This window comes from Oryx dammah, unplaced genomic scaffold (genome assembly GCF_014754425.2).
Source record: "Oryx dammah isolate SB20612 unplaced genomic scaffold, SCBI_Odam_1.1 HiC_scaffold_22, whole genome shotgun sequence".
Lineage (NCBI taxonomy): Eukaryota > Metazoa > Chordata > Mammalia > Artiodactyla > Bovidae > Oryx > Oryx dammah.
The window spans coordinates 57335066-57406914 of NW_024070206.1; the positions used below are offsets into that span (position 1 = coordinate 57335066).

Below are 71849 nucleotides of genomic sequence, written 5' to 3' on the forward strand. Positions count from 1 at the left end.
CCACCTTTGATTTATCAAATGCTTTTATCTTCCCCAAGGCACCTGCCTACTGGAGGCATCCTTGCATTTATTCTTTCCAGGGGCCTTAGGGCCCTCTGAGTCACAGTGAGCAAACAGTGATGAGAACCAAAGGCCACATCAAAGGAAAAAATGGAGACAGTGGATAATAAAGCTATAAATGCAAAGCCTTGGGACTTCACCATCCAAGACATCTATTGGCTTTTCAAATATTAAGTAGCAATTATCCCCTCAACCTGCATTAAGTACAAGAGGGTTAAAAAAAAACTTGCCAAGCTGGTAAAAACAGGCCACCGTATGTTCAGAAATAACAGCCAGGGACATGCTACCCAGTAAACCAATTCAGGCTGTGGCTGCAAACTAACAATGGATTCATGCCTTTGTTCACTAAGTAACTTACATTTTTATTGGGCATTTACTGTGTGCCAGGCACCGTGGCTTACAAGGGCTCCAGGGGGCGAAGGAAGCCACTCCAGTATCTCAGCTGCCTCTCCCCTTCAGCAATGCTCTTCATCCAAGGCTGGACCGACTCCCAGCCGCACCCAGAAACAGACGTGGTAAATGACCCTACCTGGGGGGAGTCAGCACCCCAATTCTAGCATCAGCTTCTACTGCATTTGCAGTAGGGATGGCTGGTGAATGAGAGAGGGAGCCCTAGGAGCTTCAGAAATCTAGGGGCAGATATTAGATGTTTTCCAATATTTTCATCTAAATTCTCATCTTTCTACTGCAGTGTTGCTGTTGTTCAGTTGCTGAGTCGAGTCTGACTCTTCGTGGTCCCATGGACTGCAGCATGCCAGGCTTCCCTGTCCTTCACCATCTCCGGCAGTTTACTCAGACTCATGTCCACTGATTTGGTGATGCCATCCAACCATCTCATCCTCTGTCATCCCCTTCTCCTCCTGCCCTCAATCTTGCCCAGCATCAGGGTCTTTTCCAATGAATCGGCTCTTCTCATCAGGTGGCCAAAGTACTGGAGCTTCAGCTCCAGGTGAATATCCAGGGTTGATTTCCTTTAGGATTGATTGATTTGATCTCCTGCAGTCCAGGGGACTCTCAAGAGTCTTCTCCAGCACCACAATTCAAAAGCATCAATTCCTCACTGCTCAGCTCTCTTTATGGTCCAACACTCACATCCATACATGACTACTGGAAAAACCAGAGCTTTGATGATGCAGACCTGTGTCAGGGAAGTGATGTCTCTGCTTTTTAATATGCTGTCTAGGTCTGTCATAGCTTTCCTTCCAAGAAGCAAGCATGTTTAAATTTCATGGCTGCAGTCATCATCCTCAGTGATTTTGGAGCCCAAGAAAATAAGGTCTGTCATTGTTTTCACTTTTTACCCTTCTAGTAGAGTCCTATTTTCAGAACTCATTTCAAGATTCCTGAACTGTTGCAAATGCCCTTGAAATGCATCTCTAAGTAGAGCAGCAGGAACTGAGCCAAGATGTGGCGCTCACAGCAAGCCCACTGATTCATGCGTCACCTAGACTGGCACCTGGTAAGGATGGGCCCCAGGTGACTCAGGGCAGCTCTTGTCTTCATGAGGTTTTGTAGTTCTTCCCAGTCATACCTGGAAGTGACAGCAGAGTTCTGAGTATGAGATCTAAGGACCCAGTCATACACCACTGGTCACCTGCTCACAGCAGGATTACATCTGGTTTTGCATCCATTCTAAAGCTACGTAGAGTCATTTCTTCAAATCAAAGAACAAGGGACCTAGTGTAGTCTAATATGTGATAATCTCATGTACAGAGCAAAAGACATCACAGCAATCTCATTGTCCTCTTGTTGGACAATCTATATAAATTTATATCCTCAAACTCAGATCACAGACACCTCTTCAATCCAGTCATTCTATCTGTTATGTTCACATGCTTTATTCAGACTTTCAGGTGTGAGGCATTGGCATGGAAGGGCTAGGGGAGGGCGCTGTCTGAAGGTCAGAGGGGCTATCTGAAGGTCAGAGGGGCTATCTGAAGTTCAGAGGTCTGTTTTTTCACAGTGTTCTTCAGAATTTCCAGCTGATGCAGTAAATGAGATTATGGGTATATGTATATTTACATCTCCCTGCGGGAGATCCAAGAGGGAGGGGGTATATGTACATATATAGCTGATTCACTTCATATATAGCTAATGCAACGTTGTAAAGTAGCTATACTCCAATTAAAAACTAATAAATGCATACATATATATCTCTTTACAAAAATAAATAAAAATAAAGCATTCAAACTTTACATAAACTACAATCAGGAAATCACTATGTAGTATGTCTATGATATATTATGTCCTTAATAAAGAACAGTAGAGATCTTAAAATCTAACATAAATAGGTGATGGATAATAGATGCATTGATAGATAGATATGGATGGAGATATAATCATATATATTGGTGACAGTTTTAACTGACATATGAAATATTTCAAGCATAGTCACTTGGTCATGTCTTACTGTTTTGCCATATTGTCTTTATATCACTGTTTTGTGAAGAATTCTCAGTCCCTTAACCCTTTCTGTCTATACCTAAATTTAACCACTTATTTGAAGTTTGTTATTCTTATGCATGTTTTTAATGCCTTAAAGGCATTTTTCTATGAACGCATACTTCATAAAATACATGCAGGTTGGTTTTAAACATTTTTAAATGTTACATAAATTGTGCCATATTCTCATGCTATGTCTATGAGATTTATTCATGTTCATGCATGTAGCTCTGATTCATTCATTTTAACTGGTGTATTGTGTTATATTTTATGAATATACCCAATATTTTGTTCATTTTCCTATTGATGGACATACAGGATTTTTCTAATTTTTCCAATGGTGCTATCAAAAACAGCACCATTATAAATATTAAGCATCTCTCCTTGTGCACTAGTCTCCCTTCCACACATACTGAGAAATGGAATTGCTAAATTGTTGTTGTTCAGTCACTCAGTCATGTCCAATTCTCTGCAACCCCATGGACCGTAGCACACCAGACCTCCCTGTCCTTCACCATCTCCCGCAGTCCACCCAAAGTCATGTCCATTGAATTAGTGACACCACCCAACCATCTCATCCTCTGTCGTCCCCTACCCCTCCTGCCCCCAATCTTTCCCAGCATCAGGGTCTTTTCTAAGACCCTTAGAATTGCTAAATTATAGAGTCTGAAATATTTTAAATTATGAGAAATGCAAAATTACTTTCCAAAGTGGTTGTATCAACCACCAGCAGACCATATGCGCTTCTAGTCTCCACGTTCTCACCAAGACTTGGAATTGTCAGATCTTTTCATCTCTGCCAACTGGAGAGCACGAGCTGGTACCTCACTTGGGTTTAATTTGAAGTTCCCCGATGAGGCAGATCGTCATTCACGTGTTCAGCGTCGACCTGCAGTCCCTCTCCTCTGACTTTTCCGTCTATAGTGCTTCCCAGGTGGCTCAACGGTAAAGAATCTGCCTGCCAATGCAGGAGCCCCAGGAGACACAGGTTCCATCCCTGAGTCACGAAGATCTCCTGGAGGAGGAAATGGCAACCTACTCCAGTATCCTTGCCTGGGAAATCCCATGGACAGAAGAGCCTGGTGGGCTACAGTCGATGGATTTGCAAAGAGTCAGACATCTGTCTAGACCCTTTGTTAATTTCTATCAAGTTTCTGGTCTTCAGCTTATTGCTTTGAAGGAGTTTTAATATATTAAATATAATTAAAATATTTAAGTATATTTGCTTAAATATAGTTAAACATTTATATTCAATAAATACTTTAATATATTTATCAGTTATGTGCTTTACAAACCTCTCACAATCTTTGATTCATCTTCTCATGTTTTTATGAATGGAAGTTTTGCTTGCAGACAATTGATTTAATCCTCATTTTCTCCTATGGCTTGTATTTTTTATGTTTTTCATTTAAAATCCATCCCTACACCGAGGTTAGATATTCTCTGATATTTTCATTTCAAATTTGAAAGTTTGCTTATGTCTTTGGTCTACCTAGGATATATTTTTGTGCCGATTGTCTAGTTTTAATTCTGATTTTTTGCAAATGAGTGTCCTATAGTCCCAGTACCATTTATTGACTAGTCCATATTCCCCACCTGATTTATATGGCTACCTTGCCAGTAAGTTGTGTCCATTGTGCATTATTTTGCTTCTGTGTTCTCAATTTTGTGTGTTTACAAATCAAGGTTTTGCCCTTGAGCTAGTTCCCACACTGTTTTAATTACTGTAGCTACAAAATAAATCTTCAAAGCATCTCCTGCTACCTGCTTCTTCAGACTTGTCTTCTCCATTCTTAAACTTGCAGCTTTCCACATGGCTTTTAAATTAGCTTATAAAGTAAAACTTTTTTCTTGCAATTAGATTTCAATGGTATTGAATTTATAGATTAATTTATTGGGAACTGACATTATTAAGAGTCAGTGTTTCCATGTATAAAAGTGATAACTCTCTATTTATTTACATTTCTGTTGCTGTCTTTTGAGAGAGTTGTAAGATTTTTCCAGAAAGCTCTTATATATCCTTGGTTGGGTGTTTTCCCCAAGTACCATATAGTTTGTTTTTATTTGGGTGAATTGGGGGGCAATTACAATAAAGCATTATTTAATTAAACTTTCTGATTGTTGGTTTTTAAAGGAATTAAATTGAATTTTACACTTAGATATTTTTCCAGAAGCCTTAATGAAGTTTCTAATTTTAATAACTCCTCAGTGGGTTAGTGTGGGTTTTTGATGTAGAAAGTCATATCATTTACCAATAACAGTTTAATTACTTCTTTCTAGTCCTTATTCATTTTTTCCCCCTTTTTCCAGTCCTACTGGCATGCCTTGGACCTCCACCCAAAGCATTCACACAAAGTTCACAAATGGACAAAAGTAAAGCATTTAGCAATGGATGTTTAGATTATTAAAGTATGAGGAGAAATAAGAATGTGATAACCTAAAAGTCAGGACGGTGGTTATCTTTAGGGAAAAGAAAAGGTGTTTGATGGAAAGGCACCGAGGACTCAGGGGCTGTGGCAATATTGGGGGAGGGTCAGTGATGATTTTGAATTATTGTAATTATCAATCTGTGCATTTTTCCTTCATGCAATTTTTATATGTGTGCTATAATTTACAATTTTTAAAATGTTTTTAATTGTTTAAGAATGAATTGGACAGCATTCTCTGTCTTCATATGCTCTAGAACATTCTGTTGACAGCTAGTGGTACTCTCTGGCCCTTGAGTATAATGCAAAAAAGCAGATTTAAATAGTTTGAACTTTGCTGTTTTTTTCAAAAATATATGGGGTTTTGATTACTGATTGGATTTTTAATTATTACATTCTATTAACATGTTCCATTTCTTACTGGATGAATTTTTGCTATATTTTTCTAAAAACTTCTTTTCTGTTGAACTAGATTAGTTCCTAATGTTCTCATGTTTGTGAGTTTCTGTCATATTGGTACTTCCGTCCACTTTTCCATTGCTATTGTTCTCTGTACCTGCCCCTCTGAGAGTGATTTTTATTTTCCTGTTTGTTGTGTACTTTTAAAAGTTCTTACCAAAAGTGTGTATTTCTTTTACAACCCATAACAATCTAAAAAGTCTATTTCAATTTGGGGAGGAAAAAGTCAAATGTTTGAGAATTCTTTCATATTGTGAAAAAACACCTCACCAAGCAAAAAAATCTCTCCCTAATGTACCTGCTTCACAGTCTAGCGTTTCACAAGTCAGGTTTGTTTAAAACCTGTGTACTTCTGTGCAGGAGAGGGGCTTTCCAGGTGGTGCAGTGGTAAAGAACCCGCCTGCAAGAAGGAGACATAAAAGACAGGAGTGCGATCCCTGGGTTGGGAAGATCCTCTGGAGGCAGGCACCGTAAACCCTTCCAGTGCTCTGGCCTGGAGAATCCCAAGGACAGAGGAGCCTGGAGGGCTACAGTCCATGGGGTTGCACGGAGTCAGACACCACTGAGCACGCCGCACACATGAGCTCAGTTATCTCGTGTGTTGAGCTGCAGAGAAAGGTAAGTGAAAGCATCAAACTCATAGGTCAGCATTTAACTGCCAATTTCTTTGTCATGCCTCGCACACCCACGGGCAGCCAGGTTCACAATCTCTTCTCCATCTTCCGCACTGTCTGGTATTAACAGACGGTAGGACAGTTCTGTGGTGACAGAGTAGGGATGCATCAGCTGTGAGGTTCCCACGTGGTGAAAACAGGACTTATCGCAATGTCCCGTAGGAAATTTCATCCCAATTACATACATCTTCCAGAGAACAGCTGTGGCTGAGGAATTTCACAAAAGCCACATTCCCCCAAAACGAAGCCATTAACTCCTCTGGACATACGTGGCCATAAAACTTGCTGGGAGGGCAGATCTCCAGCATTCATTTGCTTCTAAAAACAACTTGCTTCATCCCATAAACAAAGCACCGCTTTTCTAATGGATATTAGCGGTTTCATTGTTTGAGTCAAGCGGGGTGAGGATGGTAATTGCATTCACTTCTACAAATGCACTTGGACTGGACATTAGTTGACTGCCTGCTCTGTGAGGGATGACATCATCATGTATCTTGCCCTTGGCAAACTTTAAGGAAGACTGGAGGCTTCATCAGCTCCACGTGTCCTGTCTGCCGGCTTTAGGAGGGCACTCTCCTAGTCAGTATCCCCTTCTAGACGCCACCCTCAAGGTCATTCTGAAGGTGAACCGCAGAGTTGGAACCAGGATACAACACCCTCCACGCCCGCGCCGGGGCCCAGATGGTTCCCGTGAACACTGCAGCCACAGCACCATCGCGATGCTCTCAACTTCCTAAAACGGGCCGTTCTCAGCTGCCTTCTGCCTCCCTCGTCCACACGGCTGATGCCTCCCTCTCCAGTTCTCCTGGTTCTGTGGCTGAGGAGGAAGGAGAGAATGACGCGGCAGGCTCGGTGCCATCTGCAGCTGCGTGTTATATATATATCGGATTTCCGATCCCAAGGTGGGCATCACTGACTTCCTCCCAGGGAACAACTTCGCTAAGATTCCAGTTCAGCAAGCGGAGAACAGAGCTAGGAGCCTGGCTTTCATTCCTGGGGAGTTTTCGACTCCCTCATTGAAAGCTGTCCGGGAGCTCTCATTCGAGGTCTGAGAATTTCAGCCTTATCTTCAAATTAAATAGACGTGGAAAGGTGAAAACAGAAATTACTGTTGAATCATAGACAAATTTTATTCCAGGCTGCAGTGGAGTAAATGCTGTAAAGAGACAGGTAATAAGTTGCACCCGCTCTGTACTATTTGTTGTGTTGAATGGAACAACTTGGGCGAGCGGGCAGTTTGAACAGAAGCAGCTCTCTCTCCTCCATCACAGCTGTGGCCTCTCCTGTGTTTCTCAGCACTGGACCCTATCGTCCCCCGGACTTTCTAAGGGCACATACATCGTTCGGACCACTGGGATTCCTCCACTCACCACCCGGTGATCTGTCAGACTTTACACTGCAGGTGAATCCCTGGTGGCCTTGATCTACAGCTCAGAGCTCTCAGGAAATACTTTCCCAGAAAATTATTCCAGGTGGCGCTAGTGGTAAAGAACCCACTTGTCCATGCAGGAGACGAAAGAGGTGAAGGTTCGATTCCTGGGTCGGGAGGATCCCTTAGAGAAGGGGATAGCAACCCACTCCAGTATTCTAATCTGGAGAATGCCATGAACAGAGGAGCCTGGTGGGCTAGAGTCCATGAGGTCGCAAAGAGTCAGACACAACTGAGCAACTAACACTTCCACTTTTACTAGGTATTCTATCCGAGGAGCCATACTCAAGTCCTGGCATGGGGCCAGGTTTCAGCCCCAAACAGAACATTTGGGGAATAAATTCCTCCATGACCCAACCATCCACAGATTGGTGGGGAGACACACCGCCCACAGAAGTAATGTTCCCTGTTGCGATTAGGTTTTAACATAAATCACAGTGATGGAGATGCATGCTTACACTTCCTAATGGAACAACGCCCTTGGGGAATAAATGTGATGGTGACATAAATCCGTGAGATGACATCACGCTGCTCTCTGCCTCCAGAATGAAACTTTTAACCTTTTCCTAATATCAGTGTGGAAGGTTTTCCATTTTTGTTCTACCCTATGAAAGTTTCGCCAGCTGGCAACTTTTTCCTACAGAAAGCTTTGAGAATCTCTTTAAATAGTAGTTATAGGACTCCCCTGGTGGTCTAGTGGTTAAGAATCCGCCCGCCAATGCAGGGACACGGGTTTGATCCCTGGTCCGGGAAGATCCCGCCCCCAACTACCGCAGCCTCTGGCTCTGGAGCCTGTGCGCCACAAGAAGAGAAGTCGGCACTGCGCAAGCGCATAGTAGCCCCACCTTTCTGCAACTAGAGAAAGCTTGCCTACAGCAACGAACACCCAGCACATCAAAAAATAAATAAAACAAAAAAATTTTTAATTGTTAAAGTAGTTATAAATGTACCGTAATCATCTTCTACTGCAAGAGAAGGGCGTGTCCAGCTGACGATCCGGCATCAGGCCGGCCTGTCGGGGAGGCATGGGGAGCAAGTCGTGAACTGAAGCATCAGCTCCGAGCTGCTACAGAAACAAACCTCTCTCACCTGACCGTTAGCTCCACTTAAGCAGAATGGAAATCATCGGGGCAAATGAGCAATTTAGCAGTGGAACCGTGGCCAACAGAATCTTATCACATAAAGGATCTCGTTCTGGGAAAATGAGTGGATGGCGTTTGTAATCTGTTCCAGATACCACTTAGTATCTTGTTCCATGACAACTGCAATTTCTTCTGCTCTAACTGGAGGCAAGAGGTCAATGTGCATTGGAAAAGCACAAGAACTAGGGGCTACAGACGACCACTGGGGTGTAGGCTGTGTGTAGATAAAAGATCAAATAATTTTTATTGCAGGCTCCATAGTCCAGTGACATCAGAATTTAACAGCACGCTGCAGTGAAGAGGTGCTCGACACGTTAAATCAATACAGAATGTTTTTACCCCATCATTTTAACCCTGAGGGTGTTTAGATTCTATTCACCAATAAAAGCATTTCCCTTAGAATTTAGCAACAATAAATGCCATTAAACCAGCATAATCCTTTGACGAGCTTTCTAGAGCACACAAGCAAACTGTGTGCATTTTTTCACTTTCATCAGGAGCAATCCCTTTCCATACATATTTCACTGCACAAATTTAATTTCCTGATTTTTTGAGTCCCTATCAAATTTAACAAATTAGCTTTTTTTTTTTTGCCACTAAGCATTTTCTTACAAGCTTATTATTTCTTCCAAGTCTAATGTTCTTATGTCAAGATTTAGCTACTATCAGTTGTATTTTGGGTTTTCTATTTCTACCAAGTCTGAATTTTCCTAATAACGTATGCAATCAAAACATCACTGCAGCTGAAACGGTCAAGTCCAGATATTCTGCTTTATTTATGCATCCATTATATATATAGACTTCCCTTTTTTCTCATGGGCATAATCATCCATGAGTGACTGAAATCCCCTTAGTAGCTCAGATTACTCCTCAGCTTTCTTTGGTTGATGCTTTGAGACCTGCCTCGGCTTCCCTGTAAAAGCCACCCTGGGAGGACCCAGTGGAAATCAGGCCGACTCTGGGCATCTCTAGGGGGGAGGAGACTATGGCCAATAAGTGACATTTCTCTTCTCTACAGGTACTCAGAGGCAGGCACTGGCATGACACGAAGAAGGATGCTTAGCAAGAGTTATCAGGAAAGGGACTACATTTCCTTGACAGTGAGGATCATGTTTCTAAAAGAGTTCAAAAGGGTGCCTGAGTCCAGTGCCTTTCAGTGACCTCAACACATGGAAATACTCCCCAGGCTCTCTTTTTAAAATAGTGGTCATGATTGTTGTTGTTTAGTCACTAAGTTGTGTCTGACCCTTTTGTGACCCCGTGAACTGTAGCCGGCCAGGCTCCTCTATCCATGGGATTCACCAGGCAAGAATACTGGAGTGGGTTGCCATTCGCTTCTCCAGGGAATCTTCCAGACCCAGAGATCGAACCTGAGTCCCCTTCCTCGGCAGGTGGATTCTTTACCACTGAGCCACCAGGGAAGCTCCTCATACTGTCTACCAGGAGCTTTCTTATTTTGCTGTTCACATTTTCATCTACAGTCTAGCAGGGATGTGTTTCTGGGTGTGGCATGGTGGGTCCACTTTTCTTTCCTCCAGATAGCCACCTACCTAGTCATCACAGCATCAGCCATTAAAGCCCACTCTTCTCCTCTGCTCTGAGCCATCTGTACCACCAAACTTGTCTCTGAGTTCTGTCTTCTCCTCCATTTGTCCATTCTTGCCTTGCACCAAAGGGCAGCCTCATACCTCCTGGCTTTATTTACGCTTCCTCATGGTACAGCAGGCCCTGCCTCCCTGGCTTCTTCACAGTGACTGAGTTGCTCTCAGTCTTTCCATTGGTATATACTGGTTTCACTGATTTAAGGCATCAGTTCAGTTCAGTTCACTCAGTCGTGTCCGACACTTTGCAACCCCATGGACTGCAGGCCCAGGCCTCCCTGTCCATTACCAACTCCCAGAGTTCACTCAAACTCATGTCCACTGAGTCAGTGATGCCATCCAACCATCTCATCCCCTGTCATCCCCTTCTCCTCCTGCCTTCAATGTTTCCCAGCATCAGGGTCTTTTCAAATCAGTCAGCACTTCGCATCAGGTGGCCAAAGTACTGGAGCTTCAGCTTCAGCATCAGTCCTTCCAACATTCAGGACTGATCTCCTCTAGGTTGGATCCCCTTGCAATCCAAGGGACTCTCAAGAGTCTTCTCCAACACCACAGTTCAAAGGCCACAATTCTTCAGCCCTCAGCTTTCTTCAAGGTCCAACTCTCTATCCATACATGACCATTGGAAAAACCATAGCTTTGACTAGACAGACCTTTATTGGCAAAGTAACATCTCTGCTTTTTAATATGCTGTCTAGATTGGTCGTAACTTTTCTTCCAAGGCATGAAATGGGTGTATAAAATACTTTCCATTTTAAATGTCTGCTTCAGGAAAGGCATAACTCTTTTAAACAGCTGTATCCTTGGATTAGGCAGAAACTACTTCATTATATGTATTTATTTACATGATGCTAACTACCTACTTGATGACATCTTCTCAGGTCTTCCATGTCCCCGATGGTCCTTCTGCCTCCCAGAGCCTCCGGACATGTGGTATAACAGAGAACACACACATGGCACCAGTTAAGGTGCCAGCTTCAGACAGGGGCGAGTCATGGCTGTGTGTACCTGTGGGTACCTCTGGGCCTCGGCTGCTTGCTCTATGAGGTCATCAGAGTACCATCTGCCCCACAGGTTTATTAAAAAGATACAGGTAAAGCTGCAGATAACCATTATATCTACTACGGCGTTGGAGTAGCCATCATGGTCAACAGAAGAGTCCGAAATGCAGTACTTGGATGCAATCTCAAAAATGACAGAATGATCTCTGTTCGTCTCCAAGGCAAACCATTCAATATCACAGTTATCCAAGTCTATGCCCTAACCAGTAATGCTGAAGAAGCTGAAGTTGAATGGTTTTATGAAGACCTACAAGACCTTTTAGAACTAACACCCAAAAAAGATGTCCTTTTCATTATAGGGGACTGGAATGCAAAAGTAGGAAGTCAAGAAGCACCTGGAGTAACAGGCAAATTTGGCCTTGGAATGCGGAATGAAGCAGGGCAAAGACTAATAGAGTTTTGCCAAGAAAATGCACTGGTCATAGCAAACACCCTCTTCCAACAACACAAGAGAAGACTCTACACATGGACATCACCAGATGGTCAACACCGAAATCAGATTGATTATATTCTCTGCAGCCAAAGATGGAGAAGCTCTATACAGTCAACAAAAACAAGACCAGGAGCTGACTGTGGCTCAGATCATCAACTCCTTATTACCAAAATCAGACTTAAATTGAAGAAAGCAGGGAAAACCACTAGACCATTCAGGTATGACCTAAATCAAATCCCTTATGATTATACAGTGGAAGTGAGAAATAGATTTAAGGGCCTAGATCTGATAGATAGAGTGCCTGATGAACTATGGAATGAGGTTCGTGACATTGTACAGGAGACAGGGATCAAGACCATCCCCATGGAAAAGAAATGCAAAAAAGCAAAATGGCTGTCTGGGGAGGCCTTATAAAGAGCTGTGAAAAGAAGAGAGGCGAAAAGCAAAGGAGAAAAGGAAAGATATAGGCATCTGAATGCAGAGTTCCAGAGAATAGCAAGAAGAGATAAGAAAGCCTTCCTCAGTGATCAATGCAAAGAAATAGAGGAAAACAACAGAATGGGAAAGACTAGAGATCTCTTCAAGAAAATTAGAGATACTAAGGGAACATTTCATGCAAAGATGGGCTCGATAAAGAAATGGTCTGGACCTAACAGAAGCAGAAGAAATTAAGAAGAGGTGGCAAGAATACACAGAAGAACTGTACAAAAAAGATCTTCATGACCCAGATAATCATGATGGTGTGATCACTCATCTAGAGCCAGACATCCTGGAATGTGAAGTCAAGTGGGCCTTAGAAAGCATCACTACGAACAAAGCTAGTGGAGGTGATGGAATTCCAGTTGAGCTGTTTCAAATCCCGAAAGATGATGCTGTGAAAGTGCTGCACTCAATATGCCAGCAAATTTGGAAAGCTCAGCAGTGGCCACAGGACTGGAAAAGGTCAGTTTTCATTCCAATTCCAAAGAAAGGCAATGCCAAAGAATGCTCAAACTACCGCACAATTGCACTCATCTCACATGCTAGTAAAGTAATGCTCAAAATTCTCCAAGCCAGGCTTCAGCAATACGTGAACCGTGAACTTCCTGATGTTCAAGCTGCTTTTAGAAAAGGCAGAGGAACCAGAGATCAAATTGCCAACATCTGCTGGATCATGGAAAAAGCAAGAGAGTTCCAGAAAAACATCTATTTCTGCTTTATTGACTATGCCAAAGCCTTTGACTGTGTGGATCACAATAAACTGTGGAAAATTCTGAAAGAGATGGGAATACCAGACCACCTGACCTGCCTCTTGAGAAATCTGTATGCAGGCCAGGAAACAACAGTTAGAACTAGACATGCAACAATAGACTGGTTTCAAATAGGAAAAGGGTGACAGTATATTGTCACCCTGCTTATTTATCTTATATGCAGAGTACATCATGAGAAACGCTGGGCTGGAAGAAACACAAGCTGGTATCAAGATTGCTGGGAGAAATATCAATAACCTCAGATATGCAGATGACACCACCCTTATGGGCAGAAAGTGAAGAGGAGCTAAAAAGCCTCTTGATGAAAGTGAAAGAGGAGAGGGAAAAAGTTGGCTTAAAGCTCAACATTCAGAAAATGAAGATCATGGCATCCAGTCCCATCACTTCATGAGAAATAGATGGGGAAACAGTGGAAACAGTATCAGACTTTATTTTTTTTGGCCTCCAAAATCACTGCAGATGGTGACTGCAGCCATGAAATTAAAAGACGCTTACTCCTTGGAAGAAAAGTTATGACCAACCTAGATAGTATATTCAAAAGCAGAGACATTACTTTGCCGACTAAGGCCCATCTAGTCAAGGCCATGGTTTTTCCTGTGGTCATATATGGATGTTAGAGTTGGACTGTGAAGAAGGCAGAGGGCTGAAGAATTGATGCTTTAGAACTGTGGTGTTGGAGAAGACTCTTGAGAGTCCCTTGGACTGCAAGGAGATCCAACCAGTCCATTCTGAAGGAGATCAACCCGGGGATTTCTTTGGAGGGAATGATGCTAAAGCTGAAGCTCCAGTACTTTGGCCACCTCACGCGAAGAGTTAACTCATTGAAAAAGACTCTGATGCTGGGAGGGATTGGGGGCAGGAGGAGAAGGGGACGACAAGAGGATGAGATGACTGGATGGCATCACGGACTCGATGGACGTGAGTCTGAGTGAACTCAGGGAGTTGGTGATGGACAGGGAGGCCTGGCGTGCTGCGATTCATGGGGTCGCAGTCGGACACGACTGAGCGACTGAACTGAACTGAAAGCTTGTTGCACAGTGCCTGGCACACAGTAAGCTCCCGATCTTTAGTGAAAGTTTTTATTATTAACCATGGTGAATGTCTGTTTCTCCCTAGGCAGCATTAAGTCAGGGAGCAAGCACAGGTGTTTCATCTCGAGTCCGCGGACACTTTCCTGAAGCAGACATTTACAACGAATGTATTCCGTACACCCATTTCACTCTGACACACCTCTATGTCAATCAGCAAACACGCACACTCACCCTAGGGGCAGGTACCAGGGTAGTTCACTGTGTCCCCCTCCAGGTTGGAAAGAGAAGTCAGAGGGTAACTCAGGCCAGTGGTCGGGGCTGAGGCCAGTCCAGTTCAGGAAGACTATAAGATCCGATGTTTGGAGAGCAATTCCCAGTTTCTACACATTCTCGGAGCAGGCACGCATCCTGTGCGTCCTTTTCCAGAGCAGAGCATCGTGTTACATGGACCTGAAACGGAGGATGTGTGAGCCCGAGGGCCCGGAGGCCTGGTCCTCATGCTCCGCCGGAGGCAGGGCCCCTCTGTAGCCACCCCGTTAGCCCATCGAGGCTCCAGACCAGCCCACTCTTCTCTCGACCTCCAGGCTGTGGCAGATGCTCTGCTGAGCTGCCTGGACGGCACCTCTGTGTTCCACCACCACCCCCCGACCCTGCTCCTCTGGGCATGCTACAGTCCTTCTTTCAGCCCCAGGGCCGTCCGAAGCCCAGGACATGCCTAGCAGGAGCTCATAGAAAATCCGGGTGTTATTCCTTGAAGCCCCAGGAGACCACAGACGACCTCCTATGCCGAAGGTGGGTGCTGTATTATTCCACAGACGAAACACACCCGGTGTGTAGGACCAACACGTGCCTGCAGTTTTTAAAGGCACACTTCTTTACAAACACTGGAAAAACACTTGTACACGGTGATCTTCCCAAGTAAGCATTTTCTTTCTGCAGCAATTATAATCATTAGACTCATAAAGAGGTGTTAATAAGAACAATAGACAACTATCAAGTCACTATAAAATCCATCTTTGCCAAGGTCAGTAGAAGAATTGATGCTTTCAAACTATGGTGCTGGGGAAGACTCTTGAGAGTCCCTTGGACAGCAAGGACATCAAATTAGTCAGTACTAAAGGAAAACCCTGAATATTCATTGGAAGGGCTGCTGCTGAAGCTCCAATACTTTGGCCACCTGATGTAAAGAGCCGACTCAATGGGAAAGACCCTGATGCTGGAAAAGATTGAGGGCAGGAGGAGAAGGGGACGACAGAGGCTGAGATGGACATGAGTTTGAGCAAGCTCAGGGAGATGGTGAAGGACAGGGAAGCAGACCTGGTGGGCTGCAGTCCACGGGGTCGCGAAGACTGAGGGACTAAACAAGGTCAGTCAGATCTTTGGTCTGATTTTGAATCGGACAAAATCTGACACTTGGAGTACACTTGAAATAAAAGTATGTCCCTTTGACTGCACACCCGTGGGAGGTACATTTCTCTGCATGTAACTCATGCTTGCTTCCTTTGCTAACTGCATAGTGAAGAGTTTGCACCTGTTACTTTACTTGAATTGATTGAGCTCCATGAGCCCTGCTTCTTATTCCACTTTGTATTTAAAATATTCCAGCATAATAGATTCTCCTGCTTTACAGACAAAAAAACTTTCTTTCTGACAAGGCAGTATGATTAGTAAATGTTTTTTTTTTCATGGCTGTTAATGTAATCTCAATGCATGTAATACTAAGATGGGCCAGTCCCCAGTAGGGCTAAATTATTTACACCGGGCATATCTGTGGACATTCACAATGTACAGAACTAATACAAGTTTGCATGTTAATTCTTGAGAAATCCGCTGTCCCCCACATCCATTTCTACAGCCATGATGTAGCGTCCGGCGCGGCAGGCACCTGCAGTGGTGGGGAGGGGGCTCCGAGCGGCCCAGGTGGAGTGAAGAGGCTGCACTAGCAGGAGCGGGGAGCACAAGGACCCTGGCAGAGTGAAAAGGGTTTCCTCCGGGCAGGACACCCAGCCACAGCGCAGCAGACCAGCAGGGAGGAGGGGTGTCTGGTGAGGGGAGGGGGTGGAGGGGCAGGGGGGCGTCAGGAGGCTGGGTCCAGGTGTGGCCTTTCCAGGTTCCTCCACTGTGGACTCATCCTCTCCTCCAAGACTGTGAGTCCCTCATTTCTCATCACCCTGTCACCCACAGACTCAGCACCAACAGATGAGTCTTGCTGTGATTTTGCCAAAGAGTGAAGCTGGAAACTGTTTTGAAAACGGAAATTGATAACCCTAGAGACTTGTGTGGAGGGTTGCAGACTGCAGCCTGGGGACGATTCGGCCTGCACCTGCTCGGGTGAATCAAGGTTCCACAGAACACCCGCCCCTCCCCTGCAGGCGGCCCGGAGCTGACTTCACGCTCGGTCACACAGCTGAGTCGATGCAGCCGACACCATATGCTCCACAAACACTGAAGCCACCACTGGGCCTTTCACAGAGTCTGCCAGCCCGTCTTAGAGAAAGACTGCACTTGCAAAGCAGCTACGGAATGTCTTATATGGAGCTAGAAGGGAAATCTGTATCCAGTATAAACCTGGTCATCACAATCAAAAAAGATTAAATAGAAGGGTTGAAAAAGAAAACTGAGACACTGTTACAGAAAGCAGAACAAAGGACTGAGAGACAGAAAGTGGAAAAGATAAGAAACTTCAGAGGATCCACCCAGAAAGGATGGCAGTAGCTTAATAAAAGGAACGGGAAAATAGGATAGAGAAAATGACTGACATTTTTAACGCACAGCTGAAGTGCACAAATTCTTAGATTAAAATGACCCATAATGAAGGATAAAGACCTACTTCAAAATACTTATCTTGAGATTTCAGAACACTGAGCATAAATTCCAAAAGTTTCCAGAAAGAAGAGAAAAACTACAGACCATGCACAAAGCAAGATCCACCCAAATGGCATTAGATACTCACAGACAACCACGGGATAAATGCTCAAGAAAAGATGTCTTCAAAGCTCTAAGAGGAAATATTCTACCTCCTACAGTTTGTCCCCAGTTAAACTGTCAGATGGTTTTCAGAAATTCATGGACCTCAAATGCATCTCCCGTGGCACTTCCTTTGAGACCTACAGGAAAACCTGTGCCACTGAACAGAAGATGTGCAGCTGACCCCAGAACGTGGGTCTGAATTGTGTGGGTCCACTGACACTTGGGTTTTTTCCAAGTTACTACTACTGCACAGCTCGATCTGAGGTTGGGTGAATCAGCAGATTCTGAGGAAGCCAGGACAGGGAGGGCCACCTTTAAACTATACTCCAATTTTCAGCTACATAGAGGGTCCACACAGGCATTGTTCAAGGGTCAACGTTAAATCGAGAATGAAGACAAGACTCCATGGACAGGATGCACACAGGAGACTTCTCAGGGTGAGGGCTGTCCAGGAGGGCTGGACAGAGAAGTTTAGATTGAAGCAAACAGAGGCAGAACTCAGGGAATGAGCCTAGCAGGAAGACACAGTAGAACTTAGAGAGTATTTGACATATTTAAGCCTGTGTGGGTGGTGGAGGAGGTGGGATACACTGAAAAACTGGCCAACCCCTGCAACACTGGACAGACCTTTAGGGAAAACTTGACGGTCATTGAAAACCCATGCAAGTCAACAAAAGAAGGCAATTACCAATCCAAGAAAAATAAAAGGCTGTAGAAGAGAGAAGCCTCACCAGGAACAATATTACATAGTAACAAATCACAACAACAGATTTTACATTGCAGGAATTATCTGGTATGATGCAAGAGGGGAGATGGCTGGTGTAACAGAGAGATATTTTATTGACCATAAGTCAATAGATGCTAAAATCAACAAAACCAGAATCAGCCACAGATTTTTACTCAGAAATATGGAGATAAACGAGAAGAGCTACCCAAAGCTGAACATTATCTCAGACCCATGAAAGGGCAAGCGGGAGCAAGGGTGAGTCTTCCAGCCTCGCTTGGTGGTGAGCACAGGGCTCTGATGAGATGCCACGACTGTCAATGCCTCACCGGCCCCTCCCTCTAACCTTCCCTTCCATCCTTAGCTCAGATGGGAAGGACTTGCTCATCCGCCAATCCCTGCCTCCAGCAAGCTGGGGGGGGGCCCCCCCGCCCCTGCTGGTATGCCCCTTAGAGTAGTTTCCACAGATGTGCAAATAGCTGAGAATGGATGGAGCCTGGTGTGCACTCACGGACCAGCCGGCTGTGATGCAGACAAGCGCTGTAACTGTGAGCCCCCACGTTGCTGCCAGCATCAACCCCCGGGGGCTCCCCGTTCCATCCTGGTGCTGTCCAGCTGCGGAAAGGAGAGCGGCCCTCTTTCTCCAGCTCGACCTACTTCCAGCGCCACAGACGGAGAGCTGCCATCTGAACAGCACGTGCGCCACACTTCTCTCTTCTAAGGAATGACAATTTCTTCAGACGATTACACACGCATCTTTCCTTCTGAAGCAGGTCATTTGTCTATTTTACTTTCCTTTATTGAATACTAATGTGGCTGCTAAATGCCATGAATACAGCACTTTCTAATCCTAATGAATACCATGAAGTTCAGATTTAGATGTGTTTCCTTATTTGGGGTTCTAACCTATAAAGAAAAGAATCCTATGTATCCAATACAAACACACAGTGGTCACGTGACCTTTACCCCACACACACACACCCACACACAGTGCCTTTATAAAGATCAGGTCGCATGATCTTTATTCTACACACACACACACCCCCAAGAGAAAACTTACCAGTTTCCAGTCTCATCCATTTTCTTGTATTTTAAACTGCAAAGGGCAGGAGAAGAGTAAATATTTTCCTTTTTTATTTTATGTGAATTTCCACTGTGATGTCCTACTTTCAGGTTTTTAAAATTTAACTTAATCTTCTATACGTTAACTTTAAAATGACCCAGGAATCATAACTTATAATGTGAAATAAGACACCGAACAGACCAGTGCTTTATTTTAACTCACGACAAACACCAGGAACAAAACCAATTAGTCCAACGAAAACAAACAGCAATAATAATTTGCCACCAATTGCTACTGCTTAGTATTTTGTCCCAAACCACTGGTTTACTTTTGCCAACCGCAGGTAAAGAGCCAGGCTGACGATAAAGTACTCCTCCGTCTCTTCGATCCACACCAGCTCCATGTGCAGCCTCCCTTCTGAATCGGAGTAGTCCACACAGTATGCCTCCCCCAAGAAATCAGGGCCGTCAGAGGGCCCGGGGCAGCATCGCACGCACACCAGGGAACTGAAACACCAGAAGGGCTTCCCGTACTCCTCCAAAAGAGTTAAGTCCATTATAGAGCAACTCTACAAAATAAACACAAACATGCATAAGTGGCAAGGATAAAAGGCCCAGCTAGAGCTGCTGGAGACATGGAGCCTCGTCATGAAGGACTAAGTGAAAGAGGAGGGAGAAGAGGACAGAGAGCAAAATTACAGGAGGCGGGAACAGCACGTGAAGAGTGTGGACTTCCTGACCCCTTAAGTCTGCCAGGTTGATATTCTGCCTTTGCTGGTCCTCAGGATCTACCATGATTTCAACATTCTCATACATGTTTCTGTAAGACTCATCTGAACCCATTTAAAAAAGCCAGGCCTGTGCTCCTGAAGAAATGGAACAATATTCTTTTGTGTACGAGAGATCTTTGCCGAAGCTTAAATACCTATTTACACGTACAATTAATAAAACATCTCATCACAGCAAAGAACAAGGGGACCAAGAGAGACGCCCTAGTGATAATGAGGTGCTCTTCATGCTCGGTGACAGCGTGGCTCTTGGCCTCGGTTATCACCCCTCGTCCCTGGGACGAGGCTTCCGTGCTCCTAGGCAGGATAAAGCCTAGCTCACTGGGGGCCTCTGCATCCACAGCAGAACCATCCCGTGGAAATCCAGTTCATTCCACAAAATACAGGAGAGGAGTGAGAGCCAGGGTGCCCATGGGCACAGGGGGCACCGGAGGAGCCAGACTGTGTGAGAACCACCTCCTCCACTACCCCAGCCAGCCTCCAGCCCCCACAGCAAGCCTCCCCGCTGTGCAGCTGGTTTGTGACAGAGGCAAACTCCGATTTAACTGTTCAAGGAAATATCTGTATGCTGGAACAGAACTGCAATATACTTTAAATGGGTGTAGGAGTTAAGACGCTTTTGAGTAAATGCAACTTGCCTGGTGCAACCTACAGCTCCACTCTTTCTCCATAAAACAAACAGCCAAAAGGGCTTCGAGGGAACGCGGGGGTGCAGTCAACACTGCTCAGAAACAGTGCTGAGTGCCACCCACCCACCTCGCTCAGTGGAAAAGAAGAGGCACTCAGTGCTGGATAAGTCAATCAACTGACGGTCAGCGGTAAGAAAACGTGCACGGCTCTTCCGACACCAGAACAATCAGTCGAGGACTTTCAAAGCAGCATCGCACATACACATCACCAGACAGGTTAATTATACAGAGACCGAGTACTTTAAGGAAAAAAATTACCTTTATACAGCCATCAAAACTATTAGTTTTCCAAGAAAGGCCAACTTTTCCAATAAGAGGTAGGTGTTCTGTGTTATTTTTAAAACTTATCACACTGAGCTTCATGTATTCATTTTCAAGGTATCCTGAAAAGATTGAGATATTTTAAATTACTATATAGCAACCAATGCAGGACGACAGGTCAAGATCCCTCGGGTCAGCCACTACAGGAAGCCTCATGGATCTAAGAGCTGGGTTTGGGGACAGAAGGAAAGAGAGACCCCGGCGTCTGGCCGAGGCCAGGGCACCACCATCTGCATCTGCATTCCCAAGACAGAGAAACGAGCGTGCCTCACTGGGGAGATGGGGAGACAGAGAAACGAGCGTGTCTCACTGGGGAGACGGGAGACCCCGGGGTGAGCCCAGATAGCACCCTGTCACCATGGAGAGGCCACTGAGAGGCAGGAGCTCCACTGATCTGATAGAACAGCAAGGAAAGTGGGGAAACAGAGCTGTGGAGCTTAGGAAAACAGGGGCCACAAAGTGCACAGAAAGGGCATTAAGTATGAGGGAGGAGAGAGACATTCAGAGAAAGGAGCAGGGAGGGCAGGTGACCGTGGACCCGGTCAGGGAAGCAGCCCCCGCAGGGCGTCTCCTCACAAGCACATAAACGAGCAGAAATCCCGGCCCACGCAGACCGAGAGCTGAGACAGAGTCCAGGCCACCCGGACCAGCACTGAGCAGCCTGACCGCCGGGGCCGTCACGGTGGGGCTGCACGCAGGCCGGGGGGCCTGCGGGGCCGCTGACCCTCCTGCACCCACTGTAACTCGTCCTGCTAAGGCTGCATCAGCCATGACAGGGTCACGGGCCTTCAGTCACACGTGAGCTTTCTTCAGAGGCCACACCTGCCCAAGAGTGCGATGTGAGTCACAGGCCAGCAGGGAGAGGAGAGCCAGGAAGAGCAAAAGCTCTCTGACCTCACGCTGTTTCATTCACAGAACAAGAGAAAGCCAAAGCTGAGCTGCCGTGGGAGCCAGAGTCCTGTTCTGGGAACTTGGCACAGTGTCCTCACATAAGCACAACCGAAAGATCGGAAGCAGGACACAGGCTGTGAGCGGGAGTCCCATCGGGCAGTGCGGCTCCAGCTCCGCGGGGCCCATCTGCGGGTCCAGTCCAAGGGGCAGCCCAGGTCGCTCCTCGCCAGCTTCTCCAGCGAGGCCTCGGGGGAGCTGAGGCAATGCCATCCTGCCAAGCAGACGTGGCCCTGATCAGACCCGTGTCACCGCACAGCCACGCGGGGGACTGCCAGCTGGTCTGCGGGCCACGGCAGAAAACGGACTCCAAGGTACCACAGCCAGCGACAGCTCAGTGGCATCCGTCCGAGTTGATAAACATGAAATCTCTCCAGGAAGCGAGGACCGCTGCCATCACCAGACATCCTCCCTGTAGACCAGTAACGACACTGTGGCGTCTTCACGGTCAGCGCTCTCCCCACCAACCCTGGCAACCGCTTCCATCTCTGAGACAGAACAAGGGGAAGCTCTCTCTCCATGTAAGCAATCTACACACGGGACACAGGTGTGAAGGTGAGTGTACATAAAACGGGTCATGCTTCTGAGTATTTCCTGTACACCAAGCATAAGTTAAGCACTTTGTGCACAGCAGCTTAAAAGAACAGCCTGGAACAGGACTACTAATTAGACACTGTGCTTCTCTGAGCTCAGAGCTGAGAAAGCAGAGAGGCAAACAGCACCCTCTCAGGCCACACAGCAGGGAAGCGGCACAAACGTGACCCAGACCTTGTTCTGTGTCTACGACATATTACAACAGAGTAAAATGGATACAAAATCAGGGAAACAGGATCACCCTCTGGTTTAAATACTAGCTGAGAATGTATAATGTGGGTTTAGATTCTCAAGAGGCTTTGTTTTCATTTTACTGCCAGCAGAGTAGAAAGTATGAGTGCACAGACTAGACGTGCTGGGGAACCAGCTGCAGCCCCCCAACCACGGCTGATCCCTGGGCTCCCTGCCTGCCGCCCCAGCCCTCCTGTGACCGGGGGTGAGTGGCCTGGCTCCTGGCTGGGGCGCATCCCTGCTCGCCTGGGTCAGTGTGAGCAGCAGGCGGGGGCAGAGAAGGGAAAGCTGCCTTGACGGATGGGGCCAGGGGCACAGGCAGCACTCTGGGGTCAGCTCCTGGGGTGACAGGGTGATGCTCTCATGGGAGAAGCCACAGTCTCCAGGGAGACTGAGCCAACACATCCTCATTAAACTCCTGTGATGCTTAAACCATTCGGAATAAACTCTGTTGTTGGATCCCGTCTAACCTTAACCTGCCAACATATAAAGGCCACCCCCAAAACGCAGAGAAATACAACACAAGGCTCACTACCCTTGGCTTATAGAACATGCGCTTACAAGCACGAAATCTAAGAGTTGTAAGGACTTCATTTCAAACCCTACCCAGGCATTTACTAGCAGTGTGACCATGGTCAAGCTCTAAGCCAATCAAAATGAGAGATGAACAGAAAGTACTTTATAAAGCTGTGTGATTAATGGAACTAACAGTAAATAGTAACACTAGAGGATGGGTCATCATAAATGCCACGCTGAGCACTTTTATGTATTATCTCAGCAATAATAATCCATGTAAAGAGTTAAGTCTACTGCCAGCCAGAAAGATGCACCATGCTCATGGACGGCAAGACTTGAGACGGTTAGGATGTCCATTTACCCAAATTCGACATACAGGCTTAATAATCTCAATCATAATCCCAGCAGGTATTTTCCTAAACTTTCTATTTTGTATTGGGGTACAACTGGTTAACAAACACTGTTCTGAGTGTCTCGGGTGAACAGCAAAGGAATCCAACCACACATACACCATCCAGCAGGTATTAAATAACTAAATGATCAACAAAGAGTAAGATTTGACAAGCTGATTCTAAAATTCACATGGCAATGCTAAGGGCCTAAAATAGCCACACAATCTTGAAAAAAAGAAAAATAATAGACTTCAAGAATTACTAAAGCCATCAAGACAGTGTGGTATTACTATAAAGATCAACAGATGAACAATGTAGAACAGACGGGTCCAGAAAGAGACCAATACTTTTACAAGCAACTGAATTTTTGACAAAAACATCAAAATAATTCAATGAGAAGAAAAAGCCTTTTCACAAATGGTGTAAGAACAACTTTCTATTCATTTGGGAAAATGAAGTGAACCTCAACCCTTGCCTCATACTTCATACAAAAATTAATTAAGGATGTTTCACAGACTTAAACCATAACCCAGCTGGAAGAAAGAATATCTCCATAACCTGGTGCAGAAGATTTTTTTTTTAACAGAAAACAGAAAACAATACCATAAAACAAAAAAATAATAAATGAGATTTCATCAAAGTGAGAAACTTCTGATCACCAAAGTGGTATAACCATCAAGAAAATGGGGAGCTTCCCTGGAAGCTTAGTTGGTAAAGAATTCACCTGTGATGCAGGAGACCCAGGTTCAATCCCTGGGTCAGGAAGATCCCCTGGGGAAGGAAATGGCAGCCCACTCCAGTATTCTTGCCTGGAGAATCCCATGGACAGAGGAGCCTGGAGGGCTACAGTCCATAGCGTTATAAAGAGTCAGACACGACTGAGCAACTACACCACCACCACCGAGAAAATGAATAAGCAAGCCACAGCCTGGGAAAAATATCTGCAAAACATGTATCTGGTAAAGGACTATTACCCAGAATATATAAAAAGCTCTTACAACTGAGGAACAAAGAGACAAACTACACAGACACAAGGACACTCCAAAACAAGACATACAAACGGATAACGAGCATGTGAAAAAGTGCTCACCACTGGTGGCCACTAGGGAGAAACCACTACTGCCACACACCAGATCGGCTAAAATTTAAAAGACAGTAACTGCAGTGGTTGCCCAGGATATGGAGCAACCAGAACACTCAGACACAGATGATGAGAGTGTAAAATGGCACAACCACTCTCTAAAAACTGAAGTCTGGTAACTTCTAATACATAAAAATTTCTTATACATAAAATAAGATTGTCAACTTTCAATCCATAAACCTGCCCTAAGCTTCAACTTTTCAGCCCTAGGTATTTAGCCAAGAGAAAGAAAAATGTATGCCCACAAAAAAGACTTTCATAAAAATTCTATGGTAGCTTTATTCCTAACAGTCCAAACCAGAAAACAGCCCAAATTCCTTCTCTAGCAACAGGAAAACAGGTGAGCAAATTCTGGTGTATTTTTTCAATGGAATACAATTCGTCAATGAATAGGAATGACGATCACCCCTGCATCTCAAAGACACCATGCTGAAAGAGTCTGAACGCACGAGGACATACCGTATGAGCCCTACTGTGACGTCCTAGAACAAGCAAGACCAATCTATCGGTAAAGAAGGAAGCATGTATATGGGAGCTCTTGAACTAGTCCTGTAATTTTTCTAAGTTGGAAAGCAGAGGGGACAGTTACAGAAAATGAAGCACTCAAGGGTTAGCTGTTATCTTGATCAGTGTTCCTCCGAAGGCCCCTCTGGCGTACGTACCAGCCCCACTTTTCCCATCCAACCATAACTCCGGGCAGGGCCCACTTGAGTTCTCAGAGCTTCCTCGTCCCCCAGTGCCTTAGGGAGCTTACCCGTCACCCCTGCGGCTGACAGCACCCTTCTAACTGCGTTCATCTCTTCCTTTCCTAAACCCCTGTGTGTTAGCCACTCAGTTGTGTCCAGCTCTTCGGAGTGGGTTGCTGTTTCCTTTTCCAGGGGATCTTCCCAACCGAGGGACTGAACCCAGCTCTCCAGCATTGAACCCGGCTCTCCAGCACTGCAGGCAGATTCTTTACTGTCTGAGCCTCCAAGAGAGCCCTATACTCTTGAACATTTAAAGATACTGGACCGTTGATCTCTTTCCCGAAATAACCTAGTCTCTGGGAATAAAGGTCATGCCTTCTGTGGCATATTAATTATACTGCTGTTAACAGTTCTCATTTCTCAGCTATGATTAGAGTTCCTTTTTTGCATCACAAATAGAACATAGAAAAAGTGGGAAGTAAAGACAGTGGGGAGGAGAGACCAGTGATTTTTTCCTAAAGCAAAGAACACAGAAGGGGGGCAGGGGGTTCAGTTAGATTACAACTGCCTGAGGCAAGGACAGCAGAGCACAAGTTAACTAAACAGATAAACTGAACAAGACAGAACCCTCGATTACCATCTGGAGACGAGCTCAGGAGCACAAATAAATGGAACAGAAGCAACTCTCAGATGTCTGTGCAAGTTTTGGATAAAGAGGGAGGGAGACCCTATAAACCTAGAAATACATGCCACAGAGTATTAACAATTTACAGCTACAGAGACCTGATGCTACAAAGTAGTAATCAGGAACAAGACTCTAATGATCAAACAGAAATGGCACTGATTTTCAAGGTGAGAAAATCTCCTGTCGGCTGTCTAAAGTAAATCTCCCCTGGAATACACATGGCTTTGCTATTTTTCTCAGATAATTATCTTGAGATAATCTTCAGACACATCTGTTATTCCAAACCCCTGATATACATAAACTGTAAATAGCTAAATGCAGTTACAGACCAGGTCCCTGAACATGAAGAAAAAAGTCTGAGAGACTCAGTGGACATGTATTTGTGATTTTCTCTAAGGAACTTCTGGGCATTCATGAAGTCAGAATCTCAAACAGAAGTAAAGAGGCCAGAAATGCAAAAGAGGAGGAAAAGAGCTCCTGTAAAGGCTTCCCAGGTGGCTCAGTGGTAAAGAATCCACCTGCCAGTGCAGGAGACGTGGGTTCTGTCCCTGGGGTCGGGAAGATCCCCTGGAGGAGGAAACGGCAACCCACGCCAGTATTCTTGCCTGGGAAATTTCACCGACAGAGGAGCCTGGTGGGCTACAGTCCATGGGGGTGCAAAGAGTAGGACACGGCTGAGCAACTAAATAACAATGGACAGTTTCAGAACCTCAAGGCTCCTCCCCACAGGTCCTGGGTCCCCAGGCTGGGGCAGGTAGGGGGGCAGGGGGGCCAGCTTCAGGGGCCACAACCTGTGCGTCTGCAGAGGACCCTCCTGGTTTAATGTCACCATTTTGAACTGAATAATTTTCTCACAAGGAGCCTCAGAGTTCCATTTTATGCTGGGCCCCACAAACCCCATCGCCTGTCCCGCTTCAGGGAAAAGACCACTGGCTCCCAATGAGCCGTGACGTGAAATGCATGGAGGTCTGTGTTCTCCTGCCATGTGGACAGCAGTCTGTAGTGCCGATTTGTTCATAACGGGCCACCGAATGTGCAAACCAGGGAAAAGGTAAGCACCACCACTGACGAAGATGCTATACAAATTATCTGCTCTAATTTTCAAGATAATCACCACCTAGAAACGACTAAACAATTTCTAATGCCTTCCTGTTACCATAAATGTTGAGAGAGGATAATTTGACCTAGAAACACAGAAAGTAATCAGTATCAAGGAACAGAGGAAACAAAAAACTATTTTTGGAATCACAACCAATAAAAATGGGGTAACATACTATATAAGAAACATATCTCAAACAAACCATAAAAAATTTAATGTAGAATTTCTTAAAAAGAGGCTATCTGGGCTAAACAGTTTCTGCTCCTAAGAGATGAACAACCCTACTTTTTTGCAGAGTGAAAAGTTTCTCAGGCCCGTAACTTCCTTCAGATCCTTCCGTGTCTTCTACTGCACCTTACGGAGTATGGTACTATTTACTATTTAATCAGCATTTTAATGAAAAGCACATCACAAAATCTCCAAAGGATATAAAACAAATCTAGTAACGGAAACATAACCTCAGCGTATTCACTCACAATGACACAAAAATGAGTCGAGAAAGGCAAAAGACCTACGTGACAAACATTTCTCCTAAGGACAGGGAAGAAAACTTAAACAGAAGGTCCAGAGCCCTGAATGAAACCACATCAATCCCTTCCAAATTAATGTACACATTTGATACAAATCTGATCAAAATCCAAATAAGACACTTAAAATCTGGCCAAGCAATTATTTTAAATACATCTAAAAGAATAAATGGATGGAAATAACTGAGACATTTTCAATAGAAGTTTATTGGTAAGAAACGTTACCCTGGGAGAAGGACACATTTTTGTAACAAAATCCACAAGAAAAGCCTGGAGGAACTTCCTGCCTGGTAGAGTCACAGGGAGACGGGCCGACCCACAGCAGAGAAGGAGCCCTTGCGGGAAGGCAGAGAACTGCAGGCTGCCTGTGGTCGTGTTCCCAGCCCAGGGATGAGCCCCGGTCTCCCGCATTGCAGGCGGATTCTTTACCAGCTGAGCCACGAGGGAAGCCCTGGGTTTACAAAAGGAAGGGAGATCATCAAAAGGGAACACAGGTGAATGTCCACCTGGCCCTGCCAAGGGGGTACTTTTTACGTGTAAAAATCTTGGAAGAAACAACAAGATAAAATTACATACAATGAAAAATTTCTCTGGTGGTCCAGTGGCTAAGACTCCGCACTCCCAATGGAGAAAGCCAGGATTTGATCCCTGGTGAGGGATCTAGACCCTACATGCTGCAACTCAAGATTCCTCATGCCGCATTTAAGACCTGCCAAAATAAATAAATATTAAAAAAAAAAATAACAACAACACTTGGGGGGGAGGAGGAATGCAAAACATGTACAAAACTTAGAAGGCAAAAGATAAATGTTGAAAATATTTGCAACCAATATAACTCATATAGATCTAGTAGACATTTAAAACAGTGGACCCAATCAAACACAAACTAGAAATTCAGTTAGGAAAGAAATATGAAAACCAGCCAGCACTGGCATAGCCCCGTCTCCTGGAATACTCCTCACTTCCTTTCTCACCTGACCACATGTCACACACCTGTGGCGGGTGCCACTGCAGCTTGAGCAGCTTAGGTGCCCTAAGCAGCCCACCTGAGAGCTGCCTCATAACTGCCAACTCAGCTACAGTCCCCAGGCCTTTTAAAACAGTCAATACACACGGCTTTGCTAATTTTCTCAGATAATTATCTTCAGATAATCTTCAGACACGTCTGTTATTCCAAACCCTTGATATACATTCAACGTTTGCAAATTTGAAACAATCAAATGTCATTTTCACCTCTCAAATAACCAAACATTTTTCAAAATAATGCTCATGATAATAGTGGTATAATCATGGAAAAGGAGACCTAAATGCCCAACAGAAGGAGAACAGGTCAATAAAGCATGATAAAACCAAACAACAGGTTGTCAAACAACTTCCCAAAGTCTAATTTTTCAAAGGCTATTTAGTGACATGGGGAAAAAGCAGGCACTGCTCCCACAGTGTGGTCTGCAAATATAAACATAGCTCTAGACTTGAAAATGAGCCAAAAGAGAAACAAGAGTTGTCCTTGGGTGATTTTTGTTTTTTACAAATGTCCACATATTCAGAATTCTCAAATCCCATAAAAGGAAAAAGCCATTAGTTTTAAATGCATTTTGTAACAACTCAAATAAATGACACTAGCAGCATACTTTGTTATTTAAAATTTCTTTTCCTCTTCCTCTTTACCATCACTCTCCCTCTCAACACTGATAAAAAGTCTCAACATGCTGTACTGTGCAAAATCTTTTTCCTCCAGCTTCTGAAAATTGGTAATAATTAGCTTGATACTAAGATCAAAAAATACACATTCTTTCAGACTTTGCACTGTTGAACATGCTCTTTTTCAGGCTCGATTTACACTTCAAAGACACGAGTGGACCGCTTCCTGTCTGCTCTTCCACTGGGTGAACTGCACTCGCATCCTGAGACAGCCTACCCTTAGAAAGCTGAGGTCTGGAGACAGGTTTCAAGAGGATTCCTACCTCACCATTCCTCTCTGACTGAACAGTCTGTACTGACAACATGATCCATGCTGAATACTTTTCCTCCTGGGAGTCTGGAATGTGGGTGAGGCTGGCAGAGGGTGCCACGTGGCAGACAGCACTCGGCAGGTGGAGTCACGACTCGTGTGTAACTGCACGGCCCTGGGAGGGGTTCCTGGGTTTCTCTGGGCACGTTATGACTTCTGTACTTTTGCAGATGTGGGTAGATGGTTGGCACTGGGTCCCCAAGACCCAGAGGATCTACTGGGAAGACTCACAGGACTCAGGGCATAGCTATCTTAATGGCTAAGATTTATTACTGCGCGAGGATACAGAGCAAAGTCAGAGAAAAAGAAAAACCACAAGGGTCTGGAGGAAGGAGGTGTGAGCTGCCAAGGTCTTGCCACTGCCTTCTGCAGACTGCCTCTGCAGCCAGGCTAGGCTGCTCAGCGCCCTGCAATTCTAGGGCCATGAGGATAAAACATTTATCCTTGACAGGGGCACTGTGCTGTCATCCCCTCCCACAATGACAGAGCTGGAATTGACTAAATATACCACCTGGAACCACAAGTGCATTTCTCAAAAACCTAGAGGACGTCCGGGTTTGTACTCTGGCAAAGAGGGATGACGACTCTGATGGCAACAGCGCCCTCTGCTGGTCCGCATCGCGGAACGACAGGCAGAGGAAACATGCAAGAGTGTCCTGTGAAGCCTTATGGGGAAATGTCCCTTATGGTGAAAACAACAGAAGAAAGGCAAATTGAATTGCTCCCGTTACAGGCTCCCATTCTCTTTTACTCAGCCTCCTTCGTATCCTAACAATCATCTCACCTTCTCAGGGTATGTCAGCGTTCCGGCAGAGAAGGGCCCCCACCTGACACCCTTACGAGCCCACCGCCTTGAAAACACAGTCACACAGGAGAAAGCACACCCTAGAAGCACAACGCTGCAAAGTACAGCATACAGGAGACAGCAGCCAAGTGCTTGAGACCCTGGGCTCCGCAGTCAGCCCAGAGTGCAGCCGAAGGGAGCACTCCCAGCACAAGCTTCAGCCACTCCAGCAGTAACCTGGGAGGGGGCACAGTGCCCAGCCCACAGGCTTGCCATGAAGACTAACAAAGGCACGAAGCGTGCGGCAGGCACCTGTGACGAGGGCCCGCCCGGGTTCTCTGCCACCCTCGTCCTGTCCTCATCACAATCGAGGGCACAGCTCGGGCATGAGGGACGCACACAGAGCGCAGTCAACAGGACGTGGTGTTCCCTGACAACGAGGCAGGGGCAGTCCTCTCCTCTTAAGTCCCAGCAGCCCCCCCCTCCCCCCGACATGGACCTCGGCCCAGCCCCTGGAGGAGAGAGACCGTGTCAAGCCGGGAAGGCGGGACATGAAGGGCACCCGAGGACCCGGGGCTGGAGCCCTGCAGCGCGAGACCAAGCGCTCTGCCAGCAGCAGCCCCGGGCATGCACATGGCCCCTGGGAACAGGTGCACACGTTAGCAGCCCCTCCACGGTGCCTATCAAGAAGAGGGATGAGATTTCATTCTCTCTTTTAAATAACAGAATCAACGCAAATGGGTGGACGGACAGAGAAACTACTTTGGGCTCAATAAAAAGCAGAAAAAAAGGCAGGTGGGCTGTTTCTGGGCAGAGCAAATTCAAGCCCAGAATAAATCATTCTTTAGATCACCTTTCAATTCCTTCCAACCTCGAGAGTCCAAGATTCTGGGCATATAGGGAACTGGGGGGAAAAAAGGAAAAGAAAACCTGAAAGTTAAACAATATAAGCAGTCAACTCAAAAAGCTAGGAAAAGATCAAAATAAAGCCCCAAATAGATGATTTCTAGGCAGTTATATAAATCTTAAACTGATTCAGTTAGAAGTAGAAAACTTTCTTATGACTGAAAATGAAACAAATTTAAAACATAAAAAACTGAAAACTATAGTTTGAGTTTAAATGGAAAATACTAAAAACCAAATAACTGAAACTAGTATTTTTAAAATAAGCACATATATGAGAAGAGGAGCTTGTCTTAGGGACTCTAGGATGTTAACCTTCCCATAGAAGATGTATTAATGAAATTTACTATGTTAATAGTGTAAAGGAGAAGAAATCATACCATCAATAGTTGCCCAAATGTATTTCATAACATTTAATAATTATTCCTGATTTTTGTAAAAAATCCAACAAATCCAGGAATAGAAAGAAACTCAACTTAAGAGGACATATAACAAAAACCTAGAAGAAATGTACTTAGTGACAACATATTTTATTAACTTAATTCCCCATTAAGTTGGAAATACTCTCACAAAGGGGAATTTGCCAGTATCTTTCAATATTATATTTGCAATGTACTCTTTGAGCTAGCAATTCTATTTCTAAGAAAGTCTCCCAAAGACAAACTGACAAGACATGAAGAGGTATGTGAACAAGGCTATTCACTGTATATTCACTAAACCACTAACAGCAAAGGCTGGAAACCACAGAAAAAGACATTAACAAGTGAAAGTCACCCAGCCATGTCCAATTCTTTGCAAGCCCATGGACTATACAGTCCATGGGATTCTCCAGGCCAGAATCTGGAGTGGGTAGCCTTTCCCTTCTCTAGGGGATCTTCCCAACCCAGGGATAGGACCCAGGTCTTCCGCATTGCAGGCAGATTCTTTACCAGCTGAGCTACAGGGAAGCCCAAGAATACTGGAGTGGGTAGCCTATTCCTTCTCCAGCGGATCTTCCTGACCCAGGAATTGAACCAGGGTCTCCTGCATTGCAGGTGGATTCTTTACCAACCGAGCTATTGGGGAAGGAGAAAAAGAGAAAGACCTGTATCTTACTTTAAAAACTAATCTTCAGAATAAATTATTAATTGGACAAAATGAAGGAACTTCAAAGGGAGTCTAGTATGTCATATTTCAAAAATTGGGAGAAATATGAATACATTAATATATAGCATTATGTATTCAAAATGAAACATTGAAAGAACAAACTTCGGACTAATACGAAGGATTACCTTTGGAGGAAGGGAAAGAACAGAAGTGAAGAGAGAGGGAAGAAGTAAACATCTCTGAACTACATTGTTTTACAACTTCAACTTTCGACCATATAAATGTGGTATGTAATTTCTTAATGTAAAAACAGAAGCAAAGCGATCCTGAAAAATAAAGTCAACTGAAGCAAATCACCCTAATTGTATATCAAGGTGATAGCAAACCACACAGAGCAGAATTATTTTAGGTGACTTAACTTTTTCTAAGGTGATATACATATCTTAAGCACATAAAAAGCCACAAGGAAAATCTTAATTAAAGTAACATGTAATGTGTGCTTAGTCACTCAGTCGTGTCTGACTCTTGCGACCTCATAGACTGTAACCTGCCAGGCTCCTCTGTCTGTGGAATTACTCCAGGCAAGAACACTGGAGTGGGCGCCATTTCCTTCCCCAGGAATCAAACCCCCACCCAGGAATCAAACCCCCACCCAGGAATCAAACCCAGGTCTCTGGCATTGCAGGCAGATTCTTCACTGACTGAGCTAAAAGGAAAGCCCTAACATGCAATAGGTTATTACTAATATCAGTATTCCGGAGGGGGGGCGGGGGTTGAAATTTTATATATTTTGATGTTGTTTGGAACAAAGACTTTCAGCATAGGAAAAGAAATATAAGTATATAAAAATGATAGGTGAATTAAAAACCCCAAGATCTTTGATTTAAATGAATGCGTAATTTATTTCTACATATTATAAAGTCAACAAACCTCATAGCTCTGCCCAGTGAAAACCCTAGAAGAGATGAAAACCCAAGAGCAACAGGCGTCCTTAGGATATAGATTATGATCTCTAAATGCCACAGTCTATAGTGAGAAATAAAGGAAACAGAGGTCCTGGGGAAATGGCCAAGTCCAGGTCTGGGTGGGAAACAGACAACATGGGCTTGGAGCATCTCATCCTGTTGGAACGCAAGCAAGTTACCAAAGGGGAAGAGTCACGTCAGAAGAACAGAAGCAGATGACCCATGACAGGACAGTCTGAACATCACAGCAATAATAAAAACAATGGCTTCGAATGGACTAAAATAACTAACCTCTGTTTTTTCAATCCATAAAATAACAACAATACCTCCCTTGAGAAGGAAATGGCAACCCACTCCAGTATTCTTACCTGGAACATCCCATGGACAGAGGAGCACGGTGGGCTCCAGTCCATGGGGTCACAAAGAGTCAGACAGGACTGAGCAACTGAGCACAGAAAACTTATAAGTCATCTTCAAAGACTATTACAGCATAAATTAATACGCTGTATGTAAATCAAGAAAGAATCAAGCATGTATCATGCCTTTCCAGTATTATTTATATTTCATGGTAACTTAATAATTGACAAAAGAAAACCATTCTTTATCAAATGCTAATAATAGATGAAGAAGGAATGATACAACTAAGGAATCACCATTTTATAATCTCTAATAAAATGATGGACCAGGCTTCCCTGGTGGCTTGGTCAGTAAAGAATCTGCCTGCAATGCAGGAGACTTACATGCAGGGCAGAAGACCAGGTTCAGTCCCTGGGTGGGGAAGATCCCCTGGAAAAGGAAATGGCAACCCACTCCAGTATTCTTGCCTGGAAAATGCCATGGACAGAGGAGCCTGGTGGGCTACAGTCCACAGGGTTGCAAGAATGGGACATGACTTGGTGACTAAACCACTAGTAAAACAATGGATTTAAGTACTCGTCATCCAGTAAATATTCATGGAGAAATTTACAACAGAAGAAGCGGGCTTGTTCTTCTGTTGATGAACCCACCCACAAATGAACCCACTCATCAATCTTTATATTTACACAGATAACTTGAAAGACACAAAATACCAAAGCTTACACAAGAAGAAACAGACAACCTAAACAAGCCCTACAGCTATAAAGGAAATTGACAATGTAGCTAAAAACCTTCCCACAAAGCAAGCTCCAGGCCTTGATGGCTTCAAAGGGTGAATTCCACCAACCACTTAAGAAAAAAATACTGCCAATTCTATCCAAAACCCTCCAAAAAATTCAAGAGTTGGGAATATTTCCCAACTCATTCTATGAGATCAGCAGTGACCTGAGACCAAAACCACACAAAGACATTTAAAAAAGAGTTGGAAGATACAGCAAAAACCACAGAGGAAACGGTTACTAACAATCTTAAGAAATGTGCAAAATTCGTATGAAGAAAATTCTGATACATTCCAAAAAGACATGAAAGTATTTTTGAACAAACTGAAAGACATTCCATACTTGGGGCAGGGGTGACAAATAAACAACAAAGATGTCAACTCGCCCTAGGTTAACATATACATTCTTCATAATTGTAATAAAAGTGCCAACATGCAGAGAAAAGCCTAGAAATCTTCTTAAGACAAATACAAAGATGACTCAGAGAAGAAGGAAGGTGTATGAACATGCAGAGAAGCCTACCTGAAGTCAATCCCACTGACCAAACTGGGGACAATTTTAGCTTTACAAAGAATAACGTCTGTAACAGATTATAAATTATTGAGTACTTAATAACCCAAGAGTCCAAAGTGACACTAAACAAGAAAGACAGGAGAGAGTGCCCTCAAAGCTGTTTCTACCATAGCCGGTGATAAATATATCAATTTTGTAATCTGCAAATTGGTGGTTAAGAGAGAAAGGATTAAAGCATTTACCCTGCCATTATAGGAAGTCACCCAGTTGATGAGGGAAAACATTCTCTACAAGAGCTCAGCTAATAACTGCAGACAGAATGACGCAATTTTAAAATCACTGTTTTCTAAACTCCAAAAAGATGATGTACGCAGGGAGTATTGCTAACATGCTGCTAAGTTGCTTCAGTCGCGTCTAACTCTTGGTGACCCCATGGACTGCAGTCCACCAGGCTTCTCTGTCCATGGGATTTTCCAGCCAAGAATCCTGGGAGGGGTTGCCGTTCCCTCCTCCAGGGGATCTTCCTGACCCAGGGATCAAACCCAGACCTCTCATCTCCTGCACTGGGGGGTGGATTCTTAGCCACTAGCGCCACCTGGGACACCCAGGCAGGGAGTATTAATGGATGTCAAATCCATCAGGCGGAAGAATCTGGGGGAACAGGACATTCAGAAATGAAATATATAACTTTCCCCTATAAAATATTCTTAGAACCAGTGTGAAACTTGAGTCTATGCAAGTCTGTACACCGAAGTTCAAGTCTACAGGATACAAGGAACGACACCAGGTGGGAACAGTCAGAACCAGGGCAGGTGCCTGCATCACCCCCACCCCCGGGTGACGGCCTCTGCCTCCCGTCCACCGCTGTCTGGGCTCCTTTGCCTTCACCCTGGGCACACCCCACACTGGGCCTGTGGGGGCATCCACCACATTCACCACACTCCTTTGAGAAGGAAGCAGTCGGGGTGAGAGAAGGGGCACGTGGTGGGGCAAAGCACCAGGTACCAGTGGAAAGGGTGAGCAGAGAATATTCCAGAAGGTAGAGAAGGGGGATGTGATGATGGAGCCAGAGCCAGCAACTGCGAGCGGGGCTGGCCCAGAAGCCCCACAGCCTGTGATAAGGGGTCTGCGGGGGGAGAGGGCACGCAGGGCCAGGACAGACACGGGTACTGGTCACTCAGGGGGCCTTCCTTAACTCGGGTATAAAAAGTGGTCCCCGTGCCTCTCCAGACTTTGAATTTCACACTGAAACAAACACTCAAACTCAGGGAGCTTCACCTTTGCTGGCAGAGAGATTGCGGAAGGAGCCGCAGAGGCAGGACACGCCCCCATTGTGCATGTCCACGTGGAGCCTGTAGCCATGCAGTCCACGCTCGGGGCTGTCATCCGAGACGGGTGTGTGAGGAGGCAGCTCGTAGGGGCTGAGGAGCGAAACACACACACACGCGAATCTGTTAGCCTCAGAGGCAAGACGCTCTGACGGGAAAGACTCCCTAGAAAATGAACACCCCTTCAAGACACCAGCTGCCGCCAGCCCTCTGTGGATTCCCGACAGGGTTCAATACCACTGGCTCAGAAGAAGGGCATGTTCCTTTTCTCTACTTGTATACAGACAGGCAAAAACTTGTGTTCCCTGGGCACCCCCGGACCACCATGACAGAATGTGGCTGGGACCTGCCCCGAACAGCAGCTCTGCTTCGGGTAGTCTCAGCACTCAGACGGTGAATGTGCGGCAGGAAGACGCACCGGACAACAGACCAGCAGCTCAGGGACCGCCGGGAGGAGACCCAGAGCTACGATGAACGAGGCTTCATCCAGGAAGAAACAGGTCAGCAGCTAACGCACCCAACAGAGAAGCACTCGGGAGCTTTCCAGGTCAGTATGTGGGTGCCTTGGCCCCGGGGGGTGAGAGGAGTGGCGAAATGGAAAGCACAGCCCACATGCTGACCTAAGGTCCATTAACAGGCGTGCTGTCCCGACCAAGCACAGCACACGCCTGGAGCTCAGACCCCAGGGGCCACATTGGCCTGCTGTCACGACACGAGCCAAGCAGAGCAGCGCCAAGAGCGTGCAGTATCTCAGTGCACTCGAACCTCGTCACTGCGAGGCGCTGCCCTGATCTACAGACCGCGTCCCACAAGGCGCGCCAGCCTGAGCCGTACCGAGCGCAGCGGAGGCTACTAGCAGGTAACCCCATTACTGTTGGCAACAGCTGCGTCATTATGCCGTCGGCTTGTGGCTACTGATTAAAAACATGGTATCTCTGAAGCTATTCTCAGAACGTTAGGACGGTTTCACCTCAGACCCCCTTACACTGCCTGTACAAAACTGCAAAACCGCACAGCGATACGTACACAGCAGGCGACCCCAGCATGCTCCTCTCCACGAGGCAATGGAGATGCAGATTTGCCATAACAAACGCCAGCTCCTCCTCCCTCTGCAAAGGCAATTAAAAGAAGACATGCATTGGCAGAGATATTTTCACTGTTCACAGGGTCGCTGTTTCTGATCGCAGCACATGCGTCTCACAGAGATGTGGTTTCTTACCATCTAAGACCCCGCGGCGCTAACTCACCATCACTGCCTGATAAAATGTCACAGTGACGGCAGGACCACGAGGCACCTGGGACGCCCAGCGCATGGAACCAGAAGCATTAACACCCTAGCACTCGTGAAACATCAGAGTGGCCTGAGACATATGCTGACTGCGAGAATACACAGTTAATTCCAGGTTGTTTCGAAGGCTTTTCAGAGATGAAGAGGACGCCGGTGAGACCTCCACCATGGGTCAGCCAGAGTCCTGGCGTCTGTGCGGCCAGCGCAGGTGGACAACTCACGAGCCCAGAACAAGCCACGTGCGGCCTGGTCCCCAGTCGCCGTGTGCGGAGGGAGGGTGGGAGAAAGAGCAGAGGCCACGGAAGGACGAGGCAAGAAGCGGTCTGGAGTCTGGCGTGGGGCCCGGGCACTGCCTCGCCATCGTGAACACGTGTGAACTGTTCCACAATCAGCTTGTTCACAGGCTGCAGCCACAGAGGCGAGCCGGCCTGGCCCCGTAGGGAGCAGGACACTGTCGCCCCTCACTGCCACTACCGCCCAGGGGACGAGGAAGAGCTGGTGGACTAGAAACCACCCCAGGGAAAGGAAACGCCTGGGGGGCTGCTCCCCTGCCCTGAGTAGAGACACCGGTGAGCACCCGGGGTGAAACGGGCAGGAAGCAACTTCCAGAGAGGAAGGGCACGAAGGAGCGGCAGGCGGGAGTGTGGACTGCCTGGAGGGAAAGGACGTCCTGGGAGATCACAGGGGGACGGGAACCCATCACACGGGCAGAAGGGCTCGGGCTTTGGGCGCGGGCAGCAGCAGGACCCCGGGTGGAAATGTGGGGTCGTGAGGGGGCAGCAGGAACCGCACCCTCCGCCCCACGCGCCAGGGCAGAGACAGGGCTATGGACGGGGGCTGCGGGGCGGGTGCGCGCTGGGCTCACCTTCCAGAGCCCCACCACCAGGCCGGGGGGCAGGCAGAAGACCCGCATCAGCCTGTCGCCGCCCACTGCGCTGGACTCGGTCAGCTGGCTCAGCTGGTACTTGGTGATCAGAGAATGCCATCGGGGTCTTTGAACGTCATGCCAAAGAAAGCAGAGAGGAACATGAGCGTTGGCTGGCCCGGGCTGTAGACGCTCTTCAGTGCATCTAGAAAGACACCTAGGACCCTCTAACCATGCACAGGAAGCTCCGAGGGAGAGACAACCTGCATAAATAAAAGGCAAACCGCGTAAGCCCAGAGTTCTCCCCGGCCCCTGCCCTCGCTGCAGTGAGCTGCAGCATCGCCCAGGGCAGAGGGGAAGGGCCGTCCTCACAAGCCTGGACACCACCGCCACCAGGAGCAGAGCCTCAAAGTACGGCCCTCAGTAACACAGATGAAATTCCTTGCTGCTGCTGCTGCTGCTAAGTCACTTCAGTCGTGTCCGACTCTGAGACCCCATAGACGGGAGCCCACCAGGCTCCCCAGTCCCTGGGATTCTCCAGGCAAGGGTACTGGAGTGGGTTGCCATTTCCTTCTCCCTTAAATGGCAAAAAAAGGAGCAGTCCACTGGGCTACCTGAAAGCAGAGTCATCTCTTCAAGTTATTATCAAGAACAACTCAGAAATAGTGGAAGTTGTTAATGTCAGAAAATAAATTTAAACCAAAATCACAAGGGTTTTCATGAATGAGATGCAGCGTGAACTGTGTTAGGATTGAGAGTCTGAGAGTAAGTAACTCCCACGTGCAGAACACAGCTCTGACACGCAGATCAACAAAAGGAAACCACGATATCCGCTCCACCGCGGCGGATGGAGGTGTCTGTCCTTCCCGGAGGCAATCCGGGAAACCGGGAGGGAGAGGAGCGCTCAGTGGCTGGGTGACACAGCTCAGCTGCCATCAGAGGGAACTCTCTAAGGAGCAGGGGGCCCTCCAGCACCTAAGGCACATGCCAGCTGGTGACGGGTGTTCAGATGTTCATTAGGCAGAAGCATGTAAAAACTAGGGTGTTCCACTGTGCACTCTTTGAAAGCAGAGGGGCTGTAAGCATGGAAACCAGACCGGTCCATGGCTACCTGACCACCTGAGCCCCTCACCCGGCTTCTTGCAGTAAGAACCACACAAGTTAGGTGAGCATGGGTGTGAGGCAAGGATCTAAAAATACACCCCAGGGGCGAATACCCTGGGGGCAGCTGAACACCAGGCTGGGGACCGAGTGTAGAGTTAGGAGAACCAGAGCTGAACGCTTAGCTCCAACCCTGCACACCGTCTCAGTGTGACTTCACCTGTGTCCGGGGAGACAACCCCTGCCTTGGAGGGAGGGCATGCGGGAGACGACAGGAGAGCCCCTCCCTGGAGCACGCAGCACCGCGAGGAGCTCCGGGGCGGCAGCCACTGTGATGATGTCGCCAACGTAGATGCAAGTGGGCGGGGCTGGGAAAACACCCCGAAAGGAGCCTGACGCCCCAGCCCTCAGACCACGGCTCCAGACCAGTTTGATAAACACCACAGAGGCCATGCAGGTCCCCGTTGACCTTGGCCTTACAATTCACCCTGACACAGAAACTAAGGCTGCCGGTGACCCGACATTTCTCCGGAATCCGGGAGGCAGAGCATCCCCGGTGACACAGCCAGCACAACACTAAAGAAGGCTTTCATTGGTTAAAAACAAAGTCCTCATGGAGGACACAAAATAAAAATCACCGTGTCTCTCCTTTGCCGTCACACAGATGCATACGAGGGTTTGTATTTCTGCACCATGGACGCATCTGCTCACAAACCTGGAATAAAAGTGCCGATCAAAACAGATTCCTGAGAAGCACTTTCAGAGTTTGTTCACCACCGCTGATCAAATAAATGCTGGCTGAAGTTCAGTGAGTTTTAATGGAAATAAATTACATTAAATGAATTTTCAGTGAGTTCTAGCTTTCTGTCACTGTGCAGTATTCCTGACTTGGATGACAATTTCAGGAACATAGTATCTTTGAGTGAGTTTACAATTCAACACCATCCATTTATGAACGTTCATGAGCGTTTTACTTTGATGCAAACTGTTCTGTCCTCATCCCTATAAACATAATCTCATGATGTGCCAGTAAGGTACTGTTCAGTCACACTGGTACAGAGGCTGCAGACTCACTCTCTGAAAACAATTTCATGGTGCATAAAACCTAAACACTGCAGAAGGAAAATCTGGGGTCCACCATGGTATCAGGTAGAATTTCAAGTGTCATGCAGACAAAGATACCATTCCAAAAAAGTAGCTGTTCCCAAAATATCTTCGGTTAATATAGCGAGGGGAAGTGATGCCAATGTTTTCCTTCACAGTAGTAAGCATATTTTCAGAATACAATAAAACCTGGACTCACTAGCACTAGGAATACGACACCCCTATTCACAGCATGAAGCTGGACCAGTGATCATGGGAACAGCCCTCAGAGAGCCAGCGCCAGAGGCAGGGCCACAGACAAGCGGCTCAGCTACAAACTGCAGAGTCGTCTCTGTAGTCAGGGGCACCGGGAAAGAAGGCAGTTGTACTGAGCAGAAGGCAGATGCTGCAGTGAGATCTCAATACCTTCCTCGGCAGGGGCTGGGAGAGCCTGTGGTGGGGCTGCAGCTCGAGGGGCGGTGAGAACAGTGCACTGAGAAGTCAGAGGGGCTGGGGGTGGGAGACGAAGCGGCACCAGAGAAGGCAGCCGCCACCTCTGCACTTCCACACACACACAGCCCGGAGCCCGGAGCTCGGGAGGCCACATGTGACAAAATCCAGCTTAGAAAAGTCAGCACGACCGAGTTCTTGGGAAAACCAAAAGCCGAAGAATGAGTGGGAACCCAGGGCACAGCCACCTCACTACGGAATAATAATAAGGACTCAATAAGCACCAGCAGTAAGACACATAAGACCTGATGTATGTGCAGCAGTAAGACCCGATGTGCACACTGGACGGTGAAAACCTGTGGTTTCACAGCAGCCATGCACACTAAACACTACATCACAACCACCCTCACCCCATTTCACAGATGAGAATGTGGAGGCATGGTCTGCAAGCCATCTGCACAAGATGGCACGACTAGCCGAGTCCAACAGAAAAGCACATAAAATAGTGACTGTACGATCTAACGCATAAACTGTGATCACTGTATCATGTACTCAAAAAGCAAAATATAATCGCTTTATATGTCTCTGTGTTAAAATGGTTTTAAAACTAAAAAACTCAGCCAGCCACCTATCCTCCAGGAAATTGCCATGAAAAAACCATTCCCTAAGCCATAGATAGGGCTTCCCTGATGGCTCAGTGGAAAAGAACCTTCCTGCCAATGTAAAAGAGGCAGGTTCAGTCCCTGGGTCGGGAAGATCCCCTGGAGAAAGAAAAGGCAACCCACTCCAGGATTCTTGCCCGGAACACCCCACGGACAGAGGAGCCTGGCGAACCTACAGTCCATGGGACCGCAAAGAGTTGGACACAACTGAGCAACTAAAGAACAACGAGCTTATCGACGCGATAAGCCCCTTTTCCTATTCGACAGCAATCCAGAATGAAAGAGAAGGCTTGGACATGCAATCAAATCAAAATATACCACTGATAGTTTTGAATGACGAAAGGCAGGCCCAGTGTCATTCCACGTGACACAGCTTCACGCAGCGGCACACACCTGGTCCTGCTGGGGACTCTGGACTGGCTCATGAACACCGGCGTCACCCCACACAGGTCCAAGGTGGACAGCGTGGCCAGAGGCGGCCAGTCCTTGCCGTACCACGCGACGGTGACCGAGGAGTCGTTGACGGAGAGGTCGGCATGCTCCATGGTGTACTCTCGCCCATCGGCTCCTCTCAGGATGATCACCCAGCCGAGGCCAGACACTCTGAAGACGGAAGAGCGAGTGAGAGGGTCTGCCTTGTGGCAAAGAGTAAAGCCGCAGTCTGCCACCTGTCACCTCTAAAGCACCTGGAACCCTGAAGCCCAAGCTCCTAGCACATGCCTGACCCGCGTTTCCAGGCCATGGCAGCTCTCCCTTGGGACCTGTCCCCTCACCTCACAAACACCCGTGGAACTGCTGCTCTGTGCCAGGAACCAGCAACACACAGATGAAGACGGATAAGGCTCTGCCCGCTCAGCAGGGCCTTGAATCTCCCGCTTCATTAGAGCCGACTACCAGGCCTCATAAAACCTTTGGACCATATATATGGGGTGGGAAAATACATTCATTTTATAGATACACAAAACCAGAAAACATCCAACAGTCCCTCCCCATGTAAACTGCACGTAGGACCTGTATACACGGTATTCGGGGCTCAAGCCATCCTTCTTTGCTAACGCGAGGCCTACCTGAGGGCCTCCTTGGTCTTCACCGGGAGGCCTGTGTGGGGGTGCAGAGGTTTGAGAACCTGCGCTAGAGCCTCCTTTACAGACGCTATCTGTTTTGTAAGATACTCTTTCTTCCAATATCCAGCTTCTTTATCCCCCGCTGACAGTAAGTTCACGGACAAGTCCACGTTCTCTGCCGGATCAACTCTCCAATGAGATCTTTTAGGTGAAAAGGCAGCTGAGTAGAGTCTGATCCAAATAAAACTGGGGGAGGAGAGGAAACAAACGTGTTAACGAAGAGACACTGCCACGCACCTGCCACGAGTGTCAGAGGAACACGCAGCAGCTAGTCACGTGATTTAACAGCTAGTCAAGTAACTGTTGTCTAGTTATTTCCATGACCAAGTCAAGCTAAACGGTTCACAGCTATTCAAGTGTCAACACGAAGGTTAGTGTTTTAGATTCACCAGCCCTAGAGACACACACTAACGGGACAAGCGTGCTTCCCAGGGCCAAGGGAAATGAGCGATCTCACGTTATCCTGGTGGCATCCCAAGTAAGAGCTGCCTTCTTACACCAGTAATTGACAAGGTCTAACACAGGAGAAAGCAAGAAGGGTACACAATGTGACTTCCTGGCTTATACACATGCGTGTCTTTGAAAAGATCAGAATGCAGTTTTATGCGTACATGCATATGTACACACACACAGAGAAATGCTGATGGTGACTGACATGTCTTCTAATTTTTTAACAATGAACATGGACTGCTTGCACAACAAGGGAAAACTGAAGACGGTTAATAACACCTAATAACAGCTAACATTTCGGAGCACTAGCCCTGAGCACACTTCAGCACTTCTCAGGCACGCACTCACTTCGCCCTTCCAGCAAACCCGGGAGGTGGCGGCTATGACTGTCCCCTCTGCATGGACCATGTGACTGAGGCCCAGCTGCAAGGTGCCCAGCCCAGGTCTGCTGACAGAACTACCACTGAATCCTCACAGCCTCAACCCCTGCCGGTCCCTGACTCTCAGCAGCACAGACACATGGGCTCCAGCAATCATATCCACACCCAGAGCGCCCACCAGCTGCGGTGCTGGAATTCTAACGCCACTCTGACCCAGAGGAGGCAAAGGGCAGGGGGTCACAGGAGCGGAGCAGCGAAAGGGGCTGAGCCGGGGGCTCCCCTCGCCAAAACTCTCCATCAGGAAGGAAAGGCATTCCGGAGGGAAACTAAAGCAGGAGTTAACACAGGGTTTCCTAGTGTGAAGGGCAAAATTTACATAATTAATAATTGACTAATTCCTGTCTCCGCGTTTCTACTGAATGCAAAAAAGGATGACCTGCAGGAGGCCTGGGAGGCAAGACTTCTGGAGGGGAAGGTCTGGAGGGGTCAGCCTTTCCAGACAGCACAGCTGGAGGCATCCTCCAACACTCTCCACGCAGGACTTCCCAGCAAAAGAGCCAGCAGTCAGACCCCTGCCCACTACCAATATCGCTTTCTAGTATGAGTTTTTCTAGTCATTTCTCCCCTCAAAAAATCATTTCACTCCAAGGCTTCTGTCTTATTCATGTTTCACCTCAAAATTTTACAGGCTTTTGTACATGGACTAACAGATGCAAAATAATGATCAGTTGAGAACATCCAGGTAATCTAAGCTCTTTCACCAAAATCCCTTGAGAAGATGCTTGCTTCTGAAAACTCCCTTTGCATAAATGCCTGTCCATGCTTTCTTCTGATTTACTCAGTCATTCCACTTCAGTGTTTTTCTACTTCAGCAAGATCTCCACTGAACCCCAAACTTCCCACCTCCGCACCACAGGAACTGCAGCTCGCTCTATTTTCCACAAGCTCCAGCACTCACCAACTACAGAACACGGGCTGGAGAGGGGCGTGAGGGGCAGGGCAGTGACGTCACACCCTTGGCTGGCCACAGGTACCACCTACACTTTCACACACATCATCTCACTTAATTCACCATCGGTGGAGGCTTAAGAGAATAAAAAACATCCTACACAATTAAAATATTCAATATTACATATATTGTTCCACTTCATTATCTATAAAACACAAAGGTCAAGCTTAAGAGCTTTTAGACAGTCCCTAAACCCAAAAACATTCATTTCTTGATCACAAAATGCCCAACCCGGTCAAAAAGCTAGAGCAGACTGAAGGGCAAGAGCTATCTGACTATGAGCCACGCACAGGAAGAATTCCATCAGGTTGGTCAGGAAATGGGGCCAATTTAACGTTCTGATAAACAGTGTTTCCCAGAGGACTGGAGAGAGCCAAGTTCAGCCCGATCCAGGCTTCCCTGTGACCCCTCACCACCACCGCAGAGCCAAGGGCTCATGCCGAGGGCTGCCCCATGCAGGCGGAGGGGACACCTCCCAGACAACAGGGGCAAAGGGAGACCCCACCCTCATGATGCATCTCCCTATAAGTCAACAGTGTAACTTGCCATGGGACTGCTCCTATCCTCTCTTCAAACAAGGCTCACAAAGTACCACCAACTTCTCAGGAACATTCATGGTTTACCTGTTCAGTTGTTAACATGAAGTTGTTTTATGAAGTCTGGCTGTGAAATCAGACTGTAACTCTTAAGATTACAATTCAACTTATCCCACTAAGACTCTCCTCCATAAAAGAGAACAAACACGAGGGTAACTTCAGAAGAAGCTCAGATTTTTATAGCACAACCACTTCCAAGAAAGTGGGATGGACAGATAACTGACAACAGAAGTGCAAAGAATCTAACTACAGCTGAGGCTCCCAGTCTGCTGAGAGCCCAGGGCCTGCACCCCGTGGGCCTTGGACTGAGGGGACAAAGCCTAAGAAACTTATGGCTTAGCAGTTTATCTGAATAGTCTCAGTTCTGTCCTTGAATTAAGTAAGAACTCCCAAGAAGCTATAGTTCTGGTCATTTAGTCAACTCTCTCCTTGAAAAAATGCCTCACTGCTCTTTGCTTCAGTGAATGTCTTCATCTCTGAGGGTCACTAAGGGAGAGACACACAAAACTTGCTTTCCATTCATTCTCGAACTATCTCAGGAACTGACACTATGCATATATACTGACACAGACACGTATTTTCTCATACAGGAAATATCTTTTTAAAGTTAACAGATAAGAAAACTACCCTGAGAATGGCATATGTCCCCTTCTTATTATGAGAACGTGGCTGGAGAGATTTTTAACACAGATTCTAGAACACAGGATTTAGCTCTGCAGAAACCAGGGGTCCGATACTTTTTTCACTTTCCCACCGGCTCTGATGCAGCTGTTGCGGGCCCTGCACTGAGAAGCGCTATGCAGCTGTGTCTACACACCACAGCCCTCCCCCATCCCTCTCCGCCCCCTCACCAAGTAAACCACTCCTGAAATCCGCATTCCCTTCCATCATGCTCTCTGCCCTGGCTGACACAGGGCTTCTGCGTGGGACCAACACCCGTCTGACCCTTCTGATGTTGAAAACAGAGGGGTGTCACAGCTAAGACCCCACAACGCTCGCCAGAAGCTGGGGGGAGCCCACTTCTCACCCTCGAGACAACATTCTGAGCCAGCGACAGAGATCACAGCGACAGCACAGAAGAAGGGGTTTCACCCCTCTTCCCACGGAGCCCCCACCAGCCCAGGGGCTCTGCGGGCCTCCTCCCCAGGGCAGAGGCTCCCTGGGCACGCTCTGTCCTCCCCGCCCTCCCCTCACGCCCCTGCACCAAGCACGTCCCACGACAGCCGGGTTTCAGGGAGCCTCTCCCTTGTCTTCCTGCGGGGTCTGCTCCACAAGGCCCAGCGGGGCAGGTCAGAGCAGGTCCCACGCCAGCGCTGCAGGCTGCGGGGGAAGCCTGTCCACCTCTGGGGGACAGCAAGTCCTCCCGGAAAACAGACCTGAGGCCATTTTCTCCAACAGCTTCATCGAGAACAAGCGTGACCTTTTCCAATTCATGCAAAGACTATCCCTTTCCTAAAACGCGGAAGGGCAAACCATTGAAAACTTCACCCAGGAGACGTACGTCTGAAACCACTCTCGAAATTCTTCTACAGTCTCAAAAATGGCTCAGAAGCTCTCGCTAGTTTTCACAACTTCCATCAAAACGCCACTGGACCCGACAGCAACGTGCAGTCTCCTTACTTGTCATTGGCCAGGTGATAGAAGCGCCTGCTCACGCACCCGGCGCACAGCAGGGCCACCGCATCCAGGTAGGACAGGATCTTCAGCAGGACCTCTGAGGGCAAACTGGGGGGCAGGGGGGAGGAGATGAGTCAGAGCAGCTTCCAGAAAACACCTGGCTGTTCACCTCCCAACACAAGCAGCCCTTTCTGTGCAAGAGTCCCAGGGCTCCCATCTCAGCTCTGCCAGTGTCTCTTCTTCTGCCCTCCTTGAGCAGGAGGGACATGGGCAGAGAAGTGAACGAGGCAATGTCAGAAAGCAAATGGCGTCGCACTTCTGAGCATAAAGCCCCACAGGGAGAACAAGGCCCGCACCTCCCCTGGGCCTGCGGGCTCCCTCCCTCGCCCCCACCCCCAGCACCCCGCTCCGGCAGCAGGTGCAGGCCCCCCGCCCACCGCGCTGCCCCTCTCTGGAGGCTCTTCTCCAGGCCCTTTCATCTCTGTGTTCAGTTCTCAGCTTAAATGTCAGCTCCTCAAGAGAAGTCTTGCCTGACCCTCCCGCCCTACTAATCTGGATTAAAGAGTCCATTTGCTTTCTGGACAGCACATACCACAATTTATAATCCACTCCTTGTTTCAATCTGGGTCCTCCACAGGACTGGAAACCTCATGAGAACACATGTGAGTGGCTCACTAACTGCCTCCTTCCCCAAGCAGAGCATTTGGTTCAGAGAAGGCCCTCTGGTATCCATGGACAGATCAGCTAAAGCGATCTTTCTCTAGTTCTCCTATCAGATTATTGTATGACAGAGTCTATTCCCAGAGAAGAGTAAGAAGACAACTCTTGAGAGTGCCTTGGATAGCAAGATGAAACCAGTCAACCCTAAAGGAAATCAATCCTGAATTGGAAGGACTGATGCTGAAGCTCCAATACTTTGGCTGCCTAATGCAAAGAGCCTACTCATATAGCTGGGAAAGATTGAAGGCAGGAGGAGAAGGGGATGGCAGACGATGAGATGGTTGGATGGCATCACCAATTCAGTGGACATGAGTTTGAGCAAATTCCAGGAAATAGTGAAGGACATGGAGACTGGAGAGCTGCAGTTCATGGGATCGCAAAGAATCAGACACAACTGAGTGAATGAACAACAACAAAATTCCCAGAGTGTATGGTTTAAAGTTTAAATCCATGTCCTTAGTTAAATCTTTCTTTTTTGGCTTTTCTTCTTTTTAAAAACATAGTGCAAGTACAGACACTGTTACCTGAGCAAGTTACGACGTGGTATTAAAAGTCCAAAACTTGAACTCAGGCTTTATGTGCGAATCCGCGTTCTGCAGCACGTGGACTAGGTGAGCCCGCTCCCCACCCTGCAAGACGCCCCCGGTGGTGCCGACTTTCCAGGACTGCATACAACACTGAGCGCACAGCTGCTGCTCCAGAGACGTTAGTACGGTACGAAGTAGCAGGCATTTCAGCATCAATTTCAAATAGCAAGTATTTTTATCAGTTTCTACAGATCTTGTTGTTGAGGGTCACAGAACGGAACCTGACATGACAGAAAAGGGTTCCCCAAATCCTGAAAGCCAAGTAAGTCAGAGACCTCCTGAGCTCTCCAAAGGACATACTTTAATCTCCTCTCTCCTTTTCCAAGGGTCTTTATCAAGTGGAAAGTGAATAATTGTGAAGAACATTTATTAAAAAAGGAAAATTAAATGCACTTGTCACTTTTACAAGTTCGGCTTCATGAAACTAGTCTGATGATCACAGTGACAGGCTGTGATGACTCATAGCCAGCTCTCCACGCTGTACATTCTCCCCACACACGTCTATTCTTAGAGAGCTCAAAATAGCAACCTGGTGTATCTGGCACTAAACTTTCTCTAATAACGCCGCCCCTGCAGCCCTGAGCTGCGGCAGAGCACCTCGCCCCTTACCTGTCCAGGGACGCAGAGCAGCCTGCGCTGGGCCTTCTGCAGACCTTGTCCTGCCGGGCACAGAGACTCAGGGCAGCGGGGCCTGAGGGCAACATGGCGCCTGGCCTCGTTCTGAAAGCACACGGGGAAAATACTAATTACAAAGGTGAACTGTCCCTTCCCCTTTGCGAAACAGAAAGGATTCATGCACTCCAAAGACAACTCGCTGTGAAACTTCATCTACAGAAGGCGGGGGTGGCAGTGTCCTGAGCAAACCTGGAGGCTGGGCTGACTCTGCTGCATCTTATAAACCATCAGCACATCAAAAGGTGCTACAGAAAGAACTTGGTGGAAACAGTGAAGCAATTATCCTTGAATCAAAAATAAATACATTTTTTAAAAAAAGAGTACTGAATGGAAACAAAAAGGGAAGATAAAATGTGCCAACTGTCCAGTTTAAATACCACAATAGAAAAACAGTACAGTTAACATCAGTTCAGTTCAGTCGCTCAGTCGTGTCCGACTCTTTGCGAACCCATGAATTGCAGCACGTCTCAGTGGGGTTTAAAAAAAACACTTAAATTCCTGAACTGGATCTGACACCGTCTTCAGGTTTGCCCATCTTGGAGGGCTAACGAGCGGTCCCAGTTCTGGCTCCGGCAGTCACAGCCACAGGACCACCAAACACCCACCTGCTAAAATCAATGTTCACTACAGTCACCCCTCAAGACCAGCTGTTCTCAACAGCAGCTGGGCAGGGACCTGAGACGCCAGCCAGCCAGCAAGCGCACACCTCCCGGTAGACACGCTGCTTCTGCTGGGGCGATCTGGAACCTGCTTCCTTACCTGCCTCCACACACCTGACCCCCACCCCCCACCACACACAGACACAGCGATCACTGACCCTCCCAGCCAGCGTACATTTCAAAATCAAGCAGACCTAGAGCATGGGGCATCCACGTGCTTGGCTCACCAACTCTATGGCTCTGAGGATACACTCTGTTCACCACCGGTTTAATCACCCCATCCCATTTTTCCTACCAGATATGCACGATGACTGGGGGGCAAAGGAAAGGGACCCTAAGAACTTGGAAGACAGGGCAATAGTCTCTCTGGGAGTGCAAGAATGAAGTCCACATGGACAGATCTAGACAAAGGATGACCCTTAACCGTGAGCACAGCCTGCTCTCAGGAGGCTTGGGGACAGTGCTGCCCACAGACTTGGCATCACCTGGTGCCTGCCGTGGAGACAAACAAGATCAGTGGACTTGAAGCTTGTTGGCTATGGAAATCTTTGCTTAAACAAAAATGTCAATAGAAGTATAAAAATTAGTGCCCAGGTGGGATTCTCTGACTAAAGGGGCAGAGGGCATTGCAGAGCTTTCCAAATGAGCATCTCATCCTGCCCTCTCCCACTCTGCGTCTCTGCACTTAGCCAGGAAGTCAGGGAAGACGAAGAGCACCTGAGTGCCTTCGGCTGCATGAAGCCGGGATGGAGGATCTAGACTGTACTCTGCATCTCCTGGGTTGAGATGCCACCATCTCATCGAGATCTTCCAGCCATGCCCTCTAAACTCTAATCTGCACTTCACACACACGATGCTCCCCCCATTTTTTTCCTTAGCACGCGTCACCAGACACCACACATTTCGCTCGCCCACCGTCACTGGGGTGGAAGGGCTGTGCTGGCAGGGCTTCTGCATGAGGTCTACTCACTGCCTACCCCCCACAACACCCCCAGCATGAAGAAGGCATTCAACAAATATTTTCTAAATTAATAACACATCGATAGAAAATGCAGACTCTATCAGCATACACTACAAAATCTTATGTTTGTATTTCTCTCTTCAGAGGAAAAAACCAAACACATACACACAAAGAAAAGCAGTCTGCAAGGAAAGATAACAAGATATTAACTGGTAATACATCTGATTCACAAGATTAGGGGATTATCGAGTTTTTGGTGGTGCTTGTTTTTAAACTGAACTTGGAAGACTGGAGAGAACACAGTGTACTCTCTAATATTTCCTGTGTACTGAAAATGTAATGAGTTGTAAGGGAGGGTTGTTCTCATCTCAAAACTGAGAACCCCACACACAGGAAGGTCTGGGAGCACAGCTATCACAGCAAAAACATCCTTTCAGCTGGAGCCTTGGTTCTCAAAGGCCCCCAAGCATTCTGGGCTCCAGGTCCTCTGAGCACACCCTGCAGAAAGCTCAAAACTTCTTGAACATTTTTCCCCAAAATTGTTACATCAGTGTTCCAGGTCAAGAGGGAATCCCCTGCCCACTGGCTCATATCTGTTCGAAAAATACAGCCTATTTGTTCCTGTTTTGTTTTTCCATGATTAAACTAGATCTCCCTAGCCCTGCATTGCCAGAGCAGAAGACTGAGGCTCTAATGAGGTAATTAACAGTGACGTCTGTGTCACCATACATCTTATCGTTTTGGACTTTGGCACCATTGAGAGCATATCTGCATTTCTCCATAAAATAAACTAACTGCACATTCTTCAGAGCTACACAGTTCACCACCAGGAAGTCCCATGCATGTCAAGAAGCTCTGTATGGCTACAAAGTTAAGCAGTGCGTATTAAGCTTTATAACTAGTAAGATGACATTTAGTTTAAAACCGACTTTTTTTCAAGTGACAAACTTTACCTGATTGCTTTAAGTTCAGTATTTTAAAAACCTACTTTCTGGGCCTGATTCTTAATATCTGATAAATCAAAGAAATTAGACCAAGCAGAAACTAAGCCAACTTGATAGCTTTCTGTGATATTCTTACAGTTTAAGATATTTATAAAAACTTATATTTTGTGTTAAAAAGATTTAAACATATTAAACATTTTGTGTGATTCTTTGTTAAAATCTAATTTTTTCTGCCTCGAGACATTAAAAATAACCACCTACTTAGACTATAACCATTCTTAAGATCTGACTTTTCTTGACCAAAAAGAATTTATATACCACCAAATCACAGACTGCCATGCACACTTCCATGCCAGGCATAATTACAGGCATTCTAATTACATCATTTCAACCAGAAGTTCACTCAACTTACAAAGTAATAGAAGATTCATCATGTAACAATCATCCTGCTTCCCACTAACAGAACCTTATATATAAAGACTAATTTTAGTAACAGTGGCAAATTGATTTAAAGTTCAATCTTCCTACTTTAAATTCCTGTCTTTCTCTCCTACATAATAGAAATTTTGCAGGCACTGTCACCATTTTGTCACCAGGCTTGTGATATTTAGAGCGTTTACAGCTATTCTCAAGAACCAACTATCACTGTAATACCTAGGGAGGGGGGCCCTGCTTCTGAACCTAGCATAAATGGGGTAATGGATCCTGGCAGGATGGACATGGGACACAGTCCTGGAGATTCAGGGGGAAAAAATATACCTTAAGTAGTTAAGCTGGTAAGTAGTAGTCATGTAGTGTTAGTCACTGCTTAGTAACAGAATCCTTTTCTATGCTTAAACACAGACATCTGGTTTAGTAGAAGACATAATATGGCAGACTTTCTATATCCATAAATCGAGATCTACAAGCAAAGAGTCTTCAAGAATCCAAACGGTCCTTAGCACTATTCCTCCACCTTGCAATCTAACTGGGAAGACCGGTGCAGAGCTAGGAACAGCTCAGGATGAAAGAAAGGGATGTAATAAGACAGGAAGACAGCACTAGGGATACTTCCTCTGACACCTGGGCCATTCACTCTGTGAAGTGAGCCACTGTCCTTGGAGTTAAGCTGAAGTTCCTTTTGGAAAGCAGTTGCCGCCTCCTGCGCCCTGCCCCTCCCCGACCTCACTCCTCCAATCTCCTTCTGTGACTGCAGAAGAGGACCACCCTTCAGGCGCCGGGCACCCCGAGAGAACCGGAGCGAAGACGAGATCCCTGACACCAGAACAACAAGACACATACACACACCCTCCTCCGCTTGGACAAGAAGACTACAGAAGAGAATCGGGGAGCGAGCACCGAGGGGTATCTGTCTATTAACAGAAGGCACCACCTCCCCAGGGTCTGCTCAGAAACGCAAACCTGGCCGTGATGGCGGAGGTGCAGCTCCCAGACCAACCTGCCTAAAAGCGTTACCTGGTTACGGGCTGAGTCCTCCGTTCGTGAACTGGGTGCAGGAGAGAAAATTGATTATGTTTTGATAAGTAGAATCGACTTTTCTAAAGTCATAAAAAAGACAAAAACCCGGCCCCAGAATTAGGTAGGAAATAACTTCCGGAACACGCTTTGGAGGGGAGCCTTGCCGGCTGGCTACCCGGCGCAGGAGCGCGGAGATTCCCACCTGCCCGCGTAGGTGGGCGCGTCCACGCGGCGGCTCTCCGCGAGGGCTGCTCCAGGTCTAGGGGCTCGCACGCCCCCGTACCCCCAGGGCCCACTAACTGAGTGAACCGAGGAGACAGAATATTCCAGGGAAGCGCCTCGACTTGTACCGTGACTTGGAGTTACCCCACGCTTCCAAGTTTTAGACACTTCCTCTCTCTGTCCTTCCAGACCTTTCCCGCGCTAACAGGTCGGAATCAATGAAAAGAAAGAGAAAGGGAGGCGGGGGAGTGAGGGGCTACTCCTGTCCGGGCTCCCGGGCGCCCGCCCCAACGCCACCCTACCCCCGGAGAGTCACCTGAACCCTGCGCGCCCCGCGGCAGCCCCGGGGCTGCCGAAAGCTGAGCTAAAGCAGCCAAGAGGCGGGGGCCGCGCCAAGAGGCACTGCCATTGCAGCTGCAAGAGCCGGCCGCGTCCGATCGCCATGGATACCCAGCGCCGACGCTCCTCCTCCTGGCCGTCACACCGCCCCGGGACACGCCCCCTCGCTGGCGCGTGCGCAGAGGAGCTGTGGCGGGGCGGGGCCGAGGGCAACTCCGCCTATCAGCCGGCTCTAGGGGACCTGGCGCCGACGCCGACGTCGAGGACGCCTGGCGGCGGCGAGAGCACAACGCGGACTCTGTGCTCCCACGCAGGCTCTGAGAGTGCTTCGCCCTCCCCACCTGCTGGCTCTGGGGTAGTCTTCGCTACTTCCCGCCCGACTTGTTTAAGAACAGCAAACGAAAAGGCTACATCGTCTGCCCAGAGGCAACAGCAGGGCCACAGTCAGACCGAGAATTCCCCAGTTGGCACGGCCCCTTGTAGTGGGACACCGGGATAGGCGGTTTGTAACCGCGAACTTGATTTTTGCAAGTTCCTGAAGTACGCAACGCCAGAGGCTCCCATCCAGCCAGCCACCCACAAAGCCCCGCCTTCCTGTCCCGCCGAGGCGCGCGGCGTCCGCGCAAGGGCGTAAGGGAGGCGCCGAGGCGTCGGCGCGCGTCGCGGCTGCCTTGCACTGTGGGAGATGTAGTCCTTGAGCGTCCCGCGCCGCGGCAGTTTCGGGACGAGTGCCGCCCTCGAACTACCACTCCCAGGACTCCTAGCGGTCTTCCGGGTCCCTTTGCAAGGGGCCTGCCGGGGATCAGGTGAATGTCAGCAGAGAAAGGAATCCAAGTACTTTCAGTCCAGTGAAAGGAGAGCCGAAGGGAAGGGAAAGTGGGCGTCAGCTCCTTTCGGGAGACGTTCTGTCTTGATTGACGCAGTTGGAGCTAACGTTTTTGCCGAGCACGCCCGTGCAGCGTCACCGGTGTGGACGCGAGCGCTCGAGCCCGCGCCCGGCCGGGTGTGTGGCAGGTCGCGAAGGTCTGCTCTTCACAGCTGGCGTCTTCCCTGAGCGGGGCGACCTTCCGGGAGCATGATCTGCACTCTCCTGAGAGCTGTGCGGTGCACGGAGAGGCTGCATGGGTGCCCCGGGAAGCCATGGTTTCTGCCACACTCCGTGCCTCACAGAGCTTGCTCGCAGACTGAGCCCAGGTGGAAATGGGGGCTGCAAGAGCAGAACACTGCGGCGCGACCTAGGTATATTTGGGGAGTCAACCAGAGATCCATCTGGACGCAAGGACTGAGCCCCCAGAGTGCGAAGGAGGACGGCAGCAAGCAAGTGTCTGTGCACAGGAGTCAGGGCGGGGAAACCGTCCTCTCAACGTCACAGAAAGGTAAAGGGGATTCCGTGTAGCGATCAGTATCTCAGCAAACGTGACGGGAGCTGCCAACGCCCTTTATATAAGTTCAGAACCGAGAATAAACGGTTCACGCAAATTAAAAGGTAGAACCGTTGAAGGCAGTTCAGAAGCAGAGAAGATAGGCCTGCAATTTTCTTCCCAGATTTGAGAATTCACATTTGACGGTTGATTTTGATGCAACTTTGCTGAATTATGCCTGTAAGATTTTTCTCAACTTTTATTAGTTTGGTGTGGAGAGAGCTTATAAAACCGTTGTTTGATGTTTTGTAACAGACAAGTAGATTCCCCAGGTGTTACTTCATCTCATTTGAATCTCACCGTTTACTTTTTCAGACAGGCTCAGTAGTATGTATAAGGCTAATTTCCCCAGTTTTGTGCAACTAAAAATTGAATGTGAGTATTTCTAATCTCAGTTTTCCTAATAGCCACGCCACTACCTCTTAGGACAACCACACCTGTCTTCAGTCTCTAAGAATAGTGCTGTCTCTGACATTTGGCCCTTAGATCCAGTGCTGTTTTTTATTTACTATTTTGATCAGTGGGAGGCAGTTTTAGAGGCTTCCATTCGACTTTTCTCATTATGGTATGGTGGGCAGTGCACTTCAAAGGACCTAGTTTAGGGACTATTGTTGCTGATGACTGAGTATAGCCGTTCCAATTATACTTTGAAAATCAGGGAAATGACCGTCTGGTAAGTCCACCCAGCTGTGACCCTCTTACATGCCAGGCTCTTTATTGCATAGCCACCACAGGTACTTAACAGAGGGACCATAGAGACTCCTTAGGTTACTGATGTCAGCTTAGACTCTGTCCGATGTACCTTGAAGTACGCCTTTTCCAGCATAGGGAAAAGTTAATGGCTGAGGGGCTCTGGTGAAGGACCAGGGGAATCTTATGCTTGCACAAGTGCCTCCTGATGGAGTTGGCCTTCCTTCGATAAATGAATGCCAGGAGTGAAGAGCGGTTCAGGTCCAGAAACCGAGCTGTTCATTGTCACGACTGTTGCCACCTGGCTTCAGTGCTGGGCCATCCCCAGGGCTGTCAGAGCACCTGTGAGCAGTGTTCTCCAGGCCCCCCTCAGGACAGCTGGCCCTGGTGTCCGACACCCACTTGAGTACACCCACAGTTCGCTGTGGCAGTGCTATCATTTTTACTTCACTTTTTCACGCTCACTCCATCTTTCCCAGCACGAGCCGAGCTGTGCACCAGCTCCCAGGCTGCTTGTCAGACTTCAGTGTTTGATCGGAGAGTGCTGATCAGTCAGCTCCCATTCATCCCAGTCCGTATTTTGCGCCCCTTCCCATCTCCCTTAGGATATAGCTGGCTCTGCTGGTGGGGCCTCCGGCCACTTCAGGGCTGGGGTAGCCCATTTCCTCCTTCCTTCCAGTTACGTTGTACCCTGGCCAGAGCACGTGTCTTGCAAGGTGGAAGTCCTCACCAGGTCTTCGAGCAGGAGGAAGAGCTAGCCTTTAACTGGGAGGCATGAGCTGCCACTTCATGTGGGAGGGTTCAGAGGAAGTGGATCAAAGGATTTCCTAATCTTAGACAGTAAGGAGGCATTAAGATCAAGTACCTAAAGTACCAACTCCTCAGCCCTGCTCCCAGAGTTGGCTGTGGTTCTTTCCAAATAACTTTTCAAGTGATTCCAATGCGCAAATTTGACAGCAGCTGCTCCAGAACACGCACCGACCTCTCCCGTGTCCCAAACCCACATCTCACCTGCTGGAAATCCTGAAGCCAAGAGCATCCAGCTCATGTCCAGCACACGTGTAACCAGGGGTGTTTTCTCTTTACAGTGAAAGAAGCTGGAAGAGATTTTACCTACTTAATAGTGGTGCTTATTGGAATCACCATTACAGGTTGAAATCACAGCAAGTATAAACCTCCTGAATGTCTTTTTCTCTCTCTATTTGTCTCGTTCTTGTTTTGCTAGATCTCCTTTTTCTGTGATTTTCAGGTGGCTTGTTTTACACGATCTTCAGAGAACTTTTTTCTTCATCTAGTCCGAATAAGATATATGGGAAAGCCCTAGAAAAGTGCAGATCACATCCTGAGGTTAGTCTTCAAGGCTGAGTTATTCCAACTCTGATAATAGGGAGGAAAAAACGTTGGGGTGACCGGGGGAGCGGTGGGCAGAAGTCACATAATGGTTTCCGAGACTGGTGAAATTTATGTAATAAATCGGAAAAGTTGGGTTGTGATTATGTTATTAGCTCCTTGTTCGCTACTTGAAATGCTTTGATTTATGGGCAGCACCCAGAGGTCCATACAGGGACATTTCAATTCTAATTGTAAAAGCTTAGACTATACCAGCATGTTAAACTCATGCAGTAAGTGTCCAGTCTTTTTAAAAACCTGATCCATGACCTCATGATCATAGTGGGAATTGTTGGAGCTTACTGAGCTTACTGAGACCATAGTGTGCACCATAGTGTGCATAGACACACGCTGCGCAAGGTCTGAGCGCTCATTCGCATGAGAACTACTCATGCCGGGCACGGTCTCTATCCTGCATGCAGAAGAACACTGACATTTAAAGAGAGTAAATTAACAAAGCTAAGATGACCAAGCCAGTAAGAGGGAGAAAGTGAATGTGTTAGTCTCTCAGTCATGTCTGACTCCTTGTGACCCCATGGACTGTACCCTGCCAGGCTCCTCTGTCCATGGGATTCTCCAGGCAAGAATCCTAGAGTGGGTTGCCATGCCCTCCTCCGAGGGATCTTCCCGACTCAGGGATCAAGCCCCGGGTCTCCCACGTTTGTAGGCAGATTCTTTACCTTCTGAGCCACAAGGGAAGCCTGGTAAGAGGGAGAGCCAGAACCTAGTCCAAGTTTGTCTGATTCCAGATCTTATGTCTTAAGCACAGCCTGCCTGAACCAGGAGTAGGCAGGCGCAGAAAAGCTGCGTTGATTTTTTTTTTTTTTAAAGGATCCCATCGAGAAGGAAGTTTTCCATAGGGCTTTCCAGTCACAGAGAGAAAGCCAGTGTAGCCTGTGAAGGCCCAGATTTCTTACTCCCTGAGTGCAAAGCTTCAGCATCGAAAAATCTAACTCATTGAAAGCTCACTTCTTGTACTTTGAAAGAATATGGCATATAGCACCATAAATCGCATGGCTGTTTCTCATAGAGACCAAGGAGTAAAAGCAAAGAGACAGTCGCTGGGGAGGGCGGGAAGGTTTCGAACCCGCAGACGCTGTCAGTGAAGGTCCTGTCAGCATCCTTGCCCTGCCCTGGGTTTCCCTGGGCACCACCTCCATATGCTCCATCAGTGTCTAGTTTCGTCAGGACGGAAGCCTCAGGAGCTAACGGTCCCTGACGCCTTTCCTTCTTACTGAACTTGGGCGATCTGAGAGCCGTGGGGGAGATGCCACTCTGAGTGAAGCTCAGCAGGGAATAAGGAAGTTCCCACTGTAGTTACTGGAGAAGGAAATGGCAACCCACTCCAGTGTTCTTGCCTGGAGAATCCCAGGGACGGGGAAGCCTGGTGGGCTGCCGTCTGTGGGGTCGCACAGAGTTGGACACGACTGAAGCGACTTAGCAGCAGCAGCACTGTAGTTCCTGGGAAACCTAATTCTACCTGACAAGATACGCTTTACACACTACAGTGATAAATATGACTAGTCGCGGAGTTAAATGCTCGAAGAGATGAAGAGTCGCCACGTTGTTCACAAACTAGCCATTCAGTGATTTTCAGCATTTGGAACAAAACAGAACTTCCCTGAATAAACGCGGAGTGGGATGTTTTCAAGCTCATAACTTAATTTGCTGCCTGAACGAGCTCTACAAAGAATAATTAAACTTTAACAACTTGATTTTCTCAGCATTTATTAGGGGCCTGTTCTTTGCCAGGCACTGTGACTGATTGAAAAACAGAAAATTCTAATGTTCTGATACTGACATGTTTAATCTATTATAGTGAGTTATTTGAAGAATTGTCCCATTTGTTTCAAATACATAGTTCTTTAATATGTCTCATCTTACCTATTACTTCTTTTTCTTTATGTCTGAAAATTTTGATACTGAAGACACTCAACAAACAAACTAAATATTTCCAGAGTTGAAGCAATATTTGTTTTACTTTCATATCAAATTTGTATTTTATGAAAATATTCCAAAGTATTTGCATTTTCAGTTCAGTAAAAATTTTATTTCCACTTCATTGTGAGTTTTCCCATTAGGAATAATGGTTTCCTACCCCTCGATCTGGTGCGCTTTAAATAGGGTCATTTGTTTTTATATGTGTGTTTTGGAGAAGGAAATGGCAACCCACTCCAGTATTCTTGCCTGGAGAATCCCACGGAAGGAGGAGCCTGATAGGCTACAGTCCACGGGGTCGCAAAGAGTCGGACACGACTGAGCGACTTTCCTTTCCTTTTAGTGATTAAAGTATCATTTTCCTCTCATAAGTTTTAGTATCAGACACCATTGGGTAAATGTTGCTAAAAATGTTCAATGGACATTAATTAGAGTGAACTCTGGGAGATAATGAAGGGCAGGGGAACCTGGCATGCTGCAGTTTGTGGGGTCACTTGGTTTGTCAGAAAATATTTTTCCAGGAAGCTTTAAAAAACCATAGCCCTGACGGAGCAGGCCTGATCTGTGTCCTCTAGGTCATCAGTGTTTTCGGCGAGCCCGTCAAAGGCTATGGGGAGGCGACACGGCGAGGCCGAAGGCAGCACGTTAGGTATGGGATCAGCCGGGATCCGGGGGGCTAGTGGGAGAGGCTTAAGTGAGAGGAAGTCAGGCTTTTGTTCTTTCACTTTCTTGACAGCTTTATTGAATACACAAAAGATGGGCTGAAGCACATGCGAGTGAAGTTCTACATCCAGGGCTCGGAGCCTGGGAAGCAGGGAACCGTGCATCTTGAAGTGAAGGAGGTGAGCCCTGTCGGGCAGGGGTCCTAAACCCAGACTCAAGGAAGTGCCGAGGGGAAAGCAAGGCCTTGATGCTCTTTCGTTTATGTTTTTGTTTTCTTCCAGAACCCAGAAAGTGGTGAATATGAATTTCGATATATATTTGTAGAACTTGAACCTTATTCTAGAACTATTGTCATTGAAGATAATCGATCCTGAGACAATCAGAAGAACAAGCAAGCTTGTGTTTCCTGATGAGTGTCGCAGGCTCTGATCATCACAGCCCTCGGCCAGCCTCTGTTTTGAATAAAACAGGAGGAAGTAAAGCTCATAAAAGTGAAGGCTACTGGGTGGTTGTTACATTTAGACAAACTGAATTAGAGATTTTCTCATAGAGTGAAAAATCATGAAATAGAGCATACTTTATGTTAAATCTTTGCATCAATGGTCACAGGCAGAGTTTCTGCTCTACTGAACATCTTATATGATAATTTTTTTGTTATTAAAAGTTTTACACCATGTAAATAAAATAAAGTTCAGTATTCAATGCTTTTTTATGTTGTATAAAATCTGTGAAATAAAATTGAAACTAATAAGATGTTCAGTTGAGAAAGGAGTACATCAAGGCTGTATATTATCACCTTGCTTATTTAACTTATATGCAGAGTACATCATGCGAAGTCCTGGACTGGATGAAGCACAACCTGGAATCAAGATTGCTGGGAGAAATATCAGTAACCTCAGATATGCAGATGACACCACCCTTATGGCAGAAAGCAAAGAAACTAAAGAGCCTGTTGATGGAAGTGAAAGAGGAGAATGAAAAAGCTGGCTTAAAATTCAACATTCAAAAAATTAAGATCATGGTATCCGATCCCATCACTTCATGGCAAATAGATGGGGAAACAATGGAAACAGTGAGAGACTTTATTTTCCTGGGCTCCAAAATCACTGCAAATGGTGGTTGCAGCCATGAAATTAAAAGATGCTTGCTCCTTGAAAGAAGCTATGACAAACTTAGATAGCATATTAAAAGGCAGAGACATTACTTTACCCACAAAGCTCTGTCTAGTGAAAGCTGTGGTTTTTCCAGTAGTTATGTATGGATGTGAGAGTTGGACCATAAAGAAAGTGAGCACCGAAGAACTGATGCTTTTGAACTGTGGTGTTGGGAGAAGACTCTTGATAGTCCCTTGGACTGCAAGGAAATCCAACCAGTCCATCCTAAAGGAAATCAGTGCCAAATAATCATTGGAAGGACTGATGCTGAAGCTGAAGCTCCAATATTTAGCCACCTGATAAGAAGAACTGACTTATTGGAAAAGACCTGATGCTGGAAAAGATTGAAGGCGGGAGGAGAAGAGGACGACAGAGGATGAGATGGTTGGATGACATCACCAACTTGATGGACATGAGTTTGAGCAAGCTCTGAGAGTTGCTGATAGACAGGGAAGCCTGACATGCCACAATCCATGGGGTTGCAAAGAGACATGACTGAGCGACTGAACTGAATAAAAAGGTGCCCAAAGCAGCTTCTTTCCATCTATTTTGGAATCAGACTTGAGATGAACATTTGAAAATATTTGAGAACTAACCGTTTTAAGATGTTTTATCTCTGTTTTGCTACCAGACATTCTCAGGTACTTGGAATTTTCTTAATCAGACCTATCATATTCCTTTCCTGGCAAAGCAGTCATGGAAGCCACCACTTAGTTGGGTAGGATTGGTCCTCCCCTCAGTGGCATTTTCAAAATTCTTCTATGAGAATTGGGGTCACAAGGCATTGTTTTTGCCCTAAAGTTATTGACCGTGCATTTACAGCACACCAAGAGGTAGATGTCAGTCTTCTGCAGCCCCAGCCACACACCTGCACAGCTAAAAGTACCTCCTGCCAGATGCGGTCTCATCAAGTCCTCACATTCACATGGGGCTGGCTGGCTAGATGTGGGATGTGGGGCTCTACTATTCTTTACTATTACTGGGAACCAGAAACAGATGTTCTCATTTATGCATTCAACCTTACAATGCCTTTTAAGGTATCATTTTCATTTTTGTACCTTCAGTTCTTAGCATATCTGGAAGATAGTAAGCTTTCAAAAGTTAAAAGATGCTTACTCCTTGGAAGAAAAGTTATGACCAACCTAGATAGCATATTAAAAAGCAGAGACATTACTTTGCCAACCAAGGTCTGTCTAGTCCAGTTCAGTTCAGTTCAGTCACTCAGTTGTGTCTGACTCTTAGTGACCCCATGAATCGCAGCACGCCAGGCCTCCCTGTCCATCACCAACTCCCGGAGTTCACTCAGACTCACATCCATCAAGTCAGTGATGCCATCCAGCCATCTCATCCTCGGTTGTCCCCTTCTTCTCCTGCCCCCAGTCCCTCCTATGATTTTTCCAGTGGTCATGTATGGATGTGAGAGTTGGACTGTGAAGAAAGCTGAGCGCTGAAGAATTGATGCTTTTGAACTGTGGTGTTGGAGAAGACTTGAGAGTCCCTTGGACTGCAAGGAGATCCAACCAGTCCATTCTGAAGGAGATCAGCCCTGGGATTTCTTTGGAAGGAATGATGCTAAAGCTGAAACTCCAGTACTTTGGCCACCTCATGCAAAGAGTTGACTCATTGGAAAAGACTGATGCTGGGAGGGATTGGGGGCAGAAGGAGAAGGGGACGATAGAGGATGAGATGGCTGGATGGCATCACTGACTCAATGGACGTGAGTCTGAGTGAACTCCGGGAGATGGTGATAAACAGGGAGGCCTGGCGTGCTGCCATTCATGGGGTCAGAGTCGGACACGACTGAGCAACTGAACTGATAAGCCTTAGAAGCATCTAGACATACTTCTAAATCACAGACAGCTTAGTTCTCAGAAGCTGACTTTAAAAGCTGGGGAAGTTGTAGCATGCCGGCTCTAAGAAATAGAAGACTGAAAATTATGGACGCAGTATTGTCACAGTTGAAAGCACTCATGGATCGGTAAAACAAAATCACAACCAAAAAATATGCATCTAATGCCTCTGGAAGGTTGAAATTTCTCTAGGAGCAGGCTTGGAAAAAGGAAAACATGAATACTGCTCTTCAGAATACGCACACACACACACACAAATATGCACGCGCGCGCACACGCACACACACACACACACCAGCAAAAGATGATTTTGCAGCAAAAGAACAACCAGCTTGTAAAAAGACTTCATATGTAACAACAACAAAAAAAAAAAACCAGGTCTCCCACATTGCAGGCAGATTCTTTACCAGCTGAGCCACAAGGGAAGCCCAAGAATACTGGAGTGGGTAGCCTATCCCTTCTCCAGAGGATCTTTCCAACCCAGGAATCAAACCGGGATCTCCTGCATTGAGGTGGATTCTTTACCAAGTTATCAGGGAAGTCCTATGTAACAAAATACAAAGAAAAAATTAATATTTTGATCATACAGATAGTGGAAGCACAGTAAATGCTTTGATACATGTCTGTTGATTTGACCCTAGAGTTTTGTGCACTTTTGGAAAAAAAAATTCTTTCATGGTAAAATATTTCTTTGACTGCAGTGAAAATGGTGTGACTATTTTGATGGCTCAGACAGTAAAGAATCCACCTGCAGTGCATGAGACCTGGCTTCAATCCCTTGTTGGGGAAGATCCCCTGGAGAAGAGCATGGCTATCCACTCCAGTATTCTTGCCTGGAGAATCCCCATGAACAGAGGAGCATGGCGTGCTATAGTCCATGGGGTGGCAGAGTCAGACACAACTGAGTGACAACACATTTACTCAAAAACTCCCAACATAAACAGCTCAGAATAACCGTTAACATTAACCAGATACGCTGGGTATGTCTTTTCACTATGAGGCATCTGATGCTGGGGCAGTCAGTGATGTACACAGAGCTTCTAAGAAAGGTGCCCCCTACTTCCCCTGACACCCCAAGGACCTGTGAGGCATCTGCTCCTCTTCCACTAAATCCCATTTCCAGATTCCCCACCCAACCTAGGAAAGGATTAGTCAGTGCCTCTGTTTACAGTCATCATTACTAAGATCTCTGGTAAGTTGTAAAATGCCTCTCCTCTTCTTCCTGGCCTTTCCCCTTTACATGGAATTTATGGGGAACTTTTGTTAAAAACAGTTAACAGCAATGCAAAGACCTCATTATCCATTCCATGGATTGAAGATCTAAGGAATTTTCAAAATAATAACTAAAAGGAAGCATGCCAAAGTGAAAAATTAGTTGAAATGGTCAAATTCATCAGCTAGAGATCCTGGCTTTATTTCTGGCAACTATTATCCATTGGGGCGTGTATTTCACACATTAATTTGGTACATGTGGCAGCATCACAGGCTTCCCTGGTGGCTCAGTGGTAAAGAATCTGCCTGCAATGCAGGAGAGCTGGTTTCAGTCCTGGGTCGGGAAGATCCCCTGGAGAAGGAAACTACAACCCATTCCAGTATTCTTGCCTGGAGAATCCCATGATCAAGTCATGTATCAAGTCATGGGAGAAGACAGAAAAGCAGTGGAGGAAGAGAAGAACCAAGCGACTTGGCAGCAACAACACTCCAGTCCAGGGGAGCCTCAGTGATGAGAACTCGTTATTCACATTCACCGGCTGTTCCTGCCACGTGCGAACATAGACATGGGAATGTTCATCTACTTAAGCAAAGTTGTCAGCATTGTCTCAGAGAGGAGGTAACACTACAAAACAAACGTGCTCTGTGGGGCCGGCAGCTTCCTGCTTACAGAGGAGACTGAAGGCCTGTGTTTGATTTCTCAAGGAACCAAAGAGGCGCAGACAAAGAAGACCAGCTGTTCGTTTTTTCCAAGAAGCCTCTGTGTGTGATGGGCTGCCCGCGGAAGCTCCCAGTTTTGCTTAGGAGCAATTCAGATAAAAACCATCAACCTTTTAGGCTAAATGTCATGGTCATTAATATCTTGTATCTAACCTGTAGTTATGTAAAGTGGACGTAATACATCAAAATACTTCGTTTTTCAAGTAGCTCCAAATAACGATTGTAACAGGTTTATTCTTTTCATGTCAGTTATAAAAATGTTCATTTCTGTCTTTTATCAAGCACGACGGCATCATTGTTAGTATTATTATTAGTACTGATTTATTTTATTTGGTAAAGAATCTGCCTGCAATACAGGAGACCCAGGTTCCATCCCTGGGTTGGGAAGATCCCCTGGAGAAGAAAATAGCAACTCACCCCAGTATTCATGTCTGGAGAATCCAGGGACAGAGGAGCCTGGTGGGCTACAGTCCATGGGGTCGCAGAGTCAGACATGACAAACAGTATCATTTTATTTCGAATTTATGCAACCAGGACATGCCAGAACATACGCTAAGCTTCTCATGAGTGATACCACCTGGCAGCCACCTTGCTTGCAGGGCTCACCGTACCCTCTGACTGTGGGGAGGAGTGCAGCCTGTGGCTTGACTGCTTCTGGTCCTTGAAGTGGTCTTGATTTGTGGCTGCAGTCCTGAGCTGCCAGCACCCCTCCTCTGTCTGCAGAGGCCACCTGCAGAGTTCTAGAGACAGGAGTAGAGATTGGGGATCCCAGGGTTGGGGCACACTCCAGTACCCAGGCGTCTTTGCCCAGAAGCTCAGTCCCCAGGGGAACAGTGGGATGCGGTCTCTCCCGCTTAATCCCATCATAGCTCAGCTTCCCTACACTCTTACTCTCAGTGTGTTCCCTTCTTTCCATCACTCTCTGACTCTCCACCCGGCTTCTCTCTCCAGTCCCCACCTCACTCCTCCAGCTCCTCATCTTCTCCCTATTAGCTCCTTAACAGACTGTAATGAAGACTTACAAATGTCTGTGTTCCTTCTTCCTGATTTAAATCAGGCCAGGTGGATATTGGGCTTCCCTGGTGGCTCAGATGGTAACGAATCTGCCTGCAATGCAGGAGACCCAGGTTCGATCCCTGGGTCAGGAAAATCCCCTGGAGAAGGAAATAGCAACTCATTCCAGTATTCTTGACTGGAGAACCCCATGGACAGAGGAGCTTTGAGGACTCTAGTCTATGGGGTCACAAAGAGTCAGACACCACTGAGCAATTAACACACACACACACACATAGATGGCTCTCTGGGTCTCTGGATCAGAAGATGGGAGGATAAGTCTTATCAGTTGAGTACCGCACTAGGGAGCACCATTTAACCCATCACAGGGCCCAAGAATCTCTCATTCTTAATGGGCTCATAGTCAAATAACATGGATAAATCGGGAACCATGGACCAGGGGAAAGCCCACCGTTGATTCTCACTGCTTAGCAAGCTTGTCACTGAGTTTCCTGTATGTGCTGGTGTCTCTCTAACCAGGCCATCTTCTTCCTCGGGACAGAGCCTTAGCAGGGGCTCAGTACACACACACCCGTGAATGCCGATGGCCTTGAGAGATGCTGCCTCGGGTTGCACTCACACAGCTATTTCTCCAGAACTCAAATGTCTCGTCATGGCCCCTCCCCAGCCACATGTCTCAGGGCTCTGCTCCCACCTGCTAACAGGACATCTGCGGTCATTTAATAGACACCGGCTCGCAGATGGAGGCTCAGTTTGGGAAGGACGATTAACCTGCCGCAGAGGTCAATTATCTGACTGTTCCTGGTGAGAGCAAAGAAGGTCGTCTGGCATGCAACTTCTGTCGGGCTCCCTGCGTGCCCAGAGAGAAGCGGCAGAGCCTTGTCCTCCAGCCTCCAGCCGACCCTTCCCTGTGCTCCAGGCGCCGGAGGAGCCCTTCAGAGCCAAGTGTCCACGAGGACCAGGGAGCAGGCTGTAACTGACAAGCTGGCCCCCAAACCCTGACTTCAGTAGAGCTGACTCTTTTTTTCCCTGAAAACCCTAAAACCACAGATGATATTCTTCCATGATTTCGGTGCCTTATAACCCAGCTGACCAGACGTTAGAGAGCCATGTTTAGGAATAAGCGAAGGGATTTAACCGTAGATTACGGCCACAGTCACCCAGCTGTCAGGTTCAAACGGCAGTGAATTGCTTGGGTTCGATAGTTCAGGTTTTTGTCCACCTTAATGCCTTTTACAGAAGTTACCGTGAAGTCCTCTTGCCAGGATTGCCAGAGGGACACCCTGCAGTGATTTTTCAACTTACCTGCAGGGGACTTTAGAAATACCCTTTGGCACTCTGTGGAAATTGTGACATTATGAAGCAGTATTCAAAGAAATGAACAATACGTGACAATTTGTTGGAGAACAGCCTTCAGATCTGAGCACATTTGCAGAACGAGAAGGAATATAGGACTGTTAAGAAGGAAATGGCAATCCACTCCAGTACTGTTGGCTGGAAAATCCCATGGACAGAGGAGCTTGGTAGGCTACAGTCCACGGGGTCGCAAAGAGTCGGACACGACTGAGTGACTTCACTTTTTCTAATGTGCTTAAAGGGTTTACATTAATTAGATTCTGTATCTTGGTCAGAATACAGAGAGAAAAAGAAATAAACCCTTAGCTCTGAAGCATTTTTAATATGCTGTTCAAATACCTTGTTCAAAATTACATTGAGAAGAACTATGTGGAGAAGTGTTTGAGTTGGCTCTGTTTTAAAACCTTGTCATCGAGTTCAACTACATTTTCAACTTAGGTTCTGGATTTATCCCTGAAAAGGAGAAATGGTTTCTTTGTGCTGTGAAATCTTCCCTCACCCACTACACTCTGCACAGAACATTTTCTTTTACCATTATAAATATCTCCTCCCACTGGCCTTGTACATTATTAGGATTTTACTTGTAGGAGTCCAGTTTGGTCCTGGCCTGGGATTGTCTTCACAGCTGAGAGGGTGTCAGTAGCCACTCGAGGAGTCGGGGAGATGGGTCCTCGATCCCATGCTCCCACTCAGCCACTGGCCCAGGAGCGCCGAGGCGTCCAGCTGGCAGGAGAAGAAAAGATGCTCCTCCAGGTGGCATTGGGCTGCAAAAACATCGTAGAAATAAACTATCAGACAAGCCACATTTCTACTCTTTAGGGAGAGGAGTCTGGGAAATCTTGACAGTGCTGTGAAAATCAAGATAGTGTTAAACTATGAGCGGGAAATCTGCAAAGTCTTACGGTCAAGTATCGAGGGGCACAGCTGTTGAGCTACAGAGACCCTAAATGGAACCTTTGTTCTGCCCCTGACATGGCTGAGTCACACAGACAATTTCACTTGACCTCTCTGAGTGTCGATGCATCTCCATGGAGACCAGGGAGTGCAAGGGTCAGAGGTGAACACGCCCGCCCAGCTGAGTGTGAGGCTGGAGTATAGGAGGCTGTAAGCAAGGACTGCCGTCACCGCTGTGTCCACTTGCCTTTGTTCAAAAACAGCAATCCACACTGAGACTAGAAGTTCTGAAATTAAAGCCACATTTTTCTATACAGTGGAAGTGTGTGGCCACAAGAATTCAGTTTTATTTTCCAGGAACAGTCTAACATATGTAACCCAAGTATGCAGGGTTGAAATGCAAAAGAATGGGACTTCCCTGGTGGTCCAGTGGTTAAGAGTTCGCCCTTCCAATGTAGGGGTCATGGGTCAGCCCCTGGTCAGGGACTAAGATCCCGCGTGAGATGTGGCCAAAAAAGAAAACAGAAAATGTATCTATAAACAAGAACTAATGGCCAAAAATTAACTAGAAAGGGAAGAATGTCAAGTTAATAAAACTAAAATTTGTTTTTTAATGCAAAGGAACAACACAGAAATGAGAAACTGGGAAAAATCAACACATGGTATATTTTTAAACAAAAGTATTTTAAACAAATCTACTGCAATAGTGTATTTTTAAAGAAAAATATGCCCTTCATCCCTCTTCTACTTTACCAAATGCCACTAAAAAAAAACTATCTTTTTTTCTTAAATGACCTTCCCTCGAGTTAGTGATAGCTACCCATCCTGGTTTTTAAATACTGGAGGGCAGCAAAATCATAACTATTTTAATCGAAGATGTGAGCAATATAATGACTTACAATAATACATTATATAGCACCTCCCAGCTACCTCATAATTTACCCAAAGGGAATATACCTTAAAAGGAAAGGATCTAATATTCCAAACCAATTATCCTCCAGTTAAAAATGAATAAATTTTTCAAGAAGGAAAAGATATCCCATAATTTCCTTCCCCAATTAGCATGTGATCGGGCATGTTGCTCCCCTTTCATTGCCATAAATTCTCAAACTGTTGCAACATAGGTCAGCCTAAGAATTTTAGCATAAGAATGAAGATGTATCTGACACAGTGGGGGAGCGGAGAGGGGGACTAGGGATAGTGAAAATTAGTCCCCACCGGACGGGCCAGGCTTCAGTGTCTGGCATACTGGGATGCGGGACAGGCAGCTGAGCCCACTGGACTTCTGCACAGCTCAGGACTGGAGACCAGAACCATACGTATGCCATCCTCATGCATCCTCCAAGTGTCCGAGGAGCCACGAGATTGCTCAGGGCAGAACTGTGGGCGAAAAGCAAGGGTCGCCTCCCCCACCCTCTCCTGATCTTCCCTCTGTGGGTGTCTGTTTCCTGACCTCCTCTACATGTAAGGACCCCATGTTGGATTACGGCTCACCCTTATGACCTCATTTTAACTTACTTCTTTCCCGAGTGGCCCTTAATCTACCTGCCAACCCAGGAGATGTGGGTTTGATCCCTGGGTTGGGATGATCTCCTGGAGAAGGAAATGGCAATCCACTCCAGCATTCTTGCCTGGGAAATTCCATGGACAGAGGAGCCTGGCGGGCTACAGTCCATGGGGTCATGAAAGAGCTGGACACGACTTAGCAAGTAAACAACAACCTCTTTCAAGAGCCTGTCTTCAAATACAGTCATGTTCTGAGGTCCTGAGGGCTAGGATTTCAACATACGAATTTGTATGTGTGTGTTCAGTTGCTCAGTTGTATCTGACTCTTTGCCACCCGATGAGCCCACCAGGCTCCTCAATCCAAGGAAGTTTCCAGGCAAGAACCCTGGAGTGGGCTGCTGTTTCCTACTCCAGGGCATCTTCCTGACCCAGGGATCGAACCTGAGTCTCTTGCGTCTCCTGCGCTGGCAGGTAGATTCTTTGCCACTGCGCCATCTGGGAAGCCCCAGTATGAATTTGAGGGGGACATAATTCAGCACATTAAAGTAGGAGAATATCCTTATTTGTAGGAAATATGCACTAAAGGATGTGGAAGTAATGTGATAACATGTAGGCAGCTTATTCTTAGATGGTGTAGGGAAAAAAAGAGTTCTTTGTACTGCACATATTTGCCACTTTTCTGTAAGTTGGAGGCTCCCAAAAAGCTGTTAAAGAAAAACAGTCCAAGAGGAGAATTTTAAATGTTGTTAATAAGTAGGTGAGCCTGCCACCATGAATGAAATGATGCTGCAGCTCTTTGAAACCTCAGCTCTGAATTTATCCAAGTCCTTTCCTCCTATTCTTTACCAAGATGAATGCTTTACTAAGCAAAGCAATTCTTCGGATAACCCATTACCAACTGTTGGAGTGAATTCTTAATACTCTGCAAGAAAATGATCCTGGAAAGTATAAAATATTTACAGCCTGCTGTCTGCTCTGCCTCACTTGAGGGAAATTCTCGTCTGTACACAACTGTTCTTCAGTTTTGGGGAACAGAGTAATAAGAAGTCTGAAAAATTAGAAGCAGGAGCAGAGCTCGTTACCCAGCCGGGGAAGCTGAGCCCCGTGGGGAACAAATGTCTGGATGTTCTTGAGACAAAGAACTTGAATGCGCATTGCAGAATTTGTCCATCAGATTCTGTCCCTTTCTCCTCTCAACTTCGTATATACGGCTCCCTCTGTCCGCTAGGATCGTGTCGTCCAGCACCCTAGCACGCCCTCAGGCCACTGCACAGGATGTCACAGCAAGGCATCATTAATTCCCTCCCCTCTGCAGGGCAGGTGACCTTGATAAAGAGACTACATGTTATTTCCCTCTCAGGAGTGGACCCTCTGACACACCCCTTTTCTTCACTCCCCTCTGCTTTCCCGGGAATTGCCAGCAGCCCCTACATGAATGCCCACTCCCTCTTACTGACTTTAGGTCTGTCTGACCTAATCACGATATTGTATCATCACTGAAATAGGCTCTCAAGGGAGTCCACCATCACATAACCAGCTTTGTTTAGCCTCGTTCACCTAGGCAATGCTACCAAACAAGGACACACCTGTACTTCGTAAACAGACGTGGATCCAAAAGGATAGCCACTTGTGCACTCATGCACCAAGTGCCTACTTTTAAAGACCCCTGAAAATCAAACATGCCCTGTTGCGTTCACAGTGCTGTTTGGTGCATTTGATGTTAACTTTTCTTTCCTGAGTGTCATTACGAGTTCGAGACCTTCAAAACTGTATCTTACTCAAATTGAGCATGCCGTTTTCTTTGTGATGCTCAAACTGTTGCAGGGAGATGAGCAGAAAGCCTTTTGTGCTAGCTGCTTTGTCCTGATGTCATTGAGATCCCATGTTTGGAGAGGATTACCTTGCCAGGAGCAGTGGTGAAGTGGCTATGATATTCAGTTCAGTTCAGTTCACTTCAGTTCAGTTCAGTCACTCAGTCATGTCCGACTCTTTGCGACCCCATGAATCGCAGCATGCCAGGCCTCCCTGTCCATCACCAACTCCCGGAGTTCACTCAGACTCATATCCATCGAGTCAGTGATGCCATCTAGCCATCTCATCCTCTGTCGTCCCCTTCTCCTTCTGCCCCCAATCCCTCCCAGCATCACAGTCTTTTCCAATGAGTCAACTCTTTACATGAGGTGGCCAAAGTACTGGAGTTTCAGCTTTAGCATCATTCCTTCCAAAGAAATCCCAGGGCTGATCTCCTTCAGAATGGACTGCTTGGATCTCCTTGCAGTCCAAGGGCTATGATATTAGAGCCTACCATATGGATACCAAGTGTACACATGGGAGTTGGAGGCAGGCAGGGGGATGTGCAGAAATGATGCTCCTGCTGCCCTCCCTAGGCCACATTTTATGATGAAACTGGAGAAAATATTTCTTTTCAAGGTCATACTTTTAAATTAATTTAACTTTATCACTTGCCATTGAATTGGGCTGAACATTGAATTAAATATTTTAATTGTTTCTTGTTTATTTCTTCTAAAACCTACCTCTTTTAATTTTTAAACCTCTCTTCAAAACTATAATCATGCCTCCTTCTTCCTAATAAGCTGCTTGCATCTCACTAACCCCCATTCTGTAGTCAGTTCATTGACTCTTCCATTCAAAAGCCCATCATACTTGTGTTTGTGGAATTGGGACCTGAAACCCAGGCACAGGAGCATAGGCTATAGGGTACCAGTCGCAGGCCAGTGGGGATGG

The 71849-nt window shown here is 46.8% G+C and overlaps 2 protein-coding genes across 2 annotated transcripts; one reads left to right on the forward strand and one right to left on the reverse strand.

Annotated features, from left to right (window-relative positions):
• Positions 1-18950: 18950 nt before the first annotated feature.
• On the reverse strand, positions 18951-48758 carry FBXO15 (F-box protein 15). The gene is made up of 9 exons (XM_040264355.1): positions 48649-48758; positions 46736-46840; positions 42624-42866; positions 41950-42159; positions 38261-38387; positions 37134-37216; positions 36058-36200; positions 20500-20624; positions 18951-19333 (listed from the first exon to the last, which is right to left on the reverse strand). Exons 1-9 carry the CDS (start codon positions 48741-48743, stop codon positions 19064-19066), a joined length of 1401 nt encoding a protein of 466 aa, XP_040120289.1. The 5' UTR covers positions 48744-48758; the 3' UTR covers positions 18951-19063.
• Positions 48759-53501: 4743 nt separating this feature from the next.
• TIMM21 (translocase of inner mitochondrial membrane 21) lies at positions 53502-60147 on the forward strand. The gene is made up of 6 exons (XM_040264357.1): positions 53502-54673; positions 56497-56559; positions 56658-56755; positions 59311-59384; positions 59472-59577; positions 59680-60147. The coding sequence occupies exons 1-6, from the start codon at positions 54373-54375 to the stop codon at positions 59770-59772; spliced, it is 735 nt and encodes a 244-aa protein (XP_040120291.1). The 5' UTR covers positions 53502-54372; the 3' UTR covers positions 59773-60147.
• Positions 60148-71849: the final 11702 nt, after the last annotated feature.

Bases quoted from the DNA above. Each gene is read 5' to 3' on its own strand.
- FBXO15 (XM_040264355.1), bottom strand. From the start codon at position 48,743: ATGTTGCCCTCAGGCCCCGCTGCCCTGAGTCTCTGTGCCCGGCAGGAC. The intron at 46,841-48,648 runs GTAAGGGGCGAG...CCTGCCCCCCAG, and splicing joins TGCTCTGCGTCCCTGGACAG to TTTGCCCTCAGAGGTCCTGC. The intron at 36,201-37,133 runs GTACGTATCGCT...TTCGCTCCTCAG, and splicing joins ATGCTGGGGTCGCCTGCTGT to CCCCTACGAGCTGCCTCCTC.
- TIMM21 (XM_040264357.1), top strand. From the start codon at position 54,373: ATGATCTGCACTCTCCTGAGAGCTGTGCGGTGCACGGAGAGGCTGCAT. The intron at 54,674-56,496 runs GTAAAGGGGATT...TTCTCTTTACAG, and splicing joins CCTCTCAACGTCACAGAAAG to TGAAAGAAGCTGGAAGAGAT. The intron at 59,385-59,471 runs GTATGGGATCAG...CTTTCTTGACAG, and splicing joins GGCCGAAGGCAGCACGTTAG to CTTTATTGAATACACAAAAG.